At 39.0% G+C, this 62994-nt stretch overlaps 1 protein-coding gene across 2 annotated transcripts; it reads left to right on the forward strand.

The window, feature by feature from the left end:
- Window positions 1–2154: 2154 nt before the first annotated feature.
- On the forward strand, window positions 2155–48020 carry Ubxn7 (UBX domain protein 7). Of its 2 annotated transcripts, none has more exons than XM_051191329.1 (11): window positions 2155–2303; window positions 20898–21045; window positions 28782–28849; window positions 31375–31440; window positions 33184–33296; window positions 35565–35711; window positions 37657–37747; window positions 38353–38480; window positions 43554–43947; window positions 44057–44136; window positions 46940–48020. In XM_051191329.1, exons 1-11 carry the CDS (start codon window positions 2231–2233, stop codon window positions 47099–47101), a joined length of 1470 nt encoding a protein of 489 aa, XP_051047286.1. In that variant the 5' UTR covers window positions 2155–2230; the 3' UTR covers window positions 47102–48020. The 2 variants fall into 2 exon arrangements, with proteins under 2 accessions (XP_051047286.1, XP_051047287.1); XM_051191330.1 differs by lacking the exon at window positions 2155–2303 and adding an exon at window positions 9696–9788.
- Window positions 48021–62994: the final 14974 nt, after the last annotated feature.

Genomic DNA, 62994 nt, shown 5'->3' on the forward strand with positions numbered 1-62994 from the left:
TTAGCAGGAGGATGGCGCTTCTTCCTCGGCCCGAGGCACTTCTAAAGTGTCACAGCCACTTTGCCATCAGCCTGGGACAACATTCATGCAGACAAGGGCGTGTCTTCAGAGTCAGTGGAGCTGAAGCCAGGCAGCACTGTGCATAAACCCTCCCCTCATTTTCCCTGCTGTTTTGAGCCTCTGCGATGGGTTTTCCTGACATAACACACAATGTTCCCAACAGCTGAATGCCTAAACTGAATGCTTTCTCCACTTTCTGGAAAGTGCTGGGGTCAAATCAAATTCACAAGAGTCTTGTGAATACTCCCTTCCACTGGACCCTAATATTTGTTTCTGATGGTGGTAACACTGGACCTAATGAGAAAGACTGGCCAGGGCTTGGCCACATGCCTTTATACTGAACCACTTCCCTGGCCTTGATAACAAAAATCTTTATTTCTGGAATTTATTTTTGCACTTTTGCTATGTTCCATCTCCCAATCTTGTTAGCTTATTTGTGTCCACTTTACTCTCCTTTTCATCTTCTCTGCCTGCCTTCCCTATGTGTTTTTGTTTTTTCCCCTCCTGGCCTGGAACTCACTCTGTAGACCAGGTTGGCCTCAAACTCAGGATCCATCTGCCTCTGCCTTCTGAGTGCTGGGACTAAAGGCAGAGACACCATTGCCCAGCTTTGATCTGGACTTTTTTGTTTTTTGAGACAGGGTTTCTCTGTATTGTTTTGGCTTTTTGATCTACAACTTAGGACCATCCAATTACATTGTGTGTTTTTTTCTTCTTCTTCTACTTTTTAAAATAATTTCTTTTGGGGCTGGAGAGATAGCTCAGAGGTTAAGAGAACTGGCTGCTCTTCCAGAGGTTGAGTTCAATCAGGAACCACATGGTGGCTCACAACCATCTGTAATGAGATCTGGTGCCCTCTTCTGGTCTGCAGCATACATGCAGACAGAGCACTGTGCACATGATAAATAAATAAATAATTTTTATTTGATATGTGTGGGTGTTCTGATTGGAATGAAATATTTGTGTACCACATGTGTTTGGTGCCCAAGGGAGCTGTCAGATCTTCTGTGACTGGAGTTACAGACAGCTGTGAGCTGCACTGCAATTGCTGGAACTAAATCTGGGTCCTCTGCAAAAACAACAAGTGCTCTTAACAGTGGAGCCATCTTTCCATCCTTCAACTCCTTTTGGGGTGGGGTTAAGGGGAGGGTTGAGACAGGATTTCTCTGTGTAGCTGTGGCTGTCCTGGAATTTGCTTTGTAGACCAGGTTAGCTTCCAGTTCACCAAGATCCGCTTGTCTCTGCCTCCGAGGGATGAATAAAAGATACTATAATAACTGAAATAATAAGTATTTAGAATCATACAAATTACATACCTATATAAAAATAAATGATAAAAACTAAGCTAGACGTCTCTTTCATCATTGCCTCTTTTTTAGTTGCAACCATTAGCAATGTTTTCAGGACCATTTTCCAGTGTTCTTTTTATATATTTTTTTTTATCGTATCTACATGTATACCTATCTTTGTTTAAAAAAAAAGTCATATCTGAAGAAAATAATAATGACCTGAGGGGACACATACTAAGACATTTGTTGAAGAAAAAGAGTGAACAATATGGTGGGTGTTGGAGGCTCACGCCTTTAATCCCAGCACTCTGGAGGCAGAGGCAGGCGGATCTCCGTGAGTTCGAGGCCAGCCTCGTCTAATTCCAGGACAGGCCCCCCCCCCCCAAAGCCACACAGAGAAACCCTGTCTCGAAAAACCAAAAAAAAAAGAAAAAAGTGTGAGCAATATTTATTAAAGTCTACCGTGGACTGGTTCATTTTTGACTAAGTTTTTAATTTACACTTTAGAATTTAGGAAACACACAAAACCAAAAAAATACCTACTAAATGTGAAACCCCGTGAGTAGCATGAAGTTCTGTATTTCAGTTCTGAAGCTTCTTTCCGACACTGGGATCCAACACGGCATTTAGGATACCTTCAGGGCTCCAAGAAGCCATTAGATGTTTCAAAGAATGCGAGGCTAGCAGGTAGGAACGCGGGAGTCACACCACATCTGGTGGCCGGGCGATGCAGGAGATTACGCCTGCGCGAGTCGCGCGCGAGCGGGAGGGGGCGGAGCGTTGGGCCGTCAGTGCGCCTGCGCACGGCCCGCCGCGGAGTGGGGGAGGGAGGCCCGTGTGTGTCTGTGTTGTTGTTCCGCGGCGGCGGCGGCGGCGGTAAGATGGCTGCGCACGGGGGCTCCGCGGCGTCGTCGGCGCTGAAGGGGTTAATTCAGCAGTTCATGGCCATCACCGGTAAGAGACGCGGTTACGGGGAGATGAAGAGTAGGGGGATCGGGAAGCTGTCGGGGCTGCCCCCGCTTCACCTCACCTTCATGCCTTCCTCCCTCGGGCTTTCCCCTCAGCTCCTGTCCTCTCCCCTGAGGAACAGGCGACGACGGCGCCCGGGGTCTGCGGTTCGGGCGGGAGGCAGCTTCCCCCGCGCGTGCCCCTAGCCCCACGGTTCGGTCTCCTCTCCGTTCCCAGACAGGCCCCCACGCCCCCTGCCAGCCCAGACCAGGGGATGGGCCGAGCCCGCGGTCCCCGAGGCCGGGGACCTGCGGGCGGGAGGAGTGGGGGGCCGCACCCGGGCCACCGCCCTCTTCCTCCTTCACCTTCTCGGGGTACCGGCGGCCCGCGGACAAGGGGTGCAGTGCGTCCCCTCACGTTGTCCTCTCTTCCCGACCAGGTCATCCTCCCTGCGCCCCTGCCTGCCCTTCCCCTCGCTGGGCCCCCCCCGGAGCCTTGGCGGTGGCCCTGGCGTGTGAGGGCCTTCTCGTCTTAACGGCAAGGCCGGGGTGGGGGGTGGGGGGAGGGGGTCCTGCCGCGCCTTTGCACATCCCGGGGGACTTGCCGCCAGGAACAAGGGGTGCGGAGGAGTACCTTAGGGATGGAGGATGTAAGATAGAAATGAGGGGGACCCCCAAGCTTAATGGGGGAAGGCCTAGAGTAATCCTGGGTGGCCCTTCCCACATCCTCATAATAAAATCAAAGATCGAGACGATGGCGCCCGAGCCTTTGCTGATAAAATAGGGATGGCGGCAGAAACTTCTTGCAGAGAAATCTGTTTCTGGGTGTTAATATCCACGAAACCTTAGGCCTAGGGTTTTCTTTCCCTTCGGACCCCGACGAAGGGCAGACGCAGGTTCTCTTAGCCCGGAGGGAAGGCTCTAAGCCATTCTATGAATGCGTTGTGTCTTGTTTCTCTCTGATGGTGCTCAACTTTTTTTTGCATGAGTTATTAGAGGGCGGAGCAAATGATGAAGTTCTCTGTGGAGTGATTTGAGAGAGCCGTACTCCATGTGCCTGAGTGTGATTTTGCTGTTCTAGTTTGTCATTTTGAAAAGAGGTCAGAAAGTTAGTTCCCCCTCTCAGTAGGGCTATCTTTTCTCTGTAATAATAATGTGTTAGATGTGGAGGATAGTTCTAATTCATGTTCTTGAGTTTGATGTGTCCGATCTGTAAGACATGGTATTTTACCCAATACATGTTGTTTGCAGTTTTATAATTAAAGCTAGTTTTATTTTTGCTCTGCAACTATAATTAAATGGTTGCTGCTTTTTTTTGTGTGTGTGTTCTCACATGGAAAATGTTAAAGCTTGTAAAATAGGATTTGTAATAAAGTTGAGGTGGAAAGTTAAGATAACTGAAAATATTGTTAGGCTCTGTGGTCAGATTATTGTACTTATAGTATGTGGATTTCCCAGTGTCTAACCAAACCAACATTATGGAAAGAAATTAGATTTCTGTGTATACAAGTTAATACTACTGCGTTGTTTATATCGAAAAGTCTAGTAAGACAGAGAAATATTAATTTTTTTCTGGGTGTCCTAGAGAAAGTATAAGATATCACTGTTTAATTTTAGGTTCTTGGGTAAATTACTACCACTTCATTTTCTTCTTCGAATTGGTTTCATTCAGAAACTCAGTTGCTTTAACCTTATATTATTTCTTGTGCAACATTTTGAAAATATATATACAGAAACCAAAATGTGCTGAAATAAGTAGCCTCAATTGTTTTAACACTATTTTTTGTATGTCAGTCTTGTTTCTGGCCTAGCTCCTGTGTTGCTGTATCAGATTGGAGTCCCCTGGTACATAGTGGTTTCTGGAGGTCTACAGTAGGAAAAATTCCTTAGAGTGGTCTTTTGTGAGGCAGGATCTGACTTTGTAGTTCAGACCTGCTTCAAACTCTGAATTCTCTTGCCTTAGCCTCTGGCTGCTGTATTTGCAGGCATGAGCCACTATGCCTGGTTCCTTGGACTATCGTTAATTTATTTCTTTTTTCTTGTATTTTTTGTTGTTGGAATTAAACTCAAGGTCTTGAATATGTTAAGTACCCACTCTGCCACTGAGTTTATACTCAAAGCCCCTTAAAAGTTACAAATATTTCTGGGGAAGTCGTTGGTGAAGAGTGAATGCCAAATGCTGTTCTGTCTGCTTCTGAGCTACAATGTCAGCCAGGCTACACGTCACTTTTTTTGAGACAGGGTCTCCCCATATGACTGCTGACTTATGTGGATTAGGCTGGCCTTGAACAAAGACATCTCCCTGCTTCTGCCTGTTTCCCCAGTGCTGTATACCAGCCAGGCTTTGAATTTCTATTGATAAATTTTAGGACTCTTGAGAAGATTGTGATGAACTATTTGAAACTTGATTAACCCTAATGTGGTACTGTACAATTAGTCCTGATTATGTTGAGGCAGGAAGTCTTTTATTTATTTTGTCTTTTGAGTCAGGGTTTCTCTGAAATAGTGACTATTCTGGAACTTACTATGTAGACCAGGCACACACACACACACACACACACACACACACACACACACACACACACACACAATCGTATGCTTTCTAAATGTGATAAAAACACTAAAAAAGAGAGAAGAAAATTAGTCCTACTAAATGTTGTTACTTTTGTTTTGAGACACGGTTTTGTATAGCTTAGGCTGGCCTCAGATCTATCACTATGCAGCAGGTTGTCTTGAACTCCCAATCTCCCTGACTTCACTTCCCAAATGCTGGGATTATGGTTTTGTACTACCACCTCTAATTTATGCCATGTTGGTACTTGAACCCAGAGCTTTGTACAAGTTGGCAAGCACTATCAATTGATCCACATCCTCTATTCTTGATGTTCTATAATTATACCATATTTAAAAATATCTGTAGTCATATTAGTTTCCTAACTACTAACTGGGTCCAACCCTACTTAGCCTCTGAGATCAGACATAATTAATTCTCAAAACATGAAAAAATAATGTAGTATTGGATTTATTCTGGGAGAAAATGTTTTGAACCCTGAAATTCCATTAACAGCAACCTTGGGCTTTTGTCTCATTACATGTATACAAATTTTACACATATAATTAGAATAATTTAAGAGGTAAAAGGACATAGAGCAAATAAAAAATAAAACCAGATGTAGTGGCACATACTTGTAATCTCAGCATTTGTTCATTGCTGCCTTCTGGTATGTGGTGAGTTCAAGGTCACACTGGGTTGAATAAGACCCTCATAACCAACAAACCAAAAAACAGGTGAAAATAAACTAGCAATCAAAAAATAAGGATAAACGAACCTGGTTGTGATGGTGCATGCTTTTAATTCTGGGAGGCAGGGCAGGTAGATCTCTGAGTTCAAGGCCAGCCTAGTCTATAGAGAAATCCTGTCATGAACACCCCTCCCCCCAAAGTACAAGGGCTGCCTAGTAAGAAAGAGCTTGTCTTTAAAAAGGCTGGGAGGGCTGGATAAATGACTCAGTGCTTAAAGCACTGACTGCTGTTAAAAGCACCTGGGTTTTATTCCCAGCACCCACTTGCCCTTTAACTTCTGTCTCTTAACTCCCTTTCTAGGGGATGCCCTAGAAGCATGCCCATGGTACACAGACATTCATACAGACAAAACTTCTCTACATTTCTTCTCTCCCTTCTTCCCTTCCTCCCTCCCTCCCTTCCTCCTTCCTTTCTTTTGGGAGGGGTAGGGGAAGATAAGGTCTCTATATAGCCTTTGCTGTCCTGTAACTTGCTATGTAGACCAGGCTGGCCTTACCTGCCTCTGCCTCTGCATCTAGACTGCTGGGATTAAAGTTGTGTGTCACCATGTCCAGTTCTGAAATAAACTTAAAAAACTGGAAGCTGAGAAGAATTTAAGAGACTATTAATGATGCTTTTTAAATTGCTTACTTATGTATGCCTGTATTTGTGTTAGTAAGTGGGAAGAGTATTGGATCCACTGAGGTTCAACTTAGAGGTGGTTGCAAGCCTCATGATATGGGTGGTGGGAACCAAACTCCAGTTCTCTGCAAGAGCAGCAAGCGCCCTTAACCTCAAAGCCTTCTCTCCAACCACAGAGATTTGCATAGAGTTTTGTGCATAGTAGGCATTTGTATAGTTCAAAAAGTTATAGAATCTCATTGTAGAAGAGACCTTAGTTTATTATTTCTCCAAAAGTTTTGAATGAATGGATTATTAGTCTTATTATTTGAGATGGGGTCTTACTATGTAGCCCTGGCTGTCCTGGAACTCACTATCAATATCAGGCTGGCCTTGACCTCAGAGATCTGCCCAAGTACTGGGTGTACATCACAATACCTGGTCTGAATATTTATTATAACATTAGAAATATTGGTGTGAGTAGTATTTGGCTTTGGGCCAGTTTCCAATCCTATTTTCTCTCTATTTCTCTTGGATTGATACTAAACTGTGTTTGAGAACATTGTGTAAGGAAACATTGCCATAATCTAGATATTAAAGGAAAATCCCTAGAATTTTACTAAGTATTTCAAAAGATGGTAATGAAGTTAGACCAAAAAATTCAGGTGCCAGGCATGGTGTCCTACACCTTTAATATTGGTACTTGGGAAGCTGAGGCTGGCTGGTCTGAGTTCCAGACCCCCCCCATGACGAAGGGTGACACCTTGTATCAAAAAACAAAAAGAAAGCCAGCCAAAAAGCTAATGGGAAAACACAGGAAGTGATACAGTGACTTCCCAGAAGAAAGTATTTCTTATCTGAACCTGGAAGAGACGTTTCTGACAGGAAGGACATTATGTATAGACTTGCAGGTGAGAGGGCGAGCATACAGTGAGAGAAGAGACAGTAGGTCTAGGGAGTGGTGAGAATTCCAAAAGAATATGGTTAGCTCGTGAGAGATGCAGTAAATGCAGCTACAAGAGCTTTGTAAGCCATTTTATTTTAGGGAATCTTGGCATTATTATGTTTGGGCTTTTTAAAGAAAGAGCTTATGAGCCACATTGGAGAAGAGATTCTCCAGACACCTGTTGGATTAATGCAAGGAATTCTGCATAAAGGAAGCAGAGAAAAGTGAACTTCAAAAGATAAAGAAATCTGAGAAGTCAGAATGCAGTTTAAGATCTTGTTTAGACATCTAGATGTATGTTAACAATATTGTTCCTGAAGGTATGGAAAAAAGAGGTTTGGGAAGAGGATAGGTTCAGTTTTGAATAAGTAGGGGCTGCCAGTCAGTATTTCAAATGGAACTGTGTAGTAAGTCAGTGAATACTTGGGTCTATAAAGAAGACAGATCTGTCATATTTGTGGTTGATAAGGCTATAAATAAAACAACAAGAATGGCATTTTAAAGGAGAGAGGAATGTGAGGAAATGTTGGCTCTAGGGCATGAAGCTGAAGCAGAAGGACCTGGAAACGCTGCAGAGTAAGTACAGAGAAGTAAACCAGAGATGTAGGAATGAAGTCAGGAGAGTAATGAATGACACTAAACATTACATGTGTCCTGGTTCTCAAACATCAGATAAGCACTGTTGGAAATCAGAACTCATGGAGCTGTACTGGAAATGGATTGTATGCCTGTAACCCAGTATTCTGTATTTGAACTCTAGAGTAGGCTGACCTCAAGCTCATAGAAATCGCCTGCCTCTGCTTCCTGAGTTCTGGGATTAAAGGCGTGAGCCACCACTGCCTGTCTCAGTGGTTCATTTCTATTAATGGTAAACAGTATACCATTTAGTGATTATCCTACACTTTTATTTATCCATTTACCAAGAAAAGGGCATATGTGCTTCATATGGTGGCACAGGAGTGTGGTGGTTGAACTTCTAGTGTTAGAGAAGAGTTAAAAGAGGGGAACACACTTGTTTCCAGTTAGAAAAATTACAGATAAAGCTGCTAAAAGCAGTGTACAAATACTTTCATTTATCCTGCCTTCCTTTCCTCCTTGCTGTGCTAGAACACCTGACAAAAGCAGCTTCAAGAAGGAATGGTCTGTTTTGGCTCACAATTTGAGGGGATAGTCTGTTGATATGAGTAGAAGTCAGAAATGAATCCTCGGTACTCTGGCTTTTCTAATTTAGTCCAGGGCCCAGCCAGCCCTACATTTAGGGCATTTGGAAATGCCATCAAAGATACTTAGAGGTGTGTCTCCTACGTAATTTTGAATCTAATCAAATTAGCGATGAAGATTAACCATCACACCTTACACAGATTCCCTACAGGTTTACTTACTGGATCATATAATACATGAATAAATGGAAGATACTGCCAGATGGTTTCCTAAAAGCTACCATGCCTTTTTTTTTTTTTTTAACATTCCCCTGAGTAGTTCAGGAGAGTTCCAATTCTCTGCATTCTTGTGAGTGCTTGTTATTTTAGACACTCTTTAAAGCCTTTTCTATAAGTGTAATACAGTTGTGGGTTTAATTTGCACTTTTCCTAGTGACTGTTGTTATAGACATTTTTACCTACAGTAATTTACCACCCATAAACCTCTCATACCCCAACTTTTGTTAAGAGTCAAAAAACAATGCTCTGTCAGACAGCAAAGATTGTGTTGGTCATTTTTGTTCCTTGGATATTTCTGGTCAAGGTAATTACACAACAGGAAACAGTGCTTTAAGTTTCCATGGTATTACCTTCTAGTCCCTGGAGTTTTGCTCCTTGGTGCAGTAAAGGGTTGATTGGCTTTTTCTAACCTGATTTAGTTGTTTCCTTTCCCTATATTTTCTAAGTGCTGTTTTGGTGCATACATTTTTTTTTTTTTTAATGGCACAAATCCACTTTAAATTTTTACTTTTTGTTACTTTTAAGTCTGGGAGGGGTACAGCATCACATAGATTATTTGTTCAGTGGGCTTTAGAAGAAGGTTGCTTCAGGATTTGCCACTGTTTCACTGTCCTGAGTTACCTTTCCCAGATGACTGGGTTTGTTTGTTTTTGTTTTGTTTTTTGCTTTATACACATAAGCACTATCTCTTGCAAAGTAGAATTCAATTTCATCTTGGGTATAAACACTTTTTTTTTTTTTTGAGACAGGGTTCTCTGTATTGTTTTGGAGCCTGGGTATTCAATCTGTAGACCAGATTGGCATCAAACTCACAGAGATCCTTCTGATTCTGTCTCCCGAGTGCTAGAATTAAAGGAGTGTGCCACCAAAGCCCAGCTCAACACCTTTAATTTTAAGAAGAGCTGTTTGCTGTCTTTAGTTCCAAAGTCTTCACGTGTAGCTAGCAAAAATGTCCCTAAACCACAGCCTTCTAGACATATTTTCCTTTTAGAAATCTTCCTCAGCAGACCTCCACAGGCTCCAAGATGATGGAAAGAGCTGGTGTATACATTTAAAAAAATTTTTAGCTGGTATTGTGATGTCATCTATAATCCAGAACTCAGGAGTCCGAGTTAAAAGCTAGCCTGTACTACATGAGACCTTGTCTTAAAACAATGAACAAAAGCTTTTTACTGAAGTTGAAATGCTCCAGTCTTGAAGACTGGTAAGGTTAAGGTTTGAATTGTTGAAGTTTCAGTTTCTCACAGCCATCACCCACTTTGATTTTCACTGGTAGATAGTCTGGTAATCTAGTTTACTTTTTTTTTTTTTTTTTTTTTTTTTTTGCTGGGGTGAACTTGGAACCAAAAAAAAGTAACCTTTCTAGGCAGGTGGTGGTGTTTTATCTGTCCAGCCCTGAGGTCTTGGAACTCCCTCTGTAGATAAGGCTGGCTTCGAGATCCATCTGCCTCTGCCTCCCTAGCTCTGGGAACTGGGATTAAAGCCATGTACCACCACACCCGGCTTTTTTTTTTTTTTTTTTTTTTTTAAGATATTCCAGGCTTACATCAAATTCTGTCTGTCTTCTTTCCTTTGCCTTCTGAGAGCTGGTATTATAGATGTGAACAACCATGTTCCACAGTTTTCTTCTTCAATATTGATTGTTACACTTTGGTTCCTCATTGATAGTTCTTGTATTGACACTGAAAGTAATACAGCAAATTGGCATGAGGTCTATACATTCGGAATAACCCTTGATTTCTATCAGCTGTGGTGGATACGTGAGCTAGACTACATTATAGGTTTGGAGCTCTTTCCTCATAGATGGAGAAAGGGTGTAAACTAAGAGACAGCAAGCATCAAAGACATTACTTCTCAATAAACTGTGTGCCCCAGGTTAGGCTAAGTAATGGTGTTTTGTTATTAGCAACCTTAAAACATTGGAAGGAGGAAAGATAAGGAGATAAATAGGAAAAAGGTACATGTGATGACAAGCTGTAGGGTGTAATTTGTACCCTAGATTATATAGACTCCTGGGTGAAATTAAGCTATTCTGCTGCTATTTACAATACTAGGACTTCAAGTAAATGTAAACAAGTTTATAGATGTCTTCATCCTCAAGTTTATTTAATTACTCTCATTGGAAAGCATGATTTTTGTTGTAAAAATAACAAGTGATATTTTTACAGCTCATCTATGAAAAATTATTATTAGGACTTGAAACTGAATACTTGACTAAGTTTGTTGCACTGCCCTTCTGTCACATAGCCCTCCCCTTCCCCCTTTTTAGTAAACCCTTACTCCTTCCCACTTTCTTATCTGGGAGGAAACTTCTATTGGGATTTGCTGTATAAATTTCTAGTGGTGTAGAACTGTTGAATCTATTACAAAAGAGTTAACTCTTAATGTTACTGGTTTCTTTTGGATAACAAACTACTGCAAATATTTTAGTAGTTTAAAATGGCTTAACATACCTTTACTTTTATAGTTTTTTTGTTTTCATTGTTTGAGATGGTTTCTTTGTGTAGCCTTGGCTGCCCTGGAACTCACTATGTGGACCATGTTGGCTTCAAACTCACAGAGATCTACTTGTCTCTGCCTCCTGAGTGCTGGGACTTAAATATATATGCCAACACTTGCCCATCTCAGTGCTTCATTTTTATACTAGTAAGTAGTATACCATTTCATGATTGTTCTACCACTTGGCTTTATTTTTATAGTTCTTGAGACTAAAAACCTAAAATGGAGGTATGCACAGGTTTTGGGGGGAAGTTTCAGTCTATCATAACAGCCCAGCTTTTCTCCAATAAATGACAGTCCACTACTTTTTATTTATGACTACATCAAAAATGGCCTTCTGTTTATTAAATGCCTGGAGTATTTCCAGATGTTTGTTAGATATGGCGTCTCATCCCTGTGATTCTAGTGCTCCACCAGCAACTGGGACCTTTAATTATCTTTCAGTGATCTTCTGTTTCTGAAAGGGATTACTAACAGAGAGTGACTGATGTACTAGAAAAGGGTTACACGGTCGTGGTCTTGTTTTGTTTTTTGAGACAGGATGGCACTATGTAGTCCTGGTTGTCTTGGAATGAGCTATGTAGCCCAGGCACAGAGAGATCCCACTTGCCTCTTCCTCCTGAGTGCTGGGATTAAATGCAAGAGTCACCATGTCAGCATTCCTGTTATTTTCTAAATGAGTGTATAACACAAGGGAAGCACATATTCATAGTATCAGATAGACAAGAGAAAGATAACTGAGACATTACTTGACCCATATACTATGTGACAAAATGGTTCTCCTTAAGTGGTATATATAAATATTTAAATTGCATACTCTGCATGTTATTCATTGACAGTAAACATACAGTTTACTGTCATACAGCCTGGACATTTAGTAATAGCTAGCTGTTTGCTGGTTAAGAGCTGTGCCCAAGTAGGAGGAATTTATTTGTTCACAGAAACTCAAATAGAAATGGTCAGAAGAAAGCATTAGAGCTCCTGGAACTAGAGTTAAGAATGGTTGTGAGCCACGTTGTGGGTGTGAGGAATTGAACCCAGGTCCTCTACAAGAGCACCAAGTGCTCTTAACCATCTCTTAGCCATCTTTTCAGCCCCTCATATGCATTTTCTTAGTTCACATAGCTCATGATGTTGGTAATACTTTCTTCTTGTGAGAGAACTAAAGCTTAGAGAAATTAGTTAAGTTACTTAATCATACAAGTGGATGACATGGTTAGGATTTGGGACCAAGTTTATCTGAAGAGTTTCCAGGATCTTTATCTGTGTTATATACATTCTTTTGCAGAAGGGACTATGCAAAATGTCTTACTATTATTGAGTATAGAAACTGGGCATGCAATTTTTATAGATTATAACTTCTTTGTTTATTTTGTTTTGTTTTTTGAAACAGGGTTTCTTTGTATGTAGTTCTAGCTGTCCTGGAACTTGCTCTGTAGATTGGGCTGTCCTCAGATTCACAGATTTCACCTGTTTGCCTCTGCTTCCTGAGTTCTGAGTACACCACCACGGCCAGCTTGATTCTAACTTTTTAATATCTCTCTATCCCTAGGTACTTAAGCCTTTTCCGAGGGCATACATTTTTTACACTGGTTAAACTTGCCTTTTATAAACTTTTTTTCCTTAGATTTATTTTATATCATGAATGTTTTGCCTGCTTGCATGTATGTATGTGCTCTGCATGTATGCCTGGTGCTTTTGGAGGTCAGAAGAAGACACTAGAACTGGAGTTCCACAGATGGTTGTGAGCTGCCCTGTGGATGCTGGTCCTCTGTAAATGTTCTTAACTGCTGAACTAACTCTCTAGCTCCTGGTGACTCCTTTTAGTTTGATAAAAATTTTTTACAAAACTCTAGGTATGTACATATAGATACATAAAGTATACTATACATAACACATTTATTGCTAATAAATCAAATTTGTTTATAGAGACAAAAACCTATATAAATCCAGGCTGACCTTGAATCTTATATATAGCTGAGTATGTCCTTGGATTTCTGATCCTCCTGATCCAATCTTCCAGTGCTGGGATTATAGGTTTGTGTCACTCTCTTTTCTATTGCTATGATGGGATACCATGACCAAAGCAACTTATAAATCTATCTCTCTCTGTTTCTCTCTCTCTCTCTCTCTCTCTCTCTCTCTCTCTCTCTCTCTCTCTCTCTCTCTGACTCTGTCTGTCTGTCTGTCTCTGTTATTGGGACTTGCAGTTTCATAGTCCATGACTGTCAGGGTGGGGAAGAATGAGGGTGGGCAGGTATGGTGCTAAAGCAGAAGCTAAGAGCTCACCTCTAGAGACAGCTGTGAAACAGAGAGCTAACTGGATATGTTATGGGCTTTTGAAACCTCAAAGCCCACCCCCAGTGACATGCCTCATAATCCTTCCCAAACATCTCTACCAACTGGAGACCAAGCATTCAAATGTCTGAGCCAAAAGGAGCCATTCTCACTCAAACCATTATAGTTACCATGCTCTGTTTTGTGTGGTGCCAGGTATCAAACTCGTAGCTTAGTGCTTGCTAGGAAAGCACCTCTATGTCCTCAGCACAAGAAATTTAACTTAATTATTATTTGTTATTATTGAAACTGTGTAACCTTGGCTAGCCTAGAACTTACTATATAGACCAGGCTGGTCTCAAACTCACTGCTGAGTTTAAAGGTGTACAGCACCTGTCTAATCTTTGTTTGTCTGATTTGGGGGGAATTGGTGGTGCAAGCAGTGCTTGGGGAGGACAAGCGATAATTTTCAGAAATTGGTTTTATCCTTCCAGTGTGGGTTGGGAATCTCTCTCAGGTTATCAGACTTGCTTGACAAGTACTTTTGCCTACTGAGCCATCTTTCTGTGCCAAGACATTTATTTTAAAGTAATTCTTTGGTAAAATATAATTTTTCCATTTATTAAATAAAAACCATTTACATAGTGATATGTTTACTTTTTACATTAAGAACTCTTAAATGAATATTTGATACTCTAGTATGTAAACCATCTTCAGTGCTTTTCAGAGTTGGTTAATACTTTGATTTCTGTATCAATGCTGACAGTGCTGCTGCACAGGTATATCGTGATGACAAGTATGTATAGTTGGGAATTCTGTGGGGCAGTGGTAGACAGTCTGGAGTGTTACACAGAGAAACCCTGTCTTGGGGGAAAAAAAAAAAGAAGAAGGTTTTAGAAATTTTAGGTCAATTTTTTTTTGGGAGGGGGGGATAGACAGTTCAAAGTATTAACAGTTTGCTAGAGGATTTTTTTTTAATTGTTTATTTTTTATGCATTGGTAGTTTGCTTGGTGTTTTGCCTGCCTGTGTGTCTGTATGAGGATGTTGGATCCTGGAGTTACAGACAGCTGTGAGCTGCCATTTGGATGCTGGTAATTGAACCTGGGTCCTCTGGAAGAGCAGTCAGTGCTCTTAACTGCTGAGCCATCTCTCTAGCCCCCTATTTCGTTATTTTTTGAGAAAGGGTGTCACTCTCTAGCTCAGGCTTGCCTCAAAATTTATAATCCTTCATCTGCCTCCCAAATGTTGGGATTACAGGTTTATGCCACCATGCCTTGCTTATACTATTTTATTTTATTTATGATTCACAATTGAAGCATCTTTGGATTCTGGTAGGAGGGGGGGTGGTGGGAAGGCGACAGTAAAAATTTGTGTGCAGTGATCATTTGTCACACTTCTCTTTCTTTTTTTCTTTGACTTTCCTTTTTTGTCTTCTCCCTTTTTGAAGTGGAATTATATTCTGTAGTGCAGGTTAGTCTTAATCCTGCTTTCGCCTCTGGCTGAGGTCTGTCATATAGCTTGTATGCAGCTCAAGAGAGACATTGAGTTTTTAAAAAAGGAAATGGAGAGAATCACATGTTATTTTGCTGTGAAAAAGTGTATCAAGGTTACTGGTGAGATGGCTCAGTAGGTAAAGGCATTTGCCCCTAAGCCTGATGGATCTGAGTTCAGTCCCTGTGGCTCACTTGGAGAGAACTGACTTCCGCAAGTGTGATATGTACACACTTCATACACCCAAGATAAGTTTTAAAATACAAACAAACAAATAGAGCTAGGCATAAATAAATACAATGTAAACAATATCAGTGTGTTTTTCTCTGGAAACCCCACTCTTGGGGTAAATCTACATTTACTCCTGTTTAAATATTTTTTAAAAAGGAGCATGACCAAGAGCAGAGTTCTTGAGAAAAGTCTGTAGAGTAGAACTTTATTTAGAAAGTTGATTAGGAGTGATACTCCTTAGGAGAAAATTGTAGAACTTGGCTGCTTGGTGGTGTTCATAGTTGAGGGAGGCAAAGAGTCTCAGAAAGCTTCTCAAATTTACCAGTCTGCTGTTTTTTAGGCTTTATTGATTTCCTGATTAATTCCTGATCTTGGAAAAATACTTGTTTTGCAAAGGATATAGGTAAATGTATAGGGTTACAGGAGGACATGGAATTGCTACACTCTGTTTGTGGATGGACATACACCTTCTAAGAACCTCACATTTAGTTTTTTTTTTTTTTTTTTTTTTTGTTTTGTTTTGTTTTGGGTTTTCCAAGACAGGGTTTCTCTGCATTGCTTTGGAGCCTGTCCTAGAACTAGCTCTGTAGACCCGGCTGGACTCTGAACTCACAGAGACCCACCAGCCCCTGCTTCCACCTCCTGAGTGCTGGGCGTAAAGGCGTGCACCACCAACACCGGGCTCTCACATTTGGTTTTTGAGGAGCTCTCTAAAGCCTGTCATTTCTGTTTGTTTGGGTTTTTTTTTTTTCAAGATTCCATTACATTTGTGTGATTGATTAACCTTTAATATTTCTACCCTTGCTTAATCTGCCTTTGAGGTGGTCAGCTTCCATCCTGAGAGCTGCCATGGGCTTTCAGCTGTTAGTCAACTCCAAATGCATTCCTTAAGATACCATTTTGAGCTGGGGGTGGGGTGGGGTGATGGTACACTCTCAGGAGACAGAGGCAGGCAGATCTCCGTGAGTTCCAGCCAGTTCCAGGACAGTCTCAGAAGCTACACAGAGAAACCGTCTTGAACCCCTCCAACCCCAAAAGAAACATTTTGAGGATTCTGAGGGTTTTTTAAATTGTATGCAAGAAAATAGAACTGAAGACCCATGTATTTCATGTCATGCCACATGAAATATAATTTCATATTAATCCAATTCTCCCCTTCCCCACAAGAGATATTTATTTTTTAATTAAAAACTAATCAAAATTAATTTCAATAAAAAACTAATTACTTTTTTTTTTCCCATTTTTTTGGTTTTTCAAGACAGGGCTTCTTTGTGCATCCCTGGATGGCCTGGAATTTACAGAGATCCACCTGTTTCTGCCTTCCTAGTACTGGAATTAAAGGCATGCACCACCACTGCCTAGCAAAAATTAATTACTTTTTATTTATTGTATGTGTGTGTATTTATGTGTTTGTACATACATGCACCATAGGACAACTTGAGGGGGGTAGGTGTAGGTATGTAGTAGTGTTTTAAAGACAGAGCTTCACTATGCAGTGCTGGTAGGCCTGGAGCTAATTATTTAAAAACAGGCTAGCTTCCACTACCTCAAGTCCTTCAAACTTTTTACTTAATTACTGCAATAGGCCCCTCCAAGCACATCATTCCATTCTGCTGCAAGAGTATCCTCCAAAACATAAGGGTAATTAATTATACCACTCACCCACACTTCCTTAATGACTTTTCTCCTGACAGCTACAAGATAAATCCCAAAGCTTCAAAGTCAGTCCTTCATGATAAGGTCTCAGTTTATTTTGATTGCTTTGATAATCTTCTCCATATAAAATTTACTAACTAAATTAAAAAAAAATTAAAGTCAGGTGTTGGTGGCACACACCTTTAATCCCAGCACCCAGGAGGCAGAGGCAGGAGGATCTCTATAAGTTTGATGCCAGCCTGGTCTACAGAATGAGTTCCAGGATATCCAAGGCTACACAAAGAAATCCTATCTTGAAAAAAACAAAAAAAAAAATTAAATGCTTGGGATGCCATTATACCCACCTTCCCCATATAGTTCAGGCATGCTGATGCACCAAAAGTGTTAATTTGTCAACTTGTCTGGTGCAGAGTTACATTTCCCATGTGGTCTTTGAAAAATTTCCATCCAACTGTCAACTCTTATTAATTATACCTGGGGTTGGTTACCTTGAAAAATCCACTAAGCTTTTAGGTGAATATCCCTTCAGGCTTAAAACAGTCTTAAGATAAAAGTTCCAGGGCATACTATACTATATCATAGTAAACAAATCACAGATGAACCCTAGACAAAGGTGGCACAGACCATAATTTCAGTACTTGATGGCAAATATGTGTACCTATTGAGCCAACTTTCTGGTTCCTAATCTCAGCACTTAGGGAGCCAAACCAGAAGGACTTCAGTTTGAGGCCAGTATGGGCTACAATGTGAGACCCTGTCTCAATAAAAGGAACAGCGACTTGGGGGGTGGGGGAGAGATGGCTCAGTGTCTAGAAACTCTTCCTGTGCAGTCATAAGGACCAGAGTTTTGATCCCACCACCATGTAACAAGCTGGTCTCCAACTGCCTGGGACTTCAACTTCAGAGGAGGCCTCTGTGCTTTTAGATGTGTGCAACTAGACATGTGTACATGCACTTACAAATACACACATACAAATAAATAATGAAAAGAATAAAAAGTACAAGGCTAGAGAGAAGGCTCAGTAGTTAAGAGAACTAACTGTTGTAAATAAAAAGTACAAGGAAGACGTCATATGACAGTTCAAGTGAAGGGTTTTTTTATTAGGGGAAAGGGATCATAAAAAGAGAAAAGGAGACTGGGAGACCTGCCTACAGGGACAGGAGCAGCAGGAGAGAGGGGTGGGGGTGGGTGAGGGGTGGTGGAGAGAAAGAGAGAGAATGGGAGATGGGCAGGGCCCTTTTAAAAGGGAACATAGTGAACAGGCACAGGTGGTGCTCTTAATGGCTGTGGCTGAGGGTGTATCCTGTCTGAACTCCAAGGGCAGGCCAGTACAGATGCCTAAATACTAACACAGACTAGTCTTGCAGAGGACCCAAGCACATGCATTGACTCAAAACTACCAGCTTGAGGGAATCATACCCATCTTCCTCATACACATATTAAAGCATTTACTTAACATTGTACTATTATTAAATAACCCTCATAGTCAGATATTGGGGTGAAAACTTGATTGATAAGTGGCCAGTGACCCTTCTCTCTCTTTCCTCAAAAGGGCTCACAAATCTTTCTAAGCTCCTCCCTAGTACTTCCTGTGTCTCTATATGTATCCTGGATCTTCCCAAACCCCTATGGCTAATTCTGGTCAGCTAGTTGCTAGCTCCACCCCCTGATTCAAGGCTAACTTTATTGGCTGTCTCGGAGTGTTAGTGAGGACAAATATCCTGCAACAGTATATACACAATGACAAGATTAAAAAAAATAAATAAATAAAAATAACAACAACAAAAATTGGATAATGAATGAAAGCCAGGAAAATAAGAGACAGTGATCCATAGAGACTTGTAGAAAGTTTATGTTGTTATAACATATGTTTTATATTGTGGATGTAATTGAAATTGAAAGTTGAAATAGGATTGTGAATTAAGGCTTTTTTCTTTTTCTTTTTTTTTTTTTTTTTTTTGTTTGTTTGTTTGTTTGTTTGTTTTTTCAAGATAGGGTTTCTCTGTGTAGCCCTGGCTGTCCAGGAACTCTATAGATCCTGATCTATAGATCAGGCTGGCTTCCTCTGCCTCCCTAGTGCTGAGATTAAAGGTGTGCACCACCACCACCCAGATGAAGAATTAAGTAAAAATAGAACTACTTATAAAGGACTGGAGGATGTTAAAGTCATACCTAAACAGCAAATATGTGAACTAGAAGATAGCAGTGAAGATATCACCAGGTCAAGTGAGCTGCCATGTGCCTGTAATTCCAGGGCTGGAAGGCTGAGGCAGGAGGCCAGCCTGAGCTACATAGCTAAACCTATCTCAGAAGGAACAAACAAACATGATACTGCTGAGAATGAAGATATAAAGAGGCAACATTAAAGAAAGAAAGAAAGATGCCGGCACAAGCCTTCAATCCCATCACTCAGGAGGCAGAGGCAGTTGGATTTCTGTGAGTTGAAGGCCAGCCTGGTCTACAAAAGGTGTTCTAGGACAGCCAAGGCTGTTATACAGAAAAACTCTGTTTTAAAGAAACAAAAAGTAAAGAAAAGAAATCCAGTGAATTCCAAGGAATGAAGACTAACCTTGACATTCACAGTGGAACTGCAGGCCAATGAGAAACCTTAAAAGCTCTAGAACCAACAGACTGCTATAAAAATAATTTTCTTTAAGCTGACAACTGATTTCCCAGCTGTAGCAGCAGAAGACATTGGAATTCTGTTTTGTGTACTGAGACAAAACAGCTGTCAGCCTTGAAATGGCATGCTCAGTAAAATGCTTTCACAGTACACATTTCAAGACAAAAATCTTAGAGCATTTTCTGCCAGTAGAATGAGATTCCAAGGGATATAATTTAGATAAAGAAAACTCATCCCTGATAGGAAGCTCAGGGTGATTTGCAGTGGCTGCATAATATTTAAATCAAATACATACTAGCTTTATGTTTCAAAATTTGCTTCATTAATTGAATCTATTCTGAACATATTTCTGGACATTTTATGCATGTAGTATTTCATGTTGATTTGATTCTAGAAGTCTGTACAACTAAGTTAAAAAAGGAATTTCTTGGTACATGTAAAATTGTTTTTAAGAGGACTTTACCAATTTACATTTCACTCAACAGATTGTGCTGGCTCTATTTACAAATGACTGTTTGGACCAGTTTTAAATAACAAAGATTGACATTTCTTACCAGACATTTATATCTTAGACAAAATTGTCTAGGTTACTTCTCTTGGTTTGATATTAAAAATGTGTTCTGAGTTGAGCCCTAGCCCAACCCCTTCTCAAAAACTTTTGAATAGATTTTTAAAAAATTTTAATTGAATTGCATTCTTTCTAACTTTCTAGAATGCAGTCTTTAATTTTTCTTTATCCCATTTTCAGTTTATTATTAGTAACAAATAATATACTCAACCTGTTGTGTTTTTTTGGTTTTGTTTTGTTTTTGAGACAGGCTTGCACAGGCTGTCCTTGAACTTAGAGGTGCCCGAGTCCCAAGTGCTTGTATATCCCACCACACTAGGTAATTCAGCCTTTTTTTTTTAAAAATTGCAAACAGAGCTAAGGAGATGCAAGCATGAGGATCCCTAGAACCTAAGTAAAGGCAGTTACCATAGTTACATACCTGTAATCCCAGGGCTCCTTCCTACATTGAGATGAGAGGCTTATTAGGTAGCTAGCCTAACATAGGTAGTGGTGGACAAGAGACTCTCTTGTCTGACAAGGTAGAAGCAAGGAATGGCACCAGGTATTGTCCTTTGACCTCTGTGCATGTACTGTAGCACATATATGCAAAGAAATGACAAATAAATAACCAGGCGTGGTGGCAGTACTCATTCATGTAAGCCTAGTGTTTGAGGCTAAGGCAGAAGGATTTCTGAGTTGAACACTTGGCTTGAGTTACAGTGTGAGACCTGCCTTAAACAAAAACCCACATACACACTTAAAAAAGGAAAAGAAAACAAATTTGATTGCAAAATAGTCTGTACTGCTGTGATACTGTTGTATTATTTTCTACCTCTGTATTTATACCAACTCAACAACAGGGCAGAAGTAAACAAATGTGCAAGTCATTTTAAAGGGGAAGGATTGTTAATCTGCTTGGGGATTGCATGTTTTAGTACGAGTTTGACTGTAAGATGTCATTTTTAACTTTCTTTTCTATTTCAGGTGCAAGTGAAAGTGTAGGAAAACATATGCTTGAAGCTTGCAACAACAACCTGGAGATGGCAGTCACTATGTTTCTGGATGGTGGAGGAATTGCTGAGGAGCCCAGTACCAGTTCTGCAAGTGTTTCTACTGTCAGACCACACACAGAGTATGAATTTATTATTTATTGTAGCAGATACCTTTTGCCTAAATTGCATTTTTATCAAAGTTAGGTTAATTTTCTAGCTTTGAAAAACATTTAAGGTTGAAAGAATCTGAAAAAAATATGTGGAAACTTTTGTATTTACTATACCTTATATTCTCTAGTGTTCCATCTTGTCTCTTTAATCTTTTCTTTTTTTCACTCCTCAAAAGAACTGTGGGTTACCGATGGGCAGGCAGGTGACCGAGTACGGGTGCAACTGCTTGATTATATTTGGCCTGAGATTGGAATTTGTGGGCTCCAAAGCCACCAGCTATACGACAAAAAGAATTTTGTTGGCTGAGAATTTAGCTCAGTTGACAAAAGTGTCTAACATTCAAGAAGTTCTGGGTTTAAGCCCCAAACCTAAATAAGCCAGACTTAGTGACACATGCTTCTAATCCTAATAGTTAGGGGGTGAAGATGAGAGGATTGGAAGGTCGGGGTCATCCTAGCTACAGAGCAAGTTTGAAGTAATTTTGATGTTTTTGTTTTTAAAGAACTTTATAGATTGGTGTTATTTTGCATCTGAGGAAACAAGAGTGTGGCCATTTTTCCAAGCTACACAGCAGTTAAAAAGCAGGCATAGTCTAATGAAGTTCATATTTCCAAATGTAGATTTTCCTACATTTTTTTCAGGAAAGTAAGTTTTCTTGAAATGGTTTTGAAAACTAAGGTTGAAGCATGTATAGCTTAGTGGTAGAATGTGTGACTAACATGCATAGGACCTGAGTGTAAGATGTAGCACTTTAAAAAAAAAAAAAAAAAATGTAATTGTGTATGATCAAAATAGTAGTTTTTGTGGTTTGGTTTGGTTTTTCAAGACTGGGTTTCTCTATACTGCTTTGGAACCTGTCCTGGAACTAGCTCTGTAGACCAGGCTGGTCTTGAACTCACAGAGATCCGCCTGCCTCTGCCTCCCTAGTGCTGGGACTAAAGGCATGTGCCACCAACACCCGGCAAAATACTAGTTTTTTAGGGGCTGGAAAGGTGGCTCAGCAGTTAAGAACACTGGCTGCTGTTCCAGAGGACCTGGGTTTAATTCCCAGCATCCACAAGGCAGCTCACAACTGTCCATAATTCCAGTTCCAGGGGATCTGACACACTCACACAGGAATGCATGCTGGCAAAACACCAATGCACATAAAATAAAAATAAACAAATCATTTAAAAAATTCTGGTCCTTTCACTAAAGGCATTACCACTGTTTATAGAACTGTATATATTTGATTTTCTAGCTCTCTGTATTTTATTAGTGAGAGTTTACAATGGATACATAACTCTTGAGCAAAATTTCATGTCTTTGGAAAGCATTAGACTTGAACCTTGTTGGGCCACAAGCCTCTGCACTCAGATGGTCATTGGGTTTTTTGTTTGATTTTGAGATACCATTGCTTTGTGGCCTAGACTGACCTTGACTTCATGATCTACTTGTATATTAAGATTCCAGGTATGCCCACAATTCCTGGCTAAGCATTGACTTTAACAACAACAAAAAGCTTTAAAAGGGGCAAGGTGTAGTAGTCCAGTTCCATCACTTAGGAGGCAGAGGCCTGCAAGATCTGTTTGAGTTCCAGGCCAGCCTGATCTACATAGTGAGAATCTGCCTTGAAAAACAAAACAAAACAAAAGAATACTTAATTTAAAAGTCCTTAAGTAAGACTAATACTTTTAGTCTTTTGTAATTCTCATAGTTTATAATATGAGAAATTAAATGAGGAATCATTTTAAATACAACAGGCAAAGGCCCAGAGTTTTATTTTTATTAAATCAGATGTAATTTATTAAATCAGACATAAGAACTAGGTCACATACAAGTACAATTGTTCTTTGTTGAGTTAGTTTCAGATCAATGGAATATTCTTTCTACATGAGTTATAAACTTTAAAGATCATATTAATAGTTTGCAAAGTTTTTGCTTGTTTGTTTATTTTCTGATGACCATTTGTCTCCAGTGTGCTTCCATTTCCCAATATGGCTTAGAGCTTTAATGGAAATCAATATTGAGCAGGTTGATATGTTATGCACCTTTAATTGCAGCACTCTGGAGGCGGACAAGTGGATCTCTGTTAATTCGTAGACCATTCTTGTCTATATAGCACATTCCAGGCTGTCCTGTTCCAATAAATACACATACAAATAAACAAACAAATAAATAAACAAAATTGAAACATGTTTTAGTTGATAGACACTTAAATAGTAGATATTTGCAATTGATTTGGGGGAAGCATATGTATGTATGTATCTATGTATTTGTTTGCTTGCTTGCTTACTTACTTGTTTGTTTGTTTTTGGTTGTGCCTGAAATAGTGAGTTACTGTATATTCCTACCTGGCCTGGAACTCACTATGTTAGACCAGGCTGGCCTCAAACTCACAGGTTCTGGGGTTAAAGGTATACACCACCATGACTGGCACTTTGGCTTTTTTTGTTTGTTTGTTTGTTTGTTATTTTAATGACTCTGATAGCAATGTGTGGCTATTGAAAGATAAATGAAACTCAGGGTCTCACCATTGCTGGGCAAGTACTCTGGCACTGAGTTAAATCCTAGCCCGATAGCATTTATTTTACCTTTTTAAGGTAAGGTTTCATTGCTTTGTCTAAGCTAGTCTCAAACTCCTAAGCCTCAAAGAAAGTAGCCTTTTAAGAGCAAATGTTTCTCATAAATGAGTGTTTTTTCCTTAGTTACTTACTTACATCATGATTCGGATAGATTGTTTATATGCAACTGGTGAACATTTAATAGTAGTTCCTAATTCCTTAACTAGAATTTCCCTTCCAATTCACCATCTCTATTTTTCTGCTTATTGTAGTTAGCATTGCCAAATATCTTTAGATATACAGTAATTAAGTCTTACCTTATAGGAACTTTTTTTTTTAAAGAGAGAGAGAGAGAGAGTGTGTGTGTGTGTGTGTGTGTGTGTGTGTGTGTGTTCACTCTTGTACCCATGTGTGTATGAGTGCTCATGGAGGCCAGGAGAGAGAGTCGGATTCTTTGGAGTTCCAGGTTTTGTGAATGATGGGTTCTTAATTCATGATTGAGCCAGCAGCCCTTAACCACTGAGTCATCTTCATCCACAAGACTATTAATTTATTTAACTGAGATATTTCATTGGATTGCAGTTGAGTAACTTAGATTGAGGCAGTTTTGCACATCCCCTGTCAAGTGCAGTATACCAATTTTAAAAAATTTAATTGGATAAAAGTTTTTTTTTTTTTTTTTTTTTTTTTTTTTTTTAGCAAGGTTGTGATGGCACCTGCCTTTAATCCTAACACTCAAGGAGGCAGAGGCAGGTGGATCTCAGTGAGTTTGAGGCCAACCTGGTCTATAGAGTGAGTTCCAGGACAGCCCCCAAAGCAATACAGAAAAACCCTGTAACCAAAAAAGGGGGCCTTTTTTTTTTTTTTTTTTTTTTTTTTTTTTAAAAGCTTGGCAGGATAGTGCACACCTGTGATCCTAACACTTGGGAGGAGGGGACAGGAATAGCAAAAGTTCTAGGACAGTTTTGGCTGCATAATAAGTTCAGGCCAGCTTGAGGTACATAATACCCTGTTGAAAAGTACATTTATTTTTTGGAAAATCTTTTAAAGTTGTGTAATGGGCCCCACCTTACTCACCTCCCCTCTCCATGTAACTCTCCCTGAAATGGAGTCTTCCTTTGTTGCCCCAGGATGGACTCTTGGGGTCAAGTGACTGCCTGCTTCAGCATTTTAAGTAGTAAGCATTATAGGCATGGGTCACCAAAACCAACTGGTGTTTCTTTTTGATTAAAATATTTACTAAACTTCCTTCTACAGATACATTGTCTGTTCCTTCAGGTTATTGAAATTCTGCATATGAGCAGTGACCTATGTCCAGTAGGAAAGAGCAGCTGGGTGTGGTGGCACATTTCTATAATCCCAGCACATGCAGGTGAGATTTCTACCACTGAACCACCGATGGTTAATCCTAGTACTTAGAAGATTGAGACAGGAGAATCTCAAGTTTGAGTCCAGCTTGGGTTATGTAGTAAGTAAGGCTTGTAAACAAAAAGTAGGAAAGAATATGTAATGTAATCTTGAATTATTCTTCAGTCATTTGTCTTATTATAGACTTGTCTAACTGGTGGTTCTTTAATTATGGAATGTTCATTGGCAAATGAATATTCATAATTTTTAAAAATATAAAGTATGTCTTGGAATTCTAAGTGTTAAATGTGGAAATTCCAACTGTTAGATATTGAAAAAGAATAGGGCCTTGTTAGATTTGATGGCACATGTTTATAATCCCAGCATCCTCTGCTGTATTTTGTTTTTAGTTTTTTTGAATCAGGGTCTTATGTAGATCAGGCTGGCCTCAAACTTATCTGACTTTGCCTCCTTAGTGCTAGGATTAAAGGCATGCATCAACATGCCCAGTGCAATCCCACCTCAGTTGTGAAGATTGAAGCTTGAAGCAGCCTAGTTAGACTTTGGCTTAGAAATAGTCTCCAAAAAAGTGTGTGTGGTGAGCACGGGGTTTTGCAGGACAAAAGAACACATGGTAGAACTCATTAGATCTAATTTAAACTGATCTTTATTATAATTCTTTTTCCCCCATATATGTGTTTGGGCATGTAGGGTGCCATGTCACTTATGGAAAGGGTAGAGGACAACTTGTGGCTGTCGGTTCTCTCCTTATGAGTGTTGGTTTTAGGGATCCAGTAAATTGGTCAGGCCTTGGTGGCAAGTGGCTTTACCCCATGAGTCATCTTGCTGGCCCATATGCTTAGAAGTCTTATAAGTTACTGCTATTTTCTGTGATAATTAAGTCCAAAAATATTAAGTTCCAATATTTGGTTATGACTTTAAATAAACTGATTTTAAAGGTAACCTGCCATTTACTTTTTTTTTAAATATTTATTTATTTATTGAGACAGGGTCTCTTTGCATATTCTTTACTGTCCTGGAACTCACTGTGTAGATCAAGTTGGCCTTGAACTTAACAGCAATCTACCTGTCTCTTTGCCTCCCAAGTACTGGTACTAAAGGCATGTGCTACAGTGCCCAGATCCCATTTATTTGTATTTTTAAGATCTTTTAAATTTATTTTATGTGTGCAGATGTTTTGTCCTTGCATGTATGTCTGTGCACTGTGTGCCTGCCTGGTGCCATGGATGCCAGAAGAGAGTGTTGGGTTCCCTGAGAATGGAGTTAACAGAAGGTTATGAGCTGCCATATCAGTGCTAGAAATCAAACCTAAGGTCCTCTGGAAGAACAGCTAATGCTCTTAGCCACTGAATTACCAGCCCATTTATCAAAACATTTTGCATTTCACCTTCCTAGAAAAAGTTTATAAAAATATTTTTTTTTTTTTACTGAGTTATTAGTGAGTAGTTATATTGATTCTTTGAGGATGCACTTTGAAAAGAATGTTTATTTCCAGTGCTTGGGATCAAATGCAGTGCTCAGCAGATATTAGGCTTGTGTTCTACTGCTGAGCTCTATCCCTCGCTGAGAATAGGCTTTAATTTTAAGTAATTTATTTAAAATTTGTATTACATTTATCTCTTGTGTGTGGATGCGCATGTTTTGGCACATTATGGATGTTAGAGGACAGATTTTTGAATATCAATTTTCTCCTTCTACCTTGTGCATAGAAATGAAATTCAGGTCATCAGAAATGACAACAGGTATCTTCACCCACTGAGCCATCTCCCTAGCCGCAGAACTACCTTTTAAAGGATGTGCCAGAGCGATGGTTTGATGGTAAAAGCCCTGGTTGCTTTTCTAGGGGACTAAATTCCTAGTACCCACATGGCAGCTCACAGTTGTCTGAACACCAGTCCCAGCACATCTGAGGGCATGCATGCACATAGTGTGAAGGCATATGCCGTGTCTGCATGGCCTGGGACCAAGAATCTGTGGAGGGTGTCGGGATTAACAACACATGACTCTTGCTTGATGTTAAGAAGGCCCTCTCTTTTCTTTGCTCCTGGGGCTGGCTTTTATACCCCAGCACCAGATGGAAGAGGAGGAAGTGGAGGAGGATAGTCAGTCATCTCAGGTTCCAAGGACCGGTTAGGGTGTTTTCAGGGGTCCGTCCCAGGGTTCCAGAAACCAAAGGAACATTTTGCCTTAGAAAACATGTTTTCTTCTATGGTTACAGCTGCCTGCCTTGAGGGCATCGGGGGAAGTGAATTCTTAGTCAAGGTCTTAATTCCCACAAACATATATTGAGGCAAACATTCATTCACATAAAAAATGAAGTCTCTTTGGGTGGTGGTAGCCCACACCTTTAATCCCAGCACTTGGAGGAAGAGGCAGGCAAATCTCTGTGAGTTTGAGACCAGCCTGGTCTACAGGAAGCAGTTCCAGGACAGGTTCCAAAACTATACAGGGAAACCCTGTCTTGGGGAAGGGGGGGGGGGGACAAAAACAGTGAATGAATGAATAAAATCTTGCCGGGAAGTTGTGGTAGAGGCACAGCGATAAGTTCAAGCCAGCTTGGTCTATAGAGCTAGTTCCAGGACAGCCACAGCTGTTATACAGCAAAAAAAAAGTAAAGGGGTGGGGACTAAAGAGAAGAGTTTATATATTTAATATACATTTTATATATTTGTTTATATCTCATATATAGAAGATTCCTTTTCTGTATAGGATCTGTTAAGTAAATACTTTTAAGATTATACCTATGGTAGCTTCTTTATAACATAAAATTTATTACCTATTTATTGACGCTTTAATACATCCTTGCATTTTAATTATTATGAGATATAGCAGTAATTATATTGATCCTAGTAAGCCTATATTTTCTAGTCATTTTTACTTGACTTTTTTTTTTTTTTTTTTTTTTTTTTTTTCCTTCTTGATAAATTGCTTATCTTTAAGGGTGCTAGAGTAACAGCTCCATGGTTAAGAGCCTGTAACTCCAGCTCCAGAGGGATATGTCACCCATGACCTCTGAGGACTCCGAGTTCACATGTACACATACTCCTGCACACATAATTAAACTAAAAATAAAGTCTTTAAGAGAAAGAACTCAGGAAAGTTGGGGATTTAGATCAGTGGTAGACAAATTGCCCTGGGTGGGGGGATGGGCAGAAAGACCAAAACAATAATTGCAGCCTGGAGGTAGTATGGAACAAGCTTTAACTCAGAGCCTGGGAGGCAGAGGCAGGTAGATCTCTCAGTTCCAGGCTAGACAGGGCTACATAATGAAACCTTGTCTCCAGAAAGGAGAGAGAGGGAGAGGAACGGAAGGAGGGAGGAGATTCAAGTTAGGTTGAGGTGGACAGACAGCTCAGTGGTTATGAGTACATTCTGCTCTTGGGAAAGGACTCAAGTTCTGTTTCCAGCATCCATATTGGGCAGCTCACAACCACCTAAAATTGCAGCTTCAGTGGAATCTGAGGTCTCAACTATGCATAGATCTCGCTTATCCTCCATATTTAAAAAATAATTTTAAAAATTAATGTGTAAGGGACCTGAGAGAGATCTTTTTCTTTTTGTTCTTGTAAACCATTTTAGCTTTCTGTGCTATATATATTCTTCTAGTTAATCTCTGTGTAGAAATCAATTACAGCTTCTTTATTCTGATTACTATATAGTTTCTTTTAAAAAAAATCATGTGTTTGTTTCACTTGTTAGTTTGCATACATTCACAATTTAGAAGGAAAATGGGTGTCACAAAAACAGTTTTCATTTTGATTATGCACTTTTTTTTTTTTTTTTTTTTTAAACAGAGAAGAAGTTCGTGCCCCAATTCCTCAAAAGCAAGAAATATTGGTGGAGCCAGAACCTTTGTTTGGTGGTAAGTTCACTTTATTTGCTTAACTTTATTTGACTTTGTGGTTGTCTAGGATTTTAATAAAATGACCTAGAAATATGAAGGCTTATTCAGAGATTGTTCCTCATTTATAGAACCAGTTCTTATCTAAGGTGCATTCCTTAACAGAATAATAATGAGGAGGAGGTGGAGGAGGAAACTTAACAAAAAGAATTGCTGTCTTTTTTGGTAAGGGAAGTTATCACTATAGATAGCCTTAGCTGGTCTGGAACTTAGAGACTGCCTGCTCTACATTATAAATTCCAGAATTAAAGATGTTCGGAACCATGCTTAGTTCCCCCAGCTCCCCATTTGGAGTTGCTGCATCTTATGGAAACCAGTGTCATTATATTAAAAGGGACCCTTAATTTTATGTTGTGTCTTCTGAATGTACATATGACTGATAGATAGCTCTGAATGTACATTTGACTGATAGGTAGCTCAATATATACTTGACTTATAGCTCTTTATTGTTTTGTATGCCTTGCCTTCTCTCAATTTTAATTTCTCCAAGTGCTGTTCTTGTTTTGGACAGAGGAAAAAATTAGTTCTTATTCCATGCCTTCCCACCGAAAAAATTGGGTGAATTCAGAATATGCTCAAGTATGGGATATTTAATCAGTTTTAAAGAGCAGTAACAGTTTAATAAGCATCTACTTCCTTTTATGAGGCAAATATTTGTAGGTATTAAAAAACAGAAGATGAACCTTCCTATGGTAGGGCAGATGGTGAAGCGTATATTGTATTGAGAAAACTAGTACAGAGAAATGGTTTGAAACACAAGGATAAGAGACCTCTTTTAAGTTTTGTAGAAAAACTAGGATAGGGAAAGGAAAATAATTTTTAAAAATTTTCATTTATTTACTCATTTGAGACAGGGTCTCAGTGTGTGTCTTTGACTAGTCTGGAGCTTTTTGTACGCTTGAACTCACAGAGACCTGCGTGTCTTTGTCTTCTGAATTCTAGGATTAAAGATGTATGCCACTATACCAGGCAAGAAGGGGAAATAATTTTTCTAAAAGATTAAAAAGTTATCCATTAGGTGTCAATACTTCTAAGTCAAGTACTTGCTACTAGGTTTAATCCCTAGCATTAGAAAAAATTAATCTGTATTGAACATGGACTTTTTTCTTACCAGTATTCCCTAAACAAACAGAATAATCATTTAGAAAGCATTTACATTATATTAGGTATAGTAAGTAATCTAGAGATAGTGTAATTTATAAAGTACATTGAAGAATGTGCCTGCTGAAGGATGTATCCCCAACTCAAGGCCAGAGGTTGGGATTGTGTTCAATTGCTTTTCTACTTTATTTATTGAGTCTGGGGATCCCGATTCTTCATTGTTTTGTGAGATAAAACTTTTCTTGGAAGATGCAGTAAACAAGTCAACTCACCTCAGATAGAGAACCCATTACATACCAAAGTATAGATAACTTGTTGAACTAATGAGTTTATTGGAGTTACTTACAGGAATATGGGTGAAGGGTCTCAAAAAAAGCTGCATCACCAAAGCCCACCCACCTCACAATAGCTGGGAACCTGGAATATACTGAACAGCCTGCAGGAAGTTCAACAGGCTGGAGTGTGTCTTTTTCCAAGTGACTCAGTTGGTCTAAACCATTTCCAGGCAACTCAGCTGATTGCTGTTTCTTCCAAGAAAAAGTTCTTGGGCAAGAAGTATTACAGCTTGAAAAGAAACTCTTAGTGAAGGTATGACAAATGAGTAGGGAGCAAATAGGAACAGGAATGAGCCCAAGAAATAATAGGAGCTGGATAGATAGCTAGCAATATGAAGTAGTAGTAAAAACACCAAAGTGATCTGGTGTCTCATGAGAGGAAGAAAAGAGAGATGATAGGAAATACGGTAGACTAGCAGCTGGCTGCTGTTGGTGGGTTAGAAGTAGAATATTCCCCTACTACACTGGTTTTCCATGTCTGATTCTATTTTAGGGCTCACAACTATCTATAATAAGATCTGGCACCCTCTAGAACACTGTATACATAATAAATAAATTTAAAAAAAAAAAAAGAAGAAGAAAAGAATTTAAAAAAAAATCTTTGTCTGGTCTCTCTTACCTAGTTCTGATTTTCTCATTTGCATGATAAGATTGGGTCATTTTGTGTTCATAACCTGGAAGACTTGACTTTTTTTCTTCTCCTGAGAGAAGGCACTATTAAGAATATGAACATTTAAAAATACATATGGGGCTAGAGAGATGGCTCAGTGGTTAAGAGCACTGACTGCTTCTTGAAAGGACATAGGTTCAATTCTCATCACTCATGTAGTGGCTGATAACTGCCTGTAACTCCAGATTCAGGGCATCTGACACTCTTTTCTGGTCACATGGTACACAAACTTAACTTGTAGGGAAAATACACATATACATAAAAGAAATAAAAAATATAAAAATATAAAAATAAATGGTTATCTAAGGAATTCCTTTAGAATTTTCAAAATTAATGTTTTTGATTTTTTTTTTTAAACTAATTCTGTTTTTCTTCTACAGCCCCTAAAAGACGAAGGCCTGCACGTTCAATATTTGATGGTTTTCGAGATTTTCAAACTGAAACTAGTAGGTATTTGTGAACCAGTCTGTGAATTCTCTTTAATATCTTTTCTATTAGTCCTAGTTACTTAGAGGGTGCACCGTATTTAAAAAATGAAATTATAGTGACATCAAGATTTTGGGTAAACATAGTGGCTATGAAGCCTGAGTAATCTGCAGGGCCCACATGGTAAAAATAGAGAAACTGACTCCTGCAGGTTGTACTTTGACCCCACATGTATGTATGACATGCATGGATATACACACACAGCCCTAGTCAGGGTTACTATTGCTGTGATGAAACACCCTGACCAAAAGCAACTCAAGGAAGAATAGGTTTGTTTGGCTCATATTTCAAGTCATAGTCCATGATTGAAGGAGGGTCAGGACAGGAAATCAAGCAAGGCAGGAATCACTGCCCTATAGGCTTGCCTGTAATCAGCCTAGTGTTAATGGAGTCATTTTCTTAATTGAGTCTCCCTCTTCTTTGACTTTAGCTTGTCAAGTTGACATAAAACTAGTCAGCATACAATTCATACCTTTCTGTGGCACAACTCAAAAGTATCTTGACCTCATACTTTGAAAGATTTCTAAAGAAAGGACAATTTTTATTTGTTTATTTGTTTATTAGTTGGGGCTTTGTATAGGCCATGATGTGAGTGTGTCCTCTAACAAGAGGATGGCTACTGTATGGGCTGAGAATTGAACTCCAGCCATCAGGTTTGGCAGCAAGTGTCCTGACTTACTGAGCCATTTGCTGGCTCTAGACAGTTATTTTTAGATAATACATGAGAAATGCTGTGTCTAGTTTTATAACATACTGTGCCCCTTCAAGGCACAGATAGGTCCTGTTACTTTGGAAAAAGTTGAAAGAGAAGGTTTAAATTATCAGAAAAATCTGTGCTCTTCTAGTAGATGGGGACAGCAATGTCCTTAGTCTCTACTGCAGGAGCTAACTGCAATAGATGGGCTAGGATCACTTTCAGAGCTAGAGACATGATTCTGAAAGTTTTCCTCTGCGTTGCTTATGAATATGTGAAAGAATTTAGTGTGTGTGTGTGTGTGTGTTTTGCTGGGGACAAACAGGGCCTTGAATATCCTAGGCAGGCAAGCATTCTACCCCTCAGGTGTATCCTCTTCTCGAGGTGCATTCATTTTTGTTTTGTTTTTTTTAAATGATGCTGGGGGCTATACTTGGGTCCTGTATATATATTAGATAGGTTCTGAGCTAGATCCCTAGCTGGCTTTACTTCTTACTGTGAAACAGTCTCTCATTAAGTTACAGATTGAACTAGCTCATTCTGTAGCTCAGGTTGGCCTTGAACCTTCATCTTTTTGTTTTTGTTTTTCAGAACAGGGTTTCTCTGTGTAGCCTTGGTTGTCCTGGAACTCACTCTGTAGATCAGGCTGGCCTTGGGCGCACAGAGATCTGCCAACCTCTGCCTCCTGGGTGCTGGGATTAAAGGTGTGTGCCACCATGTCTGGCCAAACCTTCATCTTCTTGTGTTAGCCTTCCAAGTAGTTTTGATTGTAAGTCTGCACTACCAGGCCTGGCCTAGCATGACTATTTGTAACTAATTTAATTTTCTACTTTTATCCTTTGGTTAGGGAACAATCACTAAACCCTAAAATGTTGCCCCTTTTTTTTCAGTCATTAGCTTTTGATCAAGCATATTGTTCATTCTTTCATTAATATAAGGCCTTTTGTTTATTATGTAATTTACTTTCATTTTATGGCTAATTAGATGTTTCCATCCTTCTGTATTGCAGTTAGGCAAGAACAGGAGTTAAGAAATGGAGGAGCAATAGATAAGAAACTGACAACCCTTGCGGATCTGTTCCGTCCCCCAATCGACTTGATGCACAAAGGCAGCTTTGAAACAGTAAGTTGTTGGAAATTCTGCACTATAACTATGAAATGATTTACAATTGTAGTGTGGTTTTTTTTTGTTTGTTTGTTTGTTTCCTTTTTTGAGACAGAGTCTTGTCTTATGTGACCTAGATATATTATATGGACAATGCTGACTTCAAAAATTATAGAGACGGGTCTGCCTCTGCCTCCTCTGTGCCACCATGTAGACAGGTTCTGTTCTGCCTGGTCCCACAGCTGTTTAGCCCCAAACAAACACACAGAGACTTAAAATAATTAGAAACTGTTTATCCAATGGCTCAGTCTTCTTATCAGCTAGCTCTCTCTTAATTATTTAACCTATTTCTATTAAACTATGTATTGCCATGAGGCTGTTATTCCTTTGGCAGCTACATGGTGCCTCCCTCAAGACCTCTCCTGTGTCCTCTTCCCCAAAGTTCTCCTTGTCTCATAGCCCTGCCTATGCTCTCTGCCTGGCTACTGGCCAATCAGTGTTTTATTCATCAACCAATAAGAGAAACATATATACAGAAGGACATCCCCATCATCTCTTTTCTATCTAAATAAAAAGAAAGGTTTTAATTTTAACATAGTATAAAATTATATGTAACAAAACAGCTATCAAGCAAGAACTATAGTTAACAATACTTAGTCAACTAACGTTTGGCAAAATTAATAAAAATATTCTATATTGTCTGTGAGTCTAAAGTTTTATATGTAACTTATCTTTTATCACAGCTAAGGAAAACCATAAACATAACTATCTGTCTTCAACTCCATCAAAGACCTCAGAACAATAATATATATAAACTCTAGAATTGACAGAGACATCTCACTGCCTGGATAGTCATCTGAAGTTATTCTGCAATGTTGGGGCATCCATCTTCAACCTTTAGGCCTAGAGTGTCTGGCAAAGCAGGAAATTTGAAACTGTCCCACCTGTATTGGCAGTTTGTCAGCCATTTTTCTCTGTGTCCTGCAGAATGTCTGGCAGACTCTTCCATGAAGTAGGAACCCTGAAGGACTTTACCATCTTGTTTTGGCAAGTTGAACAGTCACTTCCTGTGTGTCCTGTGTGTCCAGTTTATATAGCATACAGTCAAACAGTTAAGGCAAGAGCAGTTTCTTGCCCAAATGACCAGTCTTGCCATATTGAAAGCAGCCCATCTTCCTTTCTGACATAATTGGTGATGGCAGGAACAATCCGTGTCTCATTGTCATGAAAAACCCTAATAAACAACTTTAAATGCCATATTCTGTAGGTCTTTGAAAGATTTGAAGACCATCTATCCATCTCAAATATATCTCTGTATATCTAGAAAACCTAACTAACAGAACTATGTTTTGACTATTATAGGTGACTATATGTAATCTGTATTTAATTATACATTACATTTTCAAATTAGCTGTATAAACAAAATACCCAAACAAGAGTAGAAAAAATACATATAGCAAAGTTGACCTTGAACTAAACCAAAATCCATACCAATGCAAAGTATACATTTGTATATCATAATCTCTTTTTTTCTTTAGAAAGAAATTGACTGTGATCATTAACCATTTCTAACTAACCCCATTTAAATGAATATATTTATAAACAATATTTGGGGATTTGTGCATAGTTCTCTCCTGTTTCCTGCTGTTGGGGGGGGGGGGGGCTCTGTCAATCCCAAGGGGATCCTGAGAAAACCCAGAAACCTGACCTAATCTTGGCTGTAGTAGTCTGAAGCTGCATTGTCTCAGCTGTTTTGGATGTTGGATTATCTGGGCCACTGCTTTAAGGGGTCTTGCTTGATCAAACCATATTAGTCTGGAAGGAATCCACAGCTTTCCATTTTCTGTGGAAGCAAAAGCAAAATCTGTTTTACTAAAGTAACATACCCTTAGACTTAAATTTTAAAGTCAAGGCATTTTCAAAATATACAGGTTGGATTATTCTAGTAACATTTTCAATTAAATGTTAGCAGCTGTTGCTGTTTCCTCAGCAGTCATATAATTCAAAGACAACACAATAATATACAGTACCCAGATTCCCTGTGTATTTTCCATCCTTATGTGTTTTTTGTTTTTAACTATTTCTTTTTTTTTTTTTTTTTGGTCTTTTTGAGACAGTTTCTTTGTGTTACTTTGGCTGTTCTGAAATTCACTCTGTAAACCAGGCTGGCCTTGAAATCACAGAGACCTGCTTACTTCTGCCTCCCAAGTGCAGGATTAAAGGCATGCATCAACACTGTATGGCTAGAAACTAGTTTTTAATAAATATTTAACTTTATTCTTACAGGCCAAAGAATGTGGCCAGATGCAGAATAAGTGGCTGATGATAAACATTCAAAATGTACAAGACTTTGCATGCCAGTGCCTCAACCGTGATGTGTGGAGTAATGAAGCTGTTAAGAATATTATCCGGGAACATTTCATTTTCTGGCAGGTGAGAAAGGCATTAATTAAAGATTTTGTAATATGTATTTTTATAGTGTAGGGTGTTGTGGAGGAGAAATGGGTTATAAACTGGGAAGAGTGAATTCGTTTGTGACGTACGTTAACTGCAATGGTTAAATAGTCAGGATAAAGGCAGCAGTGAAGTAGTGGAAGGAGAAATAGCATCTAAAAAGGTTCAAAGGAAACAGGTGAAATCAATATTAATATTTCTTCTTTAAATCAATAGACGATATAACATTAACATTTTATCTTGCTCTGTGTGTGTGTGCTAAAATTTCAAGATATGGTATGAATTTCATGCTTATTGCATGGATTAGTTGATTTCAACTGCTGAATAACCCTACAAGGCCAGTGACCATGAGGAAAACATCTTAGAGCATTAGAGAAACACTAAACCTTGTGTCTTAGCTTGAGCTTGTTACTCTTCTACTAGTGTTCCTAGCTTAGTATTCCTTAGTGTCCCAGATATAATATCTTTTTGTATAAATTATCTAGTTAAAGTCAGGTAGCCTACTTCTAATTTCCCTTGTGTTTCACTCTTTTTGTTTGGTTGGGGTTTTCTTTGGTGGGGGAGAGGCTGGCTACTTGGGATTCAACCTGGGCCCTCCTGCAAATGAGGCAAGTGCTCCACCATTAAGCTGGGCTCCATTCTCTTTTTTTTTTTTTTTTTTTTTGTTGTTGTTGTTGTTGTTGTTGTTGTTTTTCTTCAAGACAGGACTTCCCTGGAACTCACTGTGTAGACAGCTGTCATAAACCCAGAGATCCACCTGCCTCTCCCTCCTGGATGCTGGGATTAAAGGTTTGCACCTCTAGAGCCCAGCTCCTTTTTTAGCATTTGAAACCACCCAAGTAGACCTTGAACTTGTGACCCTCTGACCTCAGACATCTGAATAGGAGGGGATTATAGACTAAACAGGTCCAGTTTTAATTTCTAATTTTTAAAAAGTTACAGAAAGTAACTTAAACAATATTTTCTTATTCTAAGATATACTACTACTAATGCTATTAATTTTCCTTTTTGTGTTTTACAGTCTGATAAATTCAGTGGGATTTTTGTGTTTTTTTCTGTTATTATAAATTTGTGTGTGCTCTATGTGTATGGGTATGTGGTATGGGAGATTGAGAACAACTTTTGGAAATTGGGTTCTGAGAATCAAACTCAGGTTGTCAAGCTTTTTGCTGCAACACTTTTACTTGCTGGCCTCTGTGGTTGGTTTGTTTCTTTGTTTAGTGGTTTTTTTTTTTTTTTTTTTTTTTTTTTTGAGATAGGGTTTCTCTGTATAACAGTCCTGACTGTTCTGGAACTCACTCTGTAGACCAGAGAACTGGGATTACAGAGAACTGGGATTAAAGCCATGCACCACCACTGCCAGCCTCTGTGATTGTTTTTTAATGACAGAATTCCTTTTATTATTTTATTCAAATATTGAGTGAATAAAGTATTGTTACATCTCTGCTTAATAAAATGTTGGCTTTTAAAACTTATAATCTTAATATATTGTGATTTATTAAAATAAGTGTACCGTGTCAGGCATGGTGGCACATGCCTGTAATCCCAGCACTTGGGAGACAGAGGCAGGCAGATCTCTGAGTTCACAAGGACAGCCTGCTCTAGATAGTGAACTCTAGGATAGCCAGAGCTACATAGTGAGACCCTGTCTCAAAAATAAACCAAAACAAAAAACCCATAGATGGACAGATACTTGAAAAGAAAGAATTAGTAGCTCTCTGAACTGAGAAGGGAAGAGGAATAGTTTGGTATGTTCATAATGAATTTTCAGAAGGGACTGTGAGTAGGATACAAGTCCCCTTTCACATGGGAATGAGAACTTAGTATGTCTGTCAAAGGCTTACATGGAGACTCTATTACTGTTAGGAGATAACGGTATAGCCAGCCTTTTAAAAAGAAGGTTTTTATATCATTGGTTTAACAGGTTTATCACGACAGCGAGGAAGGTCAGAGATACATACAGTTTTATAAGCTAGGGGATTTCCCCTATGTTTCCATCTTGGACCCACGGACAGGTAAGCTACATCAAATTACAGTTTTTAACCTATCATTTATTTTTCAATACCTTAATAGTTGATTAATATTTGACTGGATCTGTTTTCAGAAATTTAATAGTTAAGGAAAGTTTTTTGTTTATTCCCATTATAATTGTGTAGACACCTTTGGATGTGTATATTTAGGGACTATTTCTGGCAATTTGAGGGGTAGCAACATTTTGTGTTTGTACACTTACATTCTTTTGGAGGAAAACTTTGTATGGGTCTCCTTAGGTTTTGTATTATTATAAGCACTAGTTGTATTCCTCTAAGAGCACTAGAGGGTGAGCTGGTTTTATCATTAATTATATTTTATTTATATTTTGCTTTGTTTGAGTTTCTTCTTCCTAAATGGCTGTAAGTGGTGCCAGCAGATAATTGTCCTGTCGTAGGTAGAAATCTTTCAATGAGTTATAAGTGATGTTGTCAGTAGGTTACAACAATACTGTGTGACTTCAACAAGTGAGGGATGGGGATGTGAATTTGTAGCAAAGTTTAACTATGCATATGACAATTATTTAATGAATATGGTTAGAAGAATTGTTGATTTTATGTTTACATGTCTTGAATTTTTTAATTTTTAGGCCAGAAGCTAGTAGAGTGGCACCAATTAGATGTGTCTTCTTTCTTGGACCAAGTAACAGGGTTTCTGGGTGAACATGGACAACTGGATGGACTTTCTAGCAGTCCTCCCAAAAAATGTGCCCGATCAGTAAGTATAAGTGATGGGTGACTGGATGTGCTTATGTCAACATCTTATGTAAAATGTTTGACATTAAGATGGTACTTATAATAATGTAAGTATTGAACAGTTAGGGTTTCTGGCTGTCCTTATTTTTTTGATGGTTTTCTACAGAAGGATTTCATCTACTCAGTGAAGTCATAAGACATGTATACAAGCTGGCACTGATTGGGAAGCAGAGGCACACATATCTCTGTGAGTTCGAGACCAGCCTGGTCTACAGAGCTAGTTCCAGGATAGCCTCCAAAGCCACAGAGAAACCCTGTCTCAGAACACCCCTTCCTATCCCCGCCAAAAAAGACATGTGTACAACTCCCCCACACACATACACCCAGAGTTAAAGCATAAAAATGAGACCTAAAAAAAGAAAAGAAGGAACAATATAAACATGTGAGCTGGAGAACTGATACGGCCAAGCTGCTGGTGGATGCAGCTTCTTCCTAGGGCGGTTCTGAGAGGGCTTCTCGTGACATACTAAAGCAACAGTGGATATAAGGTTTTTGGCTTGCAATGTTATTTGGCATTATTACTGGTTAGATAGCTGTAGGTCCTGGGATGCTCTGGCTCTCCCAGAGTTTATTTTTATACTTAATGTCTATAATATGTTATTATGTAGTCATCTTTGCTAGTTGATATCATGATTAATTTCAAGTAAAAAATCTTCAAAGATAAGGCAGTCTCACTGTGGTTATCATTGCTGTTTGGGTTTTGATGACAATGAGAATAAAATTATGTGTCTTTAGAATTGGTCTATCATGTAGTGATTTAAAAAATAGTTATTTGAAGTTATCTAAGTACCTAATTAAAATTACATAAATGAAACTTTTCTGTTTGTTTTGGGCATTTTGCATTTCTTTACAAGTTTAAGAACCAGCTTGTTGCTTAATACAAGAAAACATGCTCGCATTTTAATTGGAATCATACTGGTTCTGTGGACATCGAGTAATTGAATCTTCAGGTCTAGTAGTATGGAATATATCTGCCCTATTTCTGTGTCTTTAATTTCTCCCAGCAGTGTTTTCTTCTTATTTTTTATTGACCTTAGAGTGCTGCCTAATTAAACAAATTTATTAATTTGAACAATAAGATCCATCTTATTGTTAGCTGATATATATGTATGCATGCATGTATATATGTGTGTATGTGTATAGAGTTTTGTATTTCTATTCACTTATCTTTGTGATCCAAGCTCACTTACAGAAGCATAGGTGAGAATCGTTTACAAGAGCACTGGCACCTTACCAGTGGCTACATCCTAAGAACATGTTCTCCTGTTCCCAGCAGCCATTCACTGCTTATCTAAGGGAAAGGTTGGACCCTTGTCAGTTTTTTCCAAGGCAGGCTGTTGATGGGTCCATCTTGTGCTGGGCTTACACAGGCAATCACAGCCACTGTGCATTTAGGTGTGCAATTTTGTCATGCCCAGAAAACCCTGTTCCACACCCTTCCACCCCATCCTTCACATTATACATTCTTTCTGCCTTCTCTCCCACCATGCCCTTAACTTTGGAGAGGCTGCCATGAATGCTATAGTCCCATTTATGGCTCAACTGTCAGCATTTATTCTGTACATTTTAACCACTTATGAGTCTTAACATTGTCCACTGCAGAAAGAAGCTTCTGTAACTAAAGCAACAGCAGCACTAATCTGACTGTTGGAGTCTCTTGGTGCTCCTTCCCTGGCTCTTGGAGACATGGTCTCACCACTGGATGTTCCTCTGTATGGTTATATAGTTCCTTTTAAAAATGTGTGTGTGTGTATGTGCGTGTGTTATGTCTACATGTATGTTCCTGTACATAGTGGCTTGTGTGTGTAAGCTCAAGATTGATGTCAGGAACCTTATTCGGTTGCCTTCTTTGCCCTCCTCCTTATTCATTGAGGCAGGGTCTCAGCTGAACCCACAGCTCATAAATATAGCTAGTCTTGTTAGACAGTTTGCTTTGGGGGGGGGGGGTTCTCTGTCTACTGAAAAGTGGAATCCTAGCCAGGCTGCTACACTCAGCAAGCATTTACAAGGGTTCTGGGGAATCTGAGCAATGGTCCTCATGCTTTTGAAGTAAGCTTTAACTACTACTGATTGTCTCCCTAATCCGTATGTTTATTAAAATGTACTTTATCAGGTTACTGAGGCTTTTTTGGAGACAGGTTATAACATCTTGTTCAGCTAGACTCAGACTCACCATGTAGCCAAGGATATCCTTGAATTCCTGATACTTCTGCCTCCATCTCCTACCTGTATTCCTTTTATTCTTAGTTTGCAGGGTGTCACATGTCTGTGATCCCAGCACTGAAGAGGCTGAATCAGGAGGACTACTGCAAGTTTGAGGACAGTCAGAGCTATATAATGAGTTCCATTCCAGTTGAGACTACAGAGTGAGATCTTTCTCAAAACAAGTCACAAACAAAAGAAGCAAATAAATACTATAGGACATGTAGTACATGAACTTCATTCATTAGACATGTTTGATTTTTAAAAACATTATAATTTTTAAATATTTTATTTTTTTATGTATATGAGTGTTTTGCCTGTATGTGTATATGTGCCCTACATGTGCGTAGTGTCCTTGGAGGCTACAAGAGAATGTTGGATGACATGAGATAATGTAGGACTGGGAGGGACAGGAACTTCTATCTACAGTTAGATTCCCCTGGAACTGAACTTATGAATGGTCATGAGCCATGATGTCTTAGGAACTGAATCTGTGTCCTCTGCAAGAGCAGCAGATGGACCTGGAGGAATGAATTAGTGGGAGCATGTACTAATCTTCCAGAGGAACTGAGTCCAGGTCTGATGTCTGGGTACCCACACACATCACTAAAATAATAAAAATAAAATTCTAAAAAGAGTGGCAAGTTCTCTTAATCTGAACCAACTCTCTAGCCCCAGATATTTTTGTTTATAGCCATAATTTGCTTGCTTATTTGTTTGTTTGTTTGTTTGTTTGTTTATTTTGGGGCAGGTTTCTCTACTATGTAACTTTGACTATCTAAGAACTCTGTAGACCAGGCTGGCCTCAAAAATCACAGAGATCCACCTGCCTCTGCCCTCAAGTGCTGAGATTAAAGGCGTGTCCGGCCATGCCCAGCTATTTTAAGTGGGCTTTTTTGTTTTTTTAATCTTTATTTTATGTATATTGGTGTTTTGCCTGCAGGTATTCCTACTTACAGACAGTTGTGAGCTGCCATGTGGGTGCTGGAAATTGAACCCAGGTCCTTTGGAAGAGCAGCCAGTGCTCTTAACTGCTAAGCCATCTGTCCAGCTCCACCCAACTAATTTTTAAGAAATTATTATGTGGCAGTAGGAAAGAGATTGAGAGTTCCAAGACTATCCTGAGCCACATTGTGTGTTTTGGGCCAATGTGAACTATATTACAACTCTGTGTAAAAGAATAGTAATCATAATACAGGGCTGGAGAGATGACTCCTTGGGTAAGAACACTTGGCTTCTCTTATAGAAAGCCCTAGTTTGGTTTCCTGCACCCACATCAGACAGCTCATAACCACCGGTAGCCCTAGTTCCAGGGGATTCAGTGCCTTCTTCTAGACTCCGTAGGTACCAGGCATGCACATGGTATATATTCCATTCACGTGCTCCGTATTTTGTGACTTTTAAAAATGAAATCTTTGGACTGGCAGTGGTGATGCATGTCTTTAATCCTAATACTTGGGAAGTAGAAGCTGACCCATTTCTGAGTTCTGAGTTTGAGGCCAGCCTGGTCTACATAACAAGTTCTAGGATGGCCAGGGCTACACAGAGAAACCCTGTCTTGAAAAACCAAAAAAGGAGAAAAAAAACTGATACTCAAAACTTTTAACAAGAGATTAGAAACTTGCATTACTCTGGCTGTTAGATGGCTCAGTGGATAAAGACACTTTTACCAAGCTTGATGACCTAAATGTAATCTCTAGAACCCACATGCACATGGTGGAAGGAGAGAAAAGACTCCTGAAAGTTGTCCTTTGACTTATATGTGTACACAATGTCTGCAAAGCCACATACGTATGCACAGGATAAATAAATGAAATTGTATTTCTCATCATTATCATAATGAAAATCTTTATTATAGTTAGAAAGCTTTCAAAAATTTAGTTAACCTACCCACACACACCCTGAAATTTTTCTCTTTGGATTTTTTTTTTTTTTTTTGAGAAATGATCTCACGTGCTGGAAGTCAAACTTATAGGCATGGGCTGGAGAGATGGCTCAGGAGTTAAGAACACTGACTGCTCTTGCAGAGGATCTGGCTTCAATTCCCAGCACTCATATGGCAGCTTACAACTGTCTGTAACTCCAGACTGTGTGTAATCCTCACTCAGACATAAATGCAGGCAAGAAATTAGTGTGCATAAAATAAATAAATCATAAAAAAACAGCATTAACAAAATAAAATAACTTGCAAGCTTCCTACCTCAGCCTCCCAAATGATAAATCCTAGGAGGATTGGCATGGCATACACCACCATGTCATATTTTGATAATGGTATTTCCTTGTTTTGAATGCTAAGAACCTTTGCAGTTAATGATAACCAAAAGAGACATCTTCTGATGTTTAATCATTTTAAAGAGTAGTAGTTTGACTTTATATTTACAACTTCAGTTCTTTTGCTAAACGAAAATAAGCTATTTTTTTTTGAATGTGTTCGTTTTGATGCCAAAAATGCCTGGGCTTAAAATACCAGTGTACTGTAAGTACTTTGAGATCTTCATGTTGTTTATTTGAATTTGAAACCATCTCACTGTGTAGTACAGGCTAGCCTCAGACTTTGGGCAATTCCCTATCTCTGTTTCATGAATGTTGGCATTATAGGTTTATACCACCATATCCTTTTTTTTTTTTTTTTTTTTCCTTGCCTTTAAAATATTCGTTTCAATTTGACTTTCTGATAGTAAGTCCTTGACCTCACATTGTGCAAGAGACAAATTCTGCTTTGGCAGAAAATTAGTGATATGTTGACTGGTATGTTTTTTATACCCTGTTTGAGTGGGTTTTGTTTTGGTTTAACTGTTATTCTTTCCACCTGTGCTCTGACTACACTTCATAGGAGAGCCTCATAGATGCCAGTGAAGACAGCCAGCTGGAAGCTGCCATCAGAGCCTCCTTGCAGGAAACACATTTCGACTCAGCACAGGCAAAACAGGATAGCCGCTCAGATGAAGAATCTGAATCGGAACTTTTCTCTGGCAGCGAAGAATTCATTTCGGTTTGTGGCTCTGATGAAGAAGAGGAGGTAGAGAATCTTGCTAAGTCCAGAAAGTCTCCTCATAAAGATCTGGGACATAGAAAAGAGGAGAACAGAAGGCCATTGACTGAGCCCCCAGCCAGAACTGAGCCTGGCACAGCCACAAACCATCAAGGATTGCCAGCCATGGATCCTGAGGTCTTGGAGATGTCACCTGAAAAGTCAGATGGAATAGTGGAGGGGATAGATGTAAATGGTAGGTTACAGGATAGACCTGCTTTACTTATTAAACTTGAATGTACTGAATGGCTTGCTTTAGTTAATCTCCCATATTAAACACCTATGTGTATCTAACTGTTCCTTAGGACCAAAAGCACAGCTGATGCTGAGGTACCCAGATGGAAAAAGGGAGCAGATCACTCTTCCAGAGCAAGCTAAACTGCTGGTGAGTTTATCTCACTGAAACATGTGGTTCGTGGTGTTAGGGATTAAACCCATAACCTAATGCATGCTAAGCAAACCCTACCACTATTTTGTACCCTTACCCAAGAGAACATAGTCTCTCTGACATATATGTAGGGTATCTGGTATCTGACTCAAAACTTATTGTCAAGAGTCTTAGTTTGGGGGGGGGGGGTTGTTGGGATTTTTTTACTTGTATTTTGTTTTTGTTTTAACACAGGGCCTCACTATGTAGCCCTGGCTAGCCTAGAACTCAGAGATTTGCCTGCCTCAGTCTCCTAATTACTGGAATTAGGGCTATGATGGTCTTTGAGGTGGGGGTCTCATTTATAGCCTGGAACTCAAAATAGTCTTTTTGCTTAACTTCCCAAGTGCTGAGATTATAAGCATGAGCTACCATGCCTGTCCTATTTCTTAGTTTATTTGCTTTTCATTCTTTGAGGCAAGTCACAGGCCAGCTTAGGCTTTTCAGTTCTGTTTGTGTGGAATACACTGACTTCTGGAAAAGAAGTGGTGGATTTATCTGAAGACTATAGTGGGGAGCTTGGGTTTCTTAATAGCTGTTACTACAAAATAATTAAGAATCAAGGTTCTTCGGTATCTCTTCTGTGGTCTGCTAGAATTTTTTCTTGTGATTCTCTATTTTATCCCATTCCCTCTTTGTCTACCTGTAAGTTTTGTTTACTCTTCGGTTTGTACATGGCATCACTTATCTTAGTGCTCCCAAGGTCCTGACGTCTGAAAAAGAAATTGGTCTGCCTAACATAACTGAACTTGTGGGTGGTGCCCCCCCCCCTCCAGCCCTGTTTTGGTTAAGTACCTATACCTGGCCTGTCACTATGCCTGGGATAGCCACTTTCCTCATTTCTGCAACAAACTACTTGACAAAGTAAGGGTGGAAAGGGTTTTTCTGGCTCATGGTTTCCGAGAAATTGCATCCAAGCAAAGGTTAGGCTTGGCAGCCAAAGCATGGCAGAGGCTCCTTCTCTAGTGGTGGGAACTGGAGACTTGTTCATGTGGCTGTGAGTCAGGAAGCAGAGAAAGAACTAGACCAGAGCCAGAGGGGTGGAGAGGACCTTCAGAGGCCTGCCTGTGCTGACCTCCGGCCAGCCAGGCCCCACCTTTCCAGTTTAAATGGGGTCATTTAAATTGAAATCAGACAGCTGTAGATACTGTTGAAGACAGTGATAAGTTGCTGACTGGTTCCAGACTACTACTGTTTGAAATGGAACAGAGGCAAGAGAAAGAATAAATACGATAAATGTCCTTTTCCTCCACCATTCTAGTTCTGATAGCAAACTTTGGTATAGAAATGTTAAGTGGGCTAGGTATTGGCGGCGCATGCCTTTAATCCCAGCACTCAGGAAGCAGAGGCAGGCATATCTCGGTGAGTTTGAAGCAGCCTTTCTACAGAGTTCCAGGACAGACTCTAAAGCTACACAGAAAATCCCTGTCTTGAAACAAACAAAACAAAAAAGAAAAGAAAAAAATGTTGGGTGGAAAATTCCAGAATCAATTTGTAAGTTTTAAATTAAATATTATTCTGAATAGCACAATGAAACTTCCTAACGTCCCACTCCATCACCTGTGTGTGATATGAATCATTCCCTTTATCCAGGCTAGCCAGGCTGTGTATACCTGAGAGGTAATAGCCATCTTAGTTACCAAATGAATGTTATAGTTACCACAGGGTATCTGGTCATGTAACTTCAAAAAACTTAAAATTTATGTTAAAATTTTTTTTTCAATGGGGGGTGGTGGTGCACACCTTTAATCCCAGCGCTTGGGATGCAGAGGCAGACAAATCTCTGAGTTTGAGGCCAGTCTAGTCTATAGAGTGACTTCTAAGACAGCCAGGGATACATAGAGAAACACTTTCTTGGGGAAATACAAGTGACTGATGGTCCTGCAGCTTAAAAGAAGTAATGTTGCATGTATGTATGCGTGGTTGTGTGCCTCAGCATGCATGTGTGTGCACCTATTATAAAACTTATATGTATATATAACATTTTATATTATTAGTTGTTAATATATATCATTAAATATGTTAGATATCTACCAGGGGTCATGGTGCATATTACCTAGGGACAAGGGTTGCTACTGTGTAAACCGTGTGTGTGTGTGTGTGTGTGTGTGTGTGTGTGTAAAATTTGTTTATTCTTATTTTATGTGCATTGGTGTTCTGCCTGCATATATGTCTGTGTGAAGGTGTCAGATCTTGGAGTTACACAATTGTGAGCCGTCATTTGGGTGCTTGGAATTGAACCCATGTCCTCTGGAAGAGCAGTCAGTGCTCTTAAACATTGATCCACCTCTCTAGCCTGTAGACCACTCTTGAGAAATTTAGTTGCAAAACTGAGTAGAAAACTAGACAGTGAGTAAAGGGAAAAGATCACTGGAGAAGACTGAGCACGTTTATCTGATGAAAAAGCATTTGTAGAGAAGGACATGTTGAAATTGTAACAGTTCTGTGGTTGTAGTTGGTCATAGACAGAATGAAAGGATATATTCTCTGTTGAAGGAAGAAAAATAGTCTATATTATATAAATATTAACTGAGTTTATTTATTGGGGAGATAGCAGTGACTCTTTTAGTATCACAAAGTAGTAGCCCTAAGTTACTGGGTATAGATTTACTTATCCAAAGAGTTTTGTTGGCTTTCTATAAGCTTTCATTATCTAAATAACTTACTTTATCTAATATGATAAAGGTAGAGTACTCTTTTGAATTAGTCAGCATGGTATTATTTCCAGCTAACAGTTTTGTCTTACTCTTGTTTTTCATAGGCTTTGGTGAAACATGTCCAGTCTAAAGGATATCCAAATGAACGTTTTGAACTTCTTACCAACTTCCCCCGGAGGAAGCTCTCTCATCTGGACTATGACATCACTTTACAAGAGGCAGGCCTCTGTCCTCAAGAGACTGTCTTTGTACAGGAAAGAAATTAACACCATGGCCTGACCTCTCTCAGCTTACCCCCTTTTCCCTTTTCCTGTGAGATACCATGTCACTAAGTATGCATTTTGGCTCATAGGACTATAGAGCCAAAGCTGAGCAAGCAAGTCACCTGCCTTTCCTTTATTTCTTTCTGTCACCTGTAATTAGTCTCTTTCCTCCTTTTCTCTTTCTCTGTGATCTTTTTTTTCTCACTTTGTTTCTTTCTTACCAAATGTGGTGACCAAATGGAAGTGTAAAGATAAGAATAAGATCTCTCCTAGTACTGGCAGCAGGAAATGTGTGTTCTAATAAGTAGTCTCTTGTGTGGCATCTCTTTGGGTTCTAGTGATTTTAATCCTAGACTCTTGACAAAGAATGACTAGAATCAGAATTAAAAAACAATCCCCATTTTTGCTAGGGAAAAGAAATTCTCTTAACATGCATTTTGTTCTTCATGTAAGAAGATCTCTTAGTGAAATACCCAGGTTTTTATTTGTGTAGGGAAAGCATTCCTTATATTATTGCTCATATTTAAAATTTCCTTCAAAGGTTCCCATGATCCAGTTATAAGAGTTATTTCCATGATGTATGTTATTGGCAGAATGAGTACTTAGTGTATTGTGTATTACCAAGACGGTTTTCTTTATTAGTATCTGTTAGTAATATTCCTCTTTCCAGTACTAGGATGAACCTGTAGTGAGCATCTTGTTTCTGGGCTAGGAAGGTGTTTGCTGTTTTTACCTGCACAGCAGATTAGTTCCTTTGGCTCCATTGTCTTGAGTATGTAGTGTTGTCTAGGAAGGCAGATGTTCAATAATCATGTAGTACGATGGCTTGTAATTGTAACCACTATGGTTATTGGTTGTCCTATGTGCTTAAAGCATACTTAGGTATGTACCAGGGTTGGGTGGGTGGGCAGGGGTGGGAAAACCTGCAGCTGAGAGTTGCTAACAATGTTTTTTTTTTTTTTTTTTTTTGGTTAGAAACAGTGGTTTTGTTTTTTATCCCCAATTGGAATAATCTCTAAAATGCTCTGGTAACTAATTGACTTTAATTCCTCGTGCTATTTTACTTTAGAAATCGAAATTGAGAGGAAGACCTTGAAATTCGATTCATAAGACAGCAGTTAGTAAGAGGGACATTACCAGTAACCATCAGTTGTGAATCTTTTTCTGCCAACAAGTCACATTCAAATTGTATTTGGTGAAAGCTTTTTTCAGTATTACTTAGTTGAGGCCACCTGAGTCTGTGTAGTACTATTTATCAGCTTCACTATGTGCTCAGTTCTTTCCTTGAACTTTTAGGTAGAGTGCTCTAACAGGGCAATAGTGGTTTGATGGGAAAAATCAAAACTTTAAACTGGTTATAAAACCATTTCTGTAGAATGACCTTTCTTGTCAAGTTGACTGATTCTTGTACTTGAGGAACATAAATTGTAATTGTTCAAAGACCTTTGGGTTCCTGTGTACTTGCAGATTGCTCTCTTGGCAACTAGGGAATTAAAAAGATAAGCTAAAGAGATGTGGTATGTTGCTAGTATGTGATGATAGACTATGGTTGTTAATGGTTGGATTTTGAGGGACCTCCCTAAAGAATGGGTTATGTATCTCCTCAAGGAAATCATGGGAAATTTTGTTATTTTTCAGTGAGTCCTTTTGAATTAATGTTCCTACATTTTTTTCTAAGTCTGTGTAAGTGCTTATGTATACGTATATAATTGTATGAATATTTATAAATATATTTATATAATTACAATTTCATTTACACTTGAGTCAAAGTTCTCTCTTTAGATTGGTGAGTGAATAATACCACATTGTTTTTCATAGCTCTTGAGGCTTAATCAAGCATGTTAACTCCTCAGTTGTAGCTCTGAACTTGAATAGAAACAGCTGAGGAATGGAGCTGTATGCTCTGAAGCCTCCAGGAGCCACAGAGTAAGAGAGAGAATCAATCCTCAGCTTTGCTGTGCTGGCACCATCTCCATTCCCAGCGCACAGGCCCAGCAAAATGTAAGTCAGTCAAGAGTTTTCCCTTAGAGGACTCTTCTGCATCCTCTTGTCCCATTCATTTAGGTTCTCTGTATAGTAACCTGTCTTGAGAACCTGAGGCAGGATGTTCAGAGTGAGAGGGTGTATGAGGGTCTTTTATATGCTTAGCACTGGCAAATCCATTTTTCAGAACCCAATTAGGGTGACTGAGTATATATGTGAGTTAAGAGGCAGAGTGTTATACATTTATCAAGCTTAGTCAGGATGAAGAGCTGTAGAGGATTTCACTTCATTTTGACCAGGAGTGTGATTATCAGGGTTGGTCCATGGGAGGAAGGGTTATGAATTATACATACATGAGGGAAATAAGTGAGAATATTGCCTTGCTCAAGTATTTAATCTATGTAAGGAGTTTGTTTTAGTTCTTCTGCAAGTTATTTGTCTTTCAAGAGGGAGCTTTTATTGGACAGTTAAATGAGGTCTGTGAGGTTAGTTAAACATATTCCCTGTGGGTAGTAGAAACAGCTCAAAAGTATTTAAAGTAAGGAGGAGAGGTACAAGATAGACTTGAGAGTGGCATAAAGAAAGGGAATGAAAACTAGTGGGAAAAGAGAGGAGTCCTGTTTGGACTTGAGAGAACAATACTGGGTGAGAGGAGAGCAGGACTGGTTTTGTGTAGCTAGCATGTGCTGTGTGTACTATGTGTATGTTTCCTCCTTCAGTCTTCATGCAATCCCTACACGGTATATATTCTACTCATTTATAAATGAGGAAAACTGGAATTCATACAGCTTGTTCAGTATGTCATTACTAGTAAGGGAAAATTAAAATTAGGCCCAGAGTCTGTTCTATAATATCCTTGTGTGTTGTGTTGTCTTACATCAGTTGTAGTCTGTTTACTCTTAATATCATCTTATTATTTGGCTTTGTAAACTAAGAGTTTTTGTTTCCTTAAAGCTGGAAGGTATAGTTGGGGTCAAGATTGTATAGGATTTGTGTTATCCCTATAAAATCCTAATTATGCCATTTTTAACAGACATTTGTCCATTATTTTTTTAATAATTCGATAAGGAATTATTTGCCAAGAATAGATGGAAACCATAGGAAAGATTTTTAAAAAGTTACAATTATCTTTTCTCATAGATTATTCATGATAGAAGGTATTCAACAACCCTTTGTTCTTTATACGTTTTTGTTTTATCCTGTGTACAACACTTATATTAGCTACCTATTGAGTCTGAGTCGAAAGTCAGAAATATTTTGAAAGCTAAGATCTGATTCAACTGCTTTATCCAATTATGGAGTCATTTATATACATGGATAACAGCAGGACAGTGAATGTTAACCCTTCCAGGGTTGAACTGTGGTTATAATAGGAACTCAGGAGGAAAGGATAGTATAGGCTTAGTTAGAGGAGTTCTCACAAAGAAGAAATAAGGATGGTGGCAAGTGCTGTGGCTCAGTCTTTGACTCTGCCTCTGGAAAATACCAAATTTGGGTCATTAAGTGTATCAGTAAGTCAAGACCTTTGCCTGAGTAATAAATAATTTTGAGCTCAAGTACTAAAAACTCTTTAATTAGCAGGAATCTCACTTGAACACTTCAGAAGAATACCAGAGGGCTCCTGAAAAATGAAGGCAAGATTTCTCTCCCTGAGTACAATATGTGGTGGTTGATCCTGGGACAAAGAAGGGTGCCTGGTGGGTTCAGTCCATTTGGATAACAGCTTTGCTTCTTGTTATCCTGACTTTAGAATTTCTTATTTGAAAACAAGAATCAGAGTAGATAAGTAGTTCTCTGTCTTTTCAAGTCAAAGGTAGGGTTAACTACTAATAAGAGTCAGCCTTGTGGAGGGATTGTGCACTTGGAATCTGCTCTTAGAGAAAAACTTGTATCCACCCTGATGTTTTATGCATCTGGTCTCTCCCTTTATTTTATATTATTCTCAGACTAATTCAAGTGTTAACTGAATACTTGTTAATCGTTAATCAATTCAAGAACTTAATGCTGTAAGCCTAATGAATTTTAAGAGTGACTTGCTATGCAATGAATGCAAAGTAGAATGTCTCCAACATTGGAGCTGAATTTGTGTGCGTTAAGCTAAGTATTGGCTCAGCAGTTGTGAAGTTATTTGTTGAAATTTGCACTTGGTTTGGGCAGATGTGACCTTTTAAGCTGATGTTTAAAAATGTAGTTCTTGTCCCATAGAGTGGATCTTTATGGTGTCAGAGTTTTAGAGATCTTTCATTTACTTACTTAAAGGTAAATTGCAGTGTACAAATTATGAGTAATGTCTTGTGTAAAATTAAAACTTGAAAAGTAATGAGGGTAGGAAAACCAGCCTCTCGGGCTCACACTTTGCCAGCAGCTTAAGCCTTACTGAGTAGGCTGCTGCTTCTGGCAGCCACTCTACCACCTGAGTTACTCCCTGAATTACATTACCTAAAGGCCCTGAACATTGAGCATTGTTTGTTTGTTTGCCTTACGTAATTTCAGTTGTCTACTGTGAAACTTAGAATCCCTAGTTCATGTTTTAGAGTGGTGCAGGGTATTCTTTACAGCTCAGCATAACCAAAGAGCACCATTCTGATACATTGATTTCTTCTGTAATACAGAGATTTATATTTCAGTGATGGTTATTTAGACTTTTGACTCAACTTTGTGTTAGTCCTGGTGATGAGACAGCTTAGAATTAAGAGGAATTAAGAAGTATTTAGTTTGTTGATTTTTTTTTTTTTTTTTTTTTTTTTTTTTTTAAAGAGCAGAGATTATTACATCCTTGGTTAGTTTCTCCCTTAAAGAACCTGGATGCCTAATGTTATTGGATATGATGAAACCCTGAAGTGAAACAACCTTTTAATCTTGCTTCTCCATTCTCTTTTTTGTCTGTTTTGTTTTCAAATACTTAATGTAGGTCAGGAGAGCCTCTTTTTTTTTTTTTTTTTTTTTTTTTTTTTTCTTGAGATAAAGTCTCTGTCTGTAGATCTGTTCTGGATCAGGCTGGCCCCTTAAGAGACTGTAGTTGAACATGACCTTGAACCTCTGGGTCCGCCTTGGATTACAGTGAGCTGCCATCTTTGTCTCTTCATTCTTTACCTGATTTTCTCCAAAATTGTCACAATTAATAGATTTGGCTATGTTTTTAAAATTATATTTCTCATTTTTATAAATTAATATAGAAGGCAATATTTTGAGGCAAACATCTTTTTTATAGCTCATTTTCTTCCTAAAGAGAATTCTTATTCCACGTAAGAGGATGGCTGGCTCGGTTTGTTTGTTTATAGGTTCCTGGTTGCCCTACTTAAATCTCACTGTTCTCATAAACATTTTGTTTTTGAAAGACACATCTGTGGGACCAGCGCCCTCAAGTTGGCCTTGAGCTCTTCTGGGATTATAGGTGAAAGCTACTACATTTGGCTTAACCTGATTAATTTTAACTATGTTTTTAAGATGGCCTTTATACCATATAATCACAAAATAAACTTGGGTTATCCAAATGAACTAACTACTTGATTAAACATAGTAAAGAAGTTTATAAAAATTTGCTTGTGGGCCTGGAGGGATGGGCAGTTCTCATAGAAGTCCTGGGTTCAAGTCCCAGCAACCACATAAAAGTCCACAGCTGTCTATAACTCCAGTTCTAGGGGGTCCAACTCTTTTGCGTCTGAGGCCACTAGGCATTCCCAAGAAGCTGAGGTAGGAGGATTGCTAGTACCAGTCAACCTGAAGTTATATACCAAGGTCTTGACTCAAAAATAAAATTCTCCTTGCCTCATCCTTTTTGGATATATTGGTAGTTTGCTTTAGCATGCATTTGTACATCACAGTGCTCTTCTAGGCCCAATTAAATATCATTCTTTGAAGAATTCTAATTAAAGCTACTATAGTGCCACACTATAGTAAGAACTCATTGCTCTGGAGGAAAATAGTGAGACATAGGATTTATATAGTGAATATATGTTTGGTTTTATAAACCAGAAAACATGGGGCTGGACAAATGGCCCAGAAGTTCAGATTCCATTCTGCCCTTGCAGGGGATATTGGTTTATTTCCCCATACCCACATGGTGTGCCACAACCATCCGTAATTCCAGTCCCAGGGGATCCAGTGCCCTCTTCTGACCTCTGAGGATACTAGGCATGCATGTGGTACATAGATATACATGCAGGCAAAACAGTTGTACACACAAAATAATTTGTTTTAAGATCTCTTCACATAATTAGAGATATGAATACCAATGATAGTATTTTGCCTAAGAATAATCACATTATAAGTATGGGAAGTTATGTTGTTGCACTTAATTCTTTGGCAGTTATCAACAGACTTTTATTGTGTAATGGTACTTCTTCTAGCAATTAAATTGCTCTAAGATTTTTATATGCCTTATAAGGTCACTTAGGTTTTCCAGTAGGAAGAAGAGGAGTCAAGCTAAACTGGAAAAATAGGCAATGCCTGATCACCTGTCTCCACCAGAAAGGAAGCTATGGGCTGGTGTGTATTCAGGACCCTGGGTTCAATGTCCAACATTACCAAGAAGAGCAGTTTTTAATCTATGGTACCGAGAGTCACTTACTGATCATTAAAAATTGGGATCTATTTTAAGTGAGAAGTTCTGACCTGAAATTGGTTTTTCCCTTCTCAGAATCCTTTATTTTTACTTTTATTCATGGACTCATGTGGGAATCTTAATTAATAGGGAACCATTCATTCTTGTCCTGGTTTCTTCCCTGTATCAAGATAGCTGAGGTTACAGTGTGTGTCCCCAAGATGAATTTCAAGCTGATAATAGAATATTTATAGTCAGTTGGGTACCTTGTTTTCAACAAATTGAGTTTTATGGTGTGCTTTTGTCACAGGTGCTGTTTTTTGTTTGTTTATTTATTTGTTTGTGTTTTTTGTTTTTTTTTTTGAGACAGGGTTTCTCTGTGTGGCTTTGTAGACCTAACTGGCCTTGAACTCACAGAGTTTCACCTGCCTCTACCTCCCTAGTGCTGGGATTAAAGGTGTTCACCACTGCCCAGTGCTGCTGTGTTCTTAACAATGGAAAATATCAATAAATTCTAAGTGATACGATTCAAAATACAAATAGGCTTATGTAACTTATAATCATATACTCTTAACTGTGTTGATGTTCTGCTGCCTCTGGAGAGCCCCCTGCTTTACCAGCTAATTAAAGAAAGTGACCTGTGACCTCCACTTTCTTTTGTGAATGATAAGCCTATGGTGGGAGCTGTTTACCTTGCCCTTGGCAAGATATTTTCTAGGTCTACTCCTCCAATTCATAAAGGCTATTTGTAGCACCTGGAAGGCAGAGGGGATAGCTGTGAGAGCCTCTAGCCTCCAATGTGGAGAGATGAGTGCTGTTTGATACTGGCATGATATATAGACTTTGGGGGGGGGGCTTCTGTCCAAGTTTTGACATGAATATTGGACATAAGTTTTTCACTCCTGAGAATTCTTTATTCCAAACAATTTTTCTGTTGGTTATTAACAAATTCTAAGCATCTAAACATCTTTTTCTTTTTTCTCTTTTTCTTTTTCTTCTCCTTAACTGTTACGGATGTAACAAATACAGGAGTATTTGTGAGCTTTGCATGTTTTGTGTAAGTTCAGATTAAACATCGCTTTTTGAATCATCTGGGATGCCCAGTTCTGACACATCTTCACTAATTTTTGTCTCTCATGTCTTTTTCCAAATCTCACTTCCTATCTTATCAAGAGGTAATTGAAGTTAATTTGGAGTATTTGCTTTACAGGTGCTTTTCTAGCAGTTCTTAACAGTGATATTTCCTGGGCTGTTTGTGTGCTCAGTTTGCCCTAGACAAAGCATTGGTCTTACTGAATTTTGAAGTCTTAATACAGAAGAACAGGTTCTAAATTTAATCTATAGTTGAGGTTGTTGCTGAATTCAAGAAAATAATGAACAGAGCTAGTTCCCGTGTTATGTTTCTGGCCAATGCTCCCTCATGGAGTTTTTCAGGTTTCTAGGCATTAATTCCACAGTAGTAGGAAACCATTTATTGTTAGAATGTTTCCCCAAATTGAGATCAATGAGATGGGGAAACTGTACCATCCACTGAAATTTTTGTTTAAGAATTTCATGAAAGACCCTCCCCAATATCTAGTGATTGTAGAGATGCTAGGGGAAGCCTGAAATCAAAAGGCACATGGAGGCAGGAGAGCTGTGACTGCTGGCTAACACACACTGGACTCCACTTGCTCTGAACGTAGGGCATGCTAGACACCCGGCTGTGATGTGTCCATAGACACACTTAGGCTATAGGCAAACGCTTTCTGAAGTCAGGATTTCTCTGCTGATGATTTCCTGGTTTGAGCTGTACCAAATTGTGAATATTCGATGTGTTGTACCCAGTTGCTTTATATTAATATTGCAACTTGAGTTAGGGTGGGTGGGTGGGGCAGCAGGGTGGTAGAGGGAGGGGAGTGGAATGAAGAAGTCTTTTGAAGACATCAGCTCACTGTGCTGAGAGAGGGACCAAACTCAAGGAAACCTCTGATCTATAAATTCAACTGCTGCATTTTTTTTATAAATACATGTAAATGTCCTGTTGTAATATTTGATCTTGGAAATAAAAACAAAAACTTTTCAGTATTAGTTTTTTGTGTCATTGTTTTTGTCAAGTAATGGGTATTACTTTTCATTTACATAATTCCAAAATTTGTCCTTAAATTCTCATGTATGAGACACTTAAGTTACTTTTTTGATACTTGGTTTCTCAGTACTTTGAGGCAGAAGGATCAGGTGCTCAAGACCAGCCTGAGCTACATATATAGCAAGGTTAGGGTTAGCTAGGGAGGGCTACATGAAACCTCTCTCAAAAAACAGCCAGGAATGGAACCTTTAGTTCCAACACTGGGGTGCGCAGAACTCTTGTGAGTTCAAAGTTAACCTGGTCTTCCTATCAGTTCCAGCAAAGCCAGGGCTACATAGAGAGACCCTTTATGTCTCAAAAAACCAACCAAACAAAAAAATATCAACCAACAAACAAAGACTAAGACACTTAGTTTTTATTGACAAAGGGAAGTTTGTATTTGTCAGATGTTGTTGCTCTTGGTTTTTTTTCTCCATTCTTAATAATACATTAAACATTTAGATTAAAGGGGAATCAAAGCATTGGGTTAGCTGTAAGCCTTGAAAGTAGTACAATTATATATTTAACAAATTTGGGCAATCAGGTTTTCTACTCTTTAAGATCTATAATAATTACAAAATCAGCTTAGATGGGTATGTGGTAATCCTAGCACCTGGAGGTGAAGATATTAGTAGTTCAAGTCATTTTTAGCTACACATGTTCAAGGTCAGTTTGAACTTTCCTTTATTTGAACTGTTAGTGTCCCTAAGTGCCAGACTTGCCATGTTCCAAAACACCTGTGATTCCTGCATTTTGAAGGCTGAAACAAATTTGATGAAAGTTGAAGGCCAGCCTGGCCTACAGAATGAAACTTTGTCTCAAAAAGTGAACAGCAGGGGGCTGGACTGGAGAGATGGCTCAGCAATTAAGAGGTGCCAATGCTCTTAACCAAAGGACCCAGGTTCAATTCCCACCACCCACATGGCAGCTCACACCAGTTCAAGGAGATCTGACACCCTCATACAGACATACATGCAGGCAAAACACCAAAAGCACATAAACACAAATCTTTAAGAAAAAAGTGAAAAGGAAAAAAAAAAAGTGTAAGAAAAAGGTAACATAGTTCCTGTCCTCAAGGAATTGGTGAAGCCACAGATTTCACTAAGGTATGAAAAGGAATCAATGAGTGAGTGTGTTTTCACTAGAATATTGAGAGGATAAAGATAATAAGCATCGGTAGAATGCTGTCTACCCAGTTCAAGGTTTAGTAACCAGTATAGAAAAAGGGGAGATTAGATAGCATGGTATTAAGGTTCAATAAGGATCAGGAGAAACAAATAGGCAGAATAAATGTTTATTCAGGGAAAAATAAATTACAACATAGACAGATGAACACCAGCAGGTTCCTGGTCCCAAGGATGCCTCCTTATTCTGTCCCCGTGCTTCAAGCAAGAGACCTCCCGGGGCCTCCTCCTCAGACTTAGTTCCTCCAGGTAGCATCTGCCCCATCCCCACCCTCAATAGGCATGGTCGGTGCCACAGGTGCCGACAAAGTGAATATCACTACATTCCCCGTTAAGTCTAAAGGAAAGATTTAGGATTGATACAAAACTAAATACAAAGCAGTGAATAACAAGTGTGCTCTAAGAAAAGGAAAATCAAGAACACACAAATTTAAGACCTATATATCTAGTCCTAGGGTGAAGGCATAATGGGGTTTACAATAGAGTTGTCTTAAGCTGGAAAGACAACTAATTAGGAAGAGAGAATAATAGTTGTGATAGTTTAATCTTTAACCTCATCAAAACCTGAGAAGGAAAATAACAATACTAGAGTAGACAGAAGTGTGGATGGGCAACTTCAAATGGTGTAGTGAGGACAAACAGCAGGCTATCTGGACAGTCACCCAAGGTCTCACAGCAACGTTGGTACAGCCAGTTTTGGCTCGGGACTAGAATACCTGACAGACCACAACAAAAGCAGGGAAGTAGAAAGGCTGTCTTACCCTGACTTGGCAAGGTTTAGTAGTCTTTTATGTTTGTCTCCTGCAAGCACATAGGACTGCACGTACAAATCAGTGGTCAGGATGGGGGCAGTTCTTTGCCCAAGAGGCCATTAGCCAAAGCGAGGATGGACTCCAGAAAGAGCGACAACAGTGTCCAACATATTTTCAGGAAAGTGTATGGTGCTGTCAGGAGAGAAGAATCTGTAATACTCAGGAACCTAGCTATGAAACTGATTGAAACTTCTCTGAGTAAAGCAGGGACAAATACCTAAACAATATAACTGTATGTTTATATACATGTAAATCCCTAAAACAGAGGTAGAGTAGAAATGACTAGACCAGAGATAGAACTATAAAGTGCAGCATGACAAAAATATCCTAAATTGTATTGATATACAAAATGTCTTGAACATAAAGCATGTGTGTGTGTGTGTGTGTGTGTGTGTGTATGAATGATATGGTAAGGATAATGTACATAAAACATCTTAAGTGGAAAGATTTAACACAATATGACAAAACATAATATACAATTTATCCGGGAAGGGAATATAAACTTAATTTTACATAGGTACCACATATAAGACTCTCTAACAATGTAAGCTGTAATATTAATATCATTATTATTAAAATAATTTACAAGAAGATAGGCTAATCTGCCTATATCCCATCTAAACTATATCTTTTCCAACCATACTCTATCCCTGTCTAAAAGACATACCTGAATCTAAGCATCACCTTTTATACCCAACCCTAAGTAACTAAAACCAACCCTAAGAAGATGAATATTATCCCTAAATTTTCAGAGTAGGGAAAGGGGGTGTCGTTATCTTACGATTATTTTCTGCTGAAATGGAACGATGATTGCTCCGTGGGATCCTGTAGGAAGAAAATTTTTAGCAACCAAATTTCTTAACAGGACTGGCTGTGACATATGTAGCTAGTCTCTGTGTGGCAGGAAATTCTTGACTGGAGTTCTGTCTGAAACTCTGGCCAGGGTATAATAAGAAGGTGCCCCATTACAGCTAGCTAGTCAGGAGTTGTCTCAAACCAAACAGTCTCAAACCAGTTTAGGGTGATGTTTGTAGTTCAGATGCATCAGGTTGAGTCAAGTGGAAATGACGAAGTGGGGCCCCTCCTTTCCAGAGAGTTCAAAGAGTGCTGTTAGGAACTGTTATTATTCCTTGTGGAAAATTTAAACATCAGTATCAATGTAAAATTTTCAAGTTTTAAGGTATGCATATAGGGAAAGGCAACAATAAGCATTAAAATGTATATGAGAAAATTAGTATTTCAGAAAGAAAATTGCGTATAAGCAAATGAGTCCCCAGATTTTGTTTTCTTCTGCCTTACACCAATTGACTTCTTGATATAAGGTAGAAACTATGAATTTAATCTTAACAACATGCTTGAGTTTAGAGAAGGAAAGCCAAATCCAACTTCAAAGCCAACATTGGTTTACATGAACTGGGACTAGAGGAATACTAGATAGTAAAGAGAAATAGTTTTCTATATAGAAATAGTTTACTAGAATTAAATATTTTTTACCATAAATCAGATTCCTCTTCATTAAGTGATCCTTTCTGGAGAGCTATCTTCTCTTCTGTAGGTACCTATATGTTCAGTGCTTCTTGGCTGTTTGAAGATGGGTGTTCCATGTTTTCCTGTAAGGACAAGAACAGAACACTTCCCCTACCTTTGAGAGGTCTCTGCACGTCTCATGGGAACCAATTTGATGGATGACTTGTCATTTCTCTTGATTTAAGATGTTTCTCTTGTTCAACTTGGATCTTGATTAACTTAGATGGTATCCATAGTTTTTCTTCTCCTGTAGATACAAAGGCGAAAGCCCTACTCCAACGTAACACATATCCTGGTTTCCATACTGAGGTCAATACATTCTTGAAGTACACCGGCTGATTTAGTTTAGAAGTTTCTATTGTCCAGTGTCTTTCTGCAGCTGTTTTTCCTTTTTCATTAGCATTAAGGAAGTGTAATGTGAATAAAGCATTATGTAATCTGTGTTTGGGTGTCTTGGTTCCTCCTGCCTGCTTATGGAGCATTTCCTTTACAGTACAATTGGATCTCTCAACTACTGCTTGTCCTGTAGGATTGTGTATGTGCTTTATGTTATAATACTCAAAAAACTGTTTCAATTTGCTGGAGACATATGCTGGAGCATTGTTTTTATTTGTGTAGGTATGCCCATAATGGCCATTTCCTCTAATAGTTGTGTGATAACAGAATCAGCTTTTTTAGAGCTCAGAGCAGTGATCCATTGAAACCCTGAAAATGTATCTCTAATGTGGTGCACGTATTTTAATTTTCCAAATTTTGTAAAATTAAACACATCCATTTGCCATATTTTATTCCTATTTATACCTTTATGGTTACTACCTAGCGGTAAAGGAGTTTGGTTATAGAATGAGCAAGTAGGACATTTCCTTACTATTTCCTTAGCTTGTTGCCAAGTGATAGAAAAATCCTTTTTTAAATCTTTGCCGTTTACATGCTGTTTCTTATGAAACTCCGAGGCTTCTAGCACATTTCCTATTAATAACGGATCAATTTTGTCATTGCCTTGTGCTAGAGGACTTGGCAGACCCATATGGGATCTGATGTGTGTTTTATATATATATAGGATGAGTCCTATTTTTGTTATTATCTTGTAACTGTATAAAACAATTAATTCTGTATCATCGGGAATAAATTTTGCAGTCTCTCTGCATATTGAGAGTCAGTAATGACATTGAGGGGTTTTGTAAAATCCCTAAGTACCATGAGAATGGCATACAGTTCTGCCTTTTGTACAGAATTGTAAAGGCTTTGAACTACTTTACTTAATTTTCCTGATTTATAGCCTGCCTTGCCAGATTTGTTTATATCAGTGTAGAATGTAGGAACTCTAGAGATAGGTGTTTTTTTACAATGTGTGGAAGGATTTAAATTGTTTTTGTTTGTTTGTTTTATGAATTTGATTCTTTCAATTTTGGGATAATTGTTGCTAATCATTCCAAAAAATTATTGTATGCTCTCTGCCAATATTATCTTTCCATAAGGAGGAAATTTCCTCATTAGTTAAAGGTACTATAACTTCCTGTAAGCTGACAAAGTTTTAATTTACCTATTATAATCAAGTTAGAGATCTTTTCTATATATGTTTTTAGTTTTTAATTTTGTTTATGTGGTAGAAATATCCATTGTAATATAATATCTTGCCTCTGCATCCAAATACCTGAAGGATTCTCTAGATAGTAATAAAACTAGAATACAGTCTAGTTTTGGATCCACATGGTCCACATGTGCTTCTAGTATCCTCTTTTCTACCCATTCTAATTCCTTTTCATCTTTAGCTGATGGTATTTGTGGACTGTTTAAGTCCTTGTCCCCTTTTAGGGCCATTTTCAAGTTTTTCCAATCATGCCCTTCCATTCCAAGAATGATTTGTAGTTGAGAAATCTCTCTTAGTAATTTTTGAAAATCATTAAGAGTCTGGTAGCCATCTCTCCTGATCTGTACTTTTTGTGATCTAATTTTCCGTAGACCTATTTTATATCCTAAGTAGTTGATAGAATCTCCTTTTTGTATTTTTTTCGGGTGCAATTTGTGATCTCCAGTGAGGTAAAACTTCTTTTTGAACTGAGGCCTGACCTGAAGGCTGGCAGGAGAATAAATGCAAACACTGGTGTGGGAAAGAGAATTTGAGGCTCTGAGGGAGCCAGTTATATAGCAAGTGGTGAGTGTAGGGGGTGAACTGGGAAATAATGTGTAGCTAGAGGCACTGGAAAGTGGAAAAGGGAGCTTGCAGTTTGATCCAGGATGATGAGAAAACATGAATGAAACATTCCTGGCAGGTGGGCCCCTTGCTAAATGCATCAGACATGATTGGTAAGAGCAAACTTTTCTCCATGTGTTAACTTCTAATTACAGGCATAGCATAGGAAGCTGGACACGAGCGGAGCTAGGAGGAGAGGAACTGGCGTCAGAGCTGAGAAATAAGGGCATAAGTAGAGTTCAGCGCTGAGAGTGAATGAGGTTCCCCAGACGGTCCAAAGCCCAAGGCTCGCCCTGTAAAGAGATTGTCCAGGAGGTACAGCCAGTGAGGGGGCAGATGCCAGCCAAGTGCCTGGGAACCAAGGGAGGGTGTTGAAGAGTCGAGTGTAATTACATATAACGCTGCAGGGTCAAGGGAGAAGGACCGTAAGGTGTCCATTAGAGCCGGCACTGAAACCAACAGCAGCTTCAGTGTGCTGGGAATGAAGCCCAGCTTGAGTGGGCTCACATTTTCAGTATTTCTATACTAAGGGAGGAAAAGCCGCCTACACTTCCTCTCTGGTGACTGATGGCGTCTCTTAACCTCTTGAAACTTTTTTTCTTTCCTTCCATTAAGCAATGCTATCAATTCCATCAGCTATCAATCAGTGCAGGAGGGTTAATCAGTCACTCTAAATAAGACTGGAAAGCAGCTGGTCTGCTGGACCTATCTTTCCCCTTTCCCTTCCTCCAAATCCTGTTGTCTTAACTTCCCCTTCTCCTGTCTCAGATTCCACCTCATAAGCCCTGAGACTGGAACATCTGTGCATCCTGTTTTTTTCCCAGGCCTCCCAGCCTGACAAAGCTTCTATGGTATTAACCTTCCCACCCTAGCCCTATTCACAATCTGACTTGCAAGTGAGTTGAAGTGAGGCCCAGATGAAAAGAAACTAAGAGGTCTACCAAGCCTGCCACACCCCCAAGTCTTCAGTCCTAAGGTGAGATCTAGGCTTCAGTAGAGGGAAGGAGGTGAGCAGGGCTATGGCAGTCCTGGTTGAGGGTAGTTTCTGCTCCAGTCTTTTCTGCCAGTGGTCAGAAAAGTGGTGAGAACTGTATGAAATCTTTCTCAGAGACAAATTCTTCATCTAGCTGGCACCAAGTTTCAGGCTTTTCCTCATCCCAGCATAAGATTCCTGGGGAAGTTATGACTTCTTGGGTACCATTGTTTTAACAATCTAATAGCTAGAGCTGGTGCACAGTACCTCAGAATGTCCTCATTCTAACTGGGTAGTGACCCACACTGTTGATCCCAGCACTATGAAGGCAGAGGTAGATGTCTGTGAGTTCAAGTCCAGCCTCATCTACAGAGAGTTCCAGGACAGCCAGGGATACACAGAGAAACCCTGTCTTGGGGTGGGGTGGGGACAGAAATGTCCTCATTTTTACCAGGATGGTTATGCTCAGGCTGGTATCTCAATTGAATTTCAAACTTCTGGGAAGATGAAGAATTCACTTATTGCCTATGAAGTGAAAACTAAGCCATATTTAGTTCTTGAGTGGTCATCTCA

Source organism: Phodopus roborovskii, unplaced genomic scaffold (assembly GCF_943737965.1).
Source record: "Phodopus roborovskii unplaced genomic scaffold, PHOROB, whole genome shotgun sequence".
Classification (NCBI taxonomy): Eukaryota; Metazoa; Chordata; class Mammalia; order Rodentia; family Cricetidae; genus Phodopus; species Phodopus roborovskii.

Excerpts from the sequence above, each read along its gene's own strand:
- Ubxn7 (XM_051191329.1), top strand. The coding sequence starts at position 2,231 with ATGGCTGCGCACGGGGGCTCCGCGGCGTCGTCGGCGCTGAAGGGGTTA. Across the intron at positions 21,046-28,781 it reads ACTGTCAGACCACACACAGA|AGAAGAAGTTCGTGCCCCAA; the intron begins GTATGAATTTAT and ends TTTTTTAAACAG. Across the intron at positions 33,297-35,564 it reads ACAAAGGCAGCTTTGAAACA|GCCAAAGAATGTGGCCAGAT; the intron begins GTAAGTTGTTGG and ends TTATTCTTACAG.